The following is a 72,089-nucleotide window of genomic DNA, read 5'->3' as shown; positions in this document are numbered from 1 at the left end:
AGAGACCTCCCTGCTGAGGGGGTAAATGAGACCAGAAGGAATGTAGGGATCCAAGCCGCAGGCACTATGGAGGATGACGAATACTGGACGAGGGGAACAGTGCCTGCAAATATGTGACAGGCTATCTGTGTGCAGCATATGATGTGTGGTTTCCAACTGAAAATGAGGTCTGTGGGTTATTTCTTCATTTCTCAAATACTTTGAACAATTATTTTGTGCAAAGTGCTGGAGATATAGCTATGATAACCCACACGCCCTGCCCTCAAGGAAGTTACCCTCTGGTTAGGAGTTGATATATATGTGGGGAGAAGAGGAGTGAGGCAAAGAAGTGAAGAGGCAATGACATTGCAAAGTGACCAGTGCTGAAATGGCATAGAGAGGGTTGTGGGAACAGGGGATAACAGGGAGTAGCCACTGAGGAGGCAGGAGCTTCCAGACAGCTTAATTTATCTTGCTCATGATCAGTATAACTTCAACAAACAGCAACGTCTTTACTGTTCATTTTTAGTTCATCATAGAGCTAAACATGTTTCAAAAAAAAAAAAAAAAGTTCATGTCCATCCTACATTTGAGGCTTTCAGATAGGCTTTATTTTTAGATTAAGATGTTATAGTTGATGGTTCTAGTGCCTTTCATATGCAAAACAAAATGCTCAATATAAGAAGGAAGGAACTTTTTAACTTTATGAGACTGAAATTTAAACATCCAAGAGCCACTGCTCCAGCCAAATGTCCTGCCAATTCTGTCCTTATCAAAGGAAGCTTATATTTATTGAGCACTTATTACATATAAGACTTGTCTAAGTACTTTCATGTGCTTTTTGGATCTTCAGGCTAACCCTGTGAAGAAGGGTAGATTATCACCCCATTTTACAGATGAGCAAAATGAGGCACAGAGAGGTGAGGAAACTTGCCCGTGGTTATGCAACTAGTAAGCGTCAGAGCTGGGATTTGATAGGCAAATTCCAGAACTCATGTTCTTATCTTCCTCTTCCCCACAAAAAAACAACTAGCAACTTTTGGAATATTAGAATTCAAAGCTTTGATTATCATCTATAGCTCTTTTCCTTTCTCCCATCCCTGGTACTGGCTTTGGAAACTCTTGGATAAAAATTACCCTAGAACCAAAGAGAACAAGGAACCCATAGATAGGCAAAGATTCTTGGACATTCCCCTGAGAAATAAGAACGCTTTGCCAGCGAGTTCACTGTGCATATTTGCTGCTCTGCAAATGTGTCCCAGTTGGGCCAACTTCTGTTCTCGGCTGTTTGAATATATCCTGGCAGCTCAGAGGTGTAATTTCTCCAAATGCCGCATTCCTGCTGAGCCCACGGGATGAATTGTGCAATTTCGGGTGAGCACTTTTTTAAACTCTAGCAGCGCTTGTAGTTTCCTTCCTCGTACTTTCTCTGCAGGCTCCACATGGAAGATTGAGGGCTGAGTGGATGCTGGGGCCAGGGGTACAGAAGGTGCGATGCTGGGATGGAGAGATGGAGAAAGGCAGGAGAGGAAGAGGAGGGTGGGACAGCATCAGCTGCCCAGGCAAATGCCACAGCCCCACTTTGAGAACTGAGATCATCTTTAATTTCCTGGAGTGTTCATTCATTCATGCATCCACTTGTAAAAATATTTTTGCTTTATTTCCTTCATGCCAGATACAATTTGGGAGTAGGAAACAGAAATAAGGGGACAGGTGGAATCTCAGCTGTTAGGAAGGCAAGTCTAGCTTATGATGAGCACACATAATGGGGGACAGGGTTAACACAGTCAAGGAGACCAGGGATATCTTCTTGAGGGGGCACATGGAATTGAGCAGAAGTATGAAGGCAGAAAGGGGTTAATTCAGTAAAGAGGAGAGGAAAGAGTGTCTGAAACAGAGAGAGCAGCCTATGAAAATTTTCCGGGATAGGAAGGAGGGTACCTGAATATATGAAGAATTCAAAAGCAACCAATCTCCTCCCCTCTCCGTTTATGATGCTGACAGTGCTGGCCCAGGCCTTGGACTTTACAATCTCATGATAAAGCTTGCCAGAATTTCAGATTTTCAAACAAACAAACAAACAAAAAACAGATTTTAAGAAGCTAAGTAATTTTTCCACAGCCACACAACTAGTGCGTAGTGGCATGGAAATTCAAGTCCAGGTTTGTGTAATTCCAAAGAAGGGCTTCTTGATCACCACTTTATATTGTTTTCCTAGAAATCTCTCATCATTTGCAGAGACCTATGTACACTATGCATACTTCTGTCTTGGTTCTAACATTGAAAATGTGAGTAGACTGATTTCCTATAGAAAAACTAGAAAGTAAAGGTAAAAAATAAAGTCACAATAGCTAAAACTGTGGAAGTGATGCAGTTGTCCATTGAGGAATAATTGGTTAAATTGTGTTGTACACATACAATGCAATATTATTCTGCCTTAAAAAATAATTCCAACACATGCTACAACATGGATGAACTTTGAGGAAATTATGCTGAGTGAAATAAACCAGTCACAAGAAGATACTTTATGATTCCCTTTGAGAAACTAGAATAGACAAATTCATTAAAAACAGGTGGTTCCCAGTGGTTGCAGGGAGGTGAAGACAAGGAGTTATCTAACGGGTGTAGAGTTTTAGTTTTGCAAGATGAAAGGAGTTCTGGAGATTGGGTGCAGAATAATGTGAATGTACCGTCACAAACTACATAACAGTGTTGCAGTCAGCAACGAACTGCATATACAAAGGTGATCTCATAAGATTATAATACTGTATACGTTTTCTATATTTAGACATGCTGAGAAACACAAATGCCATTGTGTTACAGTTGCCTGTAGGATTCAGTATAGCAACATGTCATAGAGGTTTGTAGCCCAGGAGCAGTAAACCATCCCATCTAGCATAGGTGTGTAGTAGGTTATACCATCTAGACTTGTGTAAGTGCACTCTGATGGTCATACAATGATGAAATCTCCTAACAACACATTTCTGAGAATGTATCCCCATGTTATGACACATAACTGGACTTGAGATTGCTGTACTCTGCACTTCAAAATGGTTAATATGGTGGGCCAGGCGCAGTGGCTCACACTTGTAATCCCAGCACTTTGGGAGGCCAAGGCAGGTGGATCACTTGAGGCCAGGAGTTCAAGACCAGCCTGGCCAACATGGTGAAACCCCATCTCTGTTAAAAAATACAAAAATTAGCTGGGCATAGTGGCATACGCCTGTAGTCCCAGCTACTCAGGATGCTGAGACAGGGAAATCGTTTGAACCCAGGAAGTAGAGGTTTCAGCGAGCCAAGATCACGCCACTGAACTCCAGCCTGGGTGACAGAGTGAGACCCTGTCTCAAAAAAAAGAAAATATGGTGCATGTCATGTGTATTTTGTAAGTAAAAATGTTTAAGGAAGAAAAGAAATTTGTAAATCATGCATAATTTCATCTGGAAATGACCACTGTTAAAAAATCACCTTGTATAAACTTTTAGACATGTTCTATGTAAATGACACATGGGAATCTTTATATGTTTGCACATAATCAGATCACATGATACATAGAGTTTGGTAGCCCATTTATTTTCCCTTATTGAGTATATCAGAAACTTATTTCTAGGTGAGTAAATACACATTCACATTATTATTAAAGACAATATAGTAGTTCCCATTAATCAATGTGCAGGATGTACACCATGGTTCACAATTATAAACATCATCATAATCAACACACTTAGGCTCAGTACCCTCATCTGATTATTACCTTGGGATGCAGTCCCAAATTGGAATTACTCTGTTGAAGATTTTTGTCATTTGTGAGCCCCTTAATACTCTCATCAAATGGCCCTTTTAAAAAAGTTGTACCACATTATATTTTTTCCAAGAGTTGTCCTCCTGTCTGGATTCTCACCCTTTTGTGTTTGATGTTGGCTTTACAATGTATCAGTGGTATGATCTTGGGCAAAGGGGCCTCATTTGTCGCAGATGAATATGGTGCCTATTCCACAGGCTGAGGAAGGAGAAAATGATGGAATCCTCGTACAGGGCTGGCAGCATACAGCAGGTGCTCAGTATGCCTTCACTGTGCTCTCATTACCTTCTCCTCATTCTCCAGGAATCACAGCTCCTCAAGAGCAGGAACACCACACCCAGCTCTGGTGAAGCCTGGTATCTGTTGGACCAGTGTGAGCAGATCAGAACAGAGCAAGTGATGTGTGAATGTTTGTAGAAAGCCTTAGAAAGAGAACTAAGAGAAAAGCTTATTTCCTGGATCTGAGGGGAATGGAAACAAGAAGCATACTCTGAGGACAAATGGATACCTCTGCCTTTTTTACTTTTACTTCCAGGTGTGTAAGCCTTTTAGTCCTGCTTTTAAATAATTTTTCATTTGCAACAAAAGGTGCCTGCCTGGACAGGCTGGCAAGCATCCCCAAGCGGGCACAGAGGGTTCATTATTCCCAACTGTCTTATAGGGAGAGCCAGCCTGTATCATTGCAATAGTGGGACTTTTCTGATCCATCTGAAATAAGGAGCAGGCCCAGCGTGGGCATTCATGGGCAAACCCTTTTCCTCTGATAATGAAAGTCAGGATCTGAGCAGACCTGCAATGCGAGTCCATCTGGGAAAGGCAGCTGGTGGGGTTCAGGAGGAGCCAGCCAGCTATTCTAAGGGGCTTTCGACAGAAGCTCTGAGGATCATGCTGCAGGTGGGGTTGGGGATGTGTGGTGCCAAGCCCTTAACACAGCATCCCAGCACCCTCTCAGGAAAGCTATCCTTTCAGTCATCTCTCTTTTTCTCGAAAGATATTTGATTTCATGGAGCTTCTTTGCATCCAGAAATCATCCTGGAGTTACTGACTCTGAGATACAGACTTGGCAATGGCAGTCAGGAGGGACTCATCTGTGCTCATTTAATGGGATTTTTTTGTTCTACAGAGACCCAGAGACTTCCAAAGGCAGGGATGGCAGGAGGCAGATTAGGGCTTGAAGAATTTGAGAGGTCAGTACTTTTTAGAAGTTCCAACATTTGATGAATGGGGATACTGAGGTCCAGAGAGAAGGAGCTTAGTGAAGGACAGATGATAATCAGCCTGGATTTTAAGTTCCTCCCTCCCTCCCTTCTTTCCTTCCCTCCTTTCCTTTCTACCCAGCATTTTGGTTCTCTTTGCATGTCAGGCATTGTGCCAAACGCTTTCCTCCATTAGTCCTTCCAACCACCCATGCAGTAGGTTTTATTATTAGTGCCCTTTCACAGATGAGGAATGTGAGGCTCAGAGAAGCAAAATTACATGCCCAAGATCTCACAACTAATACATTGTAAAATCATTTCCTTTCCCTAGAGGCTCTATAGCCTTGATGGCAGGGGAGCAGGTTCTTATTCTCATGAAAAATCCTGAGGAAACAATCCTCTAAAAGAAAGTAAAGTCAGCAGCCAGTCAGCCTGGGCACAGCAGTGCCACGCTCAGGTCAGGAGGTCCTGCCTCATGGGCATCAGCCAGTCATTGGCAGACCAGCTTGGCTACATAGCACAGTCCTCCTTGCAGCCCCAGCAGGAGTCACACATATAATTATTGAAGGGCTCATGGGAACCCACAGAGCAGAGAGCAGAGCATGGGATTGAGACCAGGGACTCTGGACTCAAATCAAATCCCAGCTGAGCCACTCTGGAGCAATATCTTGGCATATGTTTTATCATATCTCTGAGTTTCATTTTCTTTATCTCCCAAGGAGAATCATAACAGAACTTAGCTAATAGGTTCATGAGATAATTTAAATAAAGTGGTCAGTACAAAATAACATGCATGGTGAACCTAGAAAGGATTCTACAAGGCTGGGCATGGTGGCTCATGCCTGTAATCCCAGCACTTTGGGAGGCCAAGGCGGGCGGATCATGAGGTCAAGAAATTGAGACCATCCTGGCTAACGAGGTGAAACCCCATCTCTACTAAAAATAACAAAAAATTAGCCAGGCTTGGTGGCAGGTGCCTGTAGTCCCAACTACTCAGGAGGCTGAGGCAGGAGAATGGCATGAACCTGGGAGGCAGAGCTTGCAGTGAGCCAAGATCACGCCACTGCACTCCTGCCTGGGGTACAGAGCGAGACTCCATCTCAAAAAAAAAAAAAAAAGGATTCTACAACTGGTAGTTTCTTCTAATAGTATCATCATTGTCATCATCATCAACAACAACATCATCACCATGACATCATAAAAGCCCATGTGGCAATGAGCCTTTAATATATTATTACCATTAAGAAATCATAGTAGGCTAGGATGACAGCTATACAATGTTGGCGGCCTTTATTGGTGGCAGACCCTTGTAGCAACAGAGAAGACCTCACAGGAAATTTGCCTTGTATACTTATTTATCCTTTCCAGCTATAATAATTTCTGAGTCATTGTAGCTACTTATTAAATATTTTCTGATTAATTGGATGAATGAGCGAATAAATGAAAGAATTGATTACTCTCTGGCCTGGTTCAAAGGTCATTTTGCTCTAGCAAATACTCTTGGTTCAGGAAATGGAAACGACAAACTACTCAAGAACAACCTGAGATTTACATCTGCAAACCCAAATACTCAAATAATATGAATACTTAATAAATGGTAATCACTGCAATTTGTCGCAAGCTATGCCTATGTATTGATGGTGTACTAAGCACTTAATGTGAATTATCTCACGATACTCAATACCTGTAAGGTAGGCATTATTAATATCCCTATTTTACAGATGGGGAAAATAAGGTTTGGTGAAGGTAAGCAGGAGTTCAAGATGATGCAGCCAAAGCAGCAGCAGATCCTGGACTGGTTCCTGGGTCTGTCTGATTCCAGGGCCTGTGCTTTAAAGCACTACCCTCTTTAACCTCCCCCAGTCTTCGCTGAGGGTCAAATGAAACCCTAAACTCAGCTTCACTCTTTTCAGAGCAGAGGGATAGATTTTGGGAAAGATAACCATCTAATATTGGGTATCCATGGACAAATGGAGAGTCAGACAAAGATAATTTTCAGTCCTCTAACATCTATAGCGCCTCCTCCCCGGCCAATTATAGGCCACCCCTGGCATGCACAGAACACCACTACCTTTGCTACCTGTACCAGCTCACCTATCAATGTTTGTTCAGTGTCCCATTTCCTCCAATTTCCTCTGTACTCTGGTTCTCCTGAGCAACCAGTTTGAGCTAAGACATCAAAAGTGTTTTCCAGGCAATTCCTCCAGTCTCTGGTGCTCATTGTGAGAAGGAAGACCAGACCAGAGGCCCAGGGCTCCCAGCTTCCCACCCCCACTTTAAACGGAAGAGCTCAGCCTCTAACTGACCTTCGTCTACCAGTCTGGTTCCTGCACTAGATTCAAACAAAGGGTTTTGTGAAGCAAACAAGTGAATAAATAAACTTAACTACTGGCTTAATGTAATCCACAACTTAGTCATTGAGAAATGCTTTTTGGTGCCTGCTCTATGCTTATTCTCAATATCAGGGATTTCAAGGCAAGGAAAGTCCTTGCCTTCATGGCTGTCATATTCAAGTGGAGAGAAAGGAATTAAACTAACAAGTTGATATAGAGATAAATGAGAACAGTAATGGTATGTGTTAAAGAGAAAGTTAAAATCAGGCAATATGTCCTGCATGGTAAAGCTGAATGATGATCTCCAAAAGGATATCTAAATCCTGACCCCTGGAATCTGTGCATATTACCTTATATGGCAACAGGATGTAATTAAGAATCTTGGAGGAAGGAGATTATCCCAGATTGTACTGGCAGGCCCTAAATGAAATCACATGCATCCTTTCAAGACAGGGGCAGATCTGAGAGCTCACATTGGCAAGATGGCTGACTAGAGTTGCCTGTTGTTTGTCATTCCCACAAAAAAGACCAAAACAATAAACAACTATATTTTGACTAGAGTGACTGAGGAAGTATGTTGGAAAGTACCTAAGGAGTGGCAAAATCCTAGTGGAGCATGGATGCCCAAAATAACGCCATAAAAGAAAGAGCAAATCATCTTGTATCTACCACACTTTCTCCCCGACTAGGATAAGCATGGAGACATGGTGGATTTCTTCTTCCAGGGAAAAGATAAGCTGGAGACCTCTGGCAGTTCCTATAGCCACTATAGATGCCAGTGGTCTTTGCTATAGGAGCATCCCTCAGTCTTCATGGGCTCTGAATCCAGTTAAGATAGTCGCTAGTTCATGCAGCTGCATTGCCCCAGAGTAGGAACCCAAGTCATGCATCACCACCTACAAATCCCATGACCTAAGCTGTTATAGCATGGTACCATCTTGAAACCAGACCCACTGCTACAATGTGTCCTGACCTGGGGGCCAGTATCACTGCTCTCTCCATTCTTGAGGCTCTGCCATCATTTCATCATATTCACACCGGTGCCTACATCACCACAATCCTGGTTATGTGAAGCCTAGGCCCAATGGAATGACCAAGATCCTGGTGTCCAAACCTATGTAGCACAATTCCCGCAGAAAACTGGCAGATCTGCACAGTGGGGAAGCCACTGAACAGCTGGCCATCCTGCCCTGCCCATATGTTCCTGTGCAAAGCCTGACACCCATCTCAGTGGTGGTCCCGTCTCCCCAGAGACATTGCTGCACAGCCAGCCAGCCTGCCTGCCATGCCTCAACATGCCTGACTTGAAAACTAAACCAGTGTCCCTGCCCTCAGTAAGACCATGCCACTGCCATCGCAAACTCCCACAGCCTTTGGCACTGAGGCAGTCACAGACGTTGCTGATGAAGATTACAGCTGAAGAAACTACACAAAGACCATGCTACTGAGCCACCCAGAACCAAAGCCCATGTTCCATATCCAACTGTCATCAAGAATCTGTCTACCGAAAAAAGTCTCTCCCTACAAAACTACTCCATATAATTGTAAAAAGCAAGTTTTCCACAAGATGTGCAGACATCCATGTAGGGATAAAAGAAACATGAAAAAGCAAGGAAACATGCCACCTCCAAAGGAACACAATAAATCTCCAGTAGTAGACTCCAAAGAAAGTATTTACAAAATGCTTCATAAGAAACTCAAAATAGTGATCTTAAGAAAACTCATGAGATAGAAAAGAATACAGATAAATTCAATGAAATAAAAATTATGATCTGAATGAGAAATGCAACAGAGATATTATAAGAAAGAACCAAACAGAAATCTTGGAGCTGAAGAATTCAGTGAATGAAATAAAAAATACAATTGAGAACTTCAACAAAAGACTAGATCCATCAGAAGAAAGACTTTCTGAACCTAAAGACAGGTCTTTTGAAGCAAACTAGTCAGAGTGGAATAAGGAAATAAGAAAAAGAATAAAGAAAGCATACAGGACTTGTGGGACACTATCAAGCAAACAAATACTTACATTATAAGGGTGTCAGAGGGAGATAAGGATTAAGAAAAGCCAAAAACCTATTTAACAGAATAATAGCTGAAAATTTACCAGTCTTGAGAGAGATATGAACATCCAGATCCAGCAGGATCAGAAGTCCTCAATTAGATTCAGTTAAAAAAAAAAAAAAACTCTCTGAGGCATATTATAATTAATTTATCAAAAGTCAAAAGAGAGAATTCTAAAAGCTACAAAAGGAAAGCTTTGAGCCACATACAAGGGAATCCCTATTAGATTAAGAGCAGCTTTTTCAGCAGAAACTTTGCAGCCCAGGACAGAATGGGATGATATATTCAAAATGCTGAAAGAGTGTGGCACTGCTGACACTTTGGGATCTCATTTCTGGTCTCTAGAATTGTGAGAGAATAAATTTCTTTGTTTAAGCCACCCATCTTCTGCTAATTTGTTATAGCAGCACCAGGAAATTAATACATATGGCTACTTTAGACTAAATGGTCAGGAAAACGTTCTCAGATGCAGTAATGCTGAAGCTGATGCATGAATGATAAGAGGGAACCTCCTTATGAAGATCCAGGGGAAGAATACTGCAGGTAGAGGGAACAGATGGTGCAAAGACCCTGAGGCAGGAACAAACTTGGCTTGTCTAAGAAGGAAAATTAGTGTGGTAAGAATATAATGTGAAAGGAAGAGACTTATATGGGAGGTTGAAGTCAAAGGTACAGGAAAGAAAAATATATAAAAATTTCAAAAAGCCAGGGTAAGGAGTTTAGATTTTATTCTAAGTGTGAAGGGGTTCCATTGAAGGATTCATGGAAGGGGTTGATGTGTACACTGTACATTTTTTTTTTTTTCTTTTCTGAGACAAAGTCTCACTCTGTCACCCAGGCTGGAGTACAGTGACACAATCTCGGCTCACTGCAATTTCCACCTCCTGGATTCAAGTGACTCTCCTGCCTCAGCCTCCTGAGGAGCTGGGATTACAGGTGCCTGCCGCCATGCCCGGCTAATTTTTGTATTTTTAGTATAGATGGAGTTTCACCATGTTGATCAGGCTGATCTCGAACTCCTGACCTCATGATCCACCCACTTTAGCCTCCCAAAGTGCTGGGATTACAGGCGTGAGCCACCGTGCCTGGCCTACACTTTACATTTTTAAAAGCTTACTCTGGCAGCTCTAAGGAGTTTGGAATGAGAGGGGCAAGAATTCTAGTAGGGAGGTCAGTTAGGATGTTATTATAGGGTCCAGGTAGAAGATGCTCCTGATTTGCGCTAAAATAGTGGTTGAAGAGACAGTGGATGGATTTGGAATAGATCATGGAGTAAATTGAATGGGAATTGTTTCTGGATTTGATGTGGTTGTGTGGATAAGTGAAAGAAAATTTGACTTGAAACACTGAAAAGATAATAGTGCTTTTCACTGAAATGAGGAAGGTATAAGTTGGGAAAGAAAAACCAAGAAGGCTTTTCAAAGTCATATTAAGATTGAGATATATATGGACTTCCAAATCTGGGCTTAAGGAGTAAATCTAGATTTGGAAATATAGAATATGAGAGCTATTGACATAGATATTTAAAGTACAGGACCTGGTGAGATCACTGGGGGGATGGGAGGAATTTACATAGAGAGGTAAAAGGAGCCTCATCCTGAGGTACCAACACTGCAAAAAGGAAGAACCAGCAGAGGAGTCTGAGACAGACAGTAAGAGGAAAACATTGCAAATGTGATGTCTCAGAAGACAAGAGAAGGAAGGATGCCTAAAAATGGAGTCATTAACCATATCAAAATAAGTTCTTCTTGCCAGGTAACTTATGTGCATTTTCACTGGGCAGTCAGTGTCTTAGCTCTAGGCCAACAGGTTTCCTCTCAACTGCCATCTCATATCATTGGCAGTGGCTCCCTAGAGTACTCTGATGAAAAGGATCCCAGTGCCTTGCCTGAGCTTGGCAGGAAAGCCGGCTATGATCAGTTGGCAATGCCTGCGTGAAAAGTTGGGCAAGAGTTCTTTGTGTTTTATGATCCTGCCTAACCCAATGGAAAGACATGAGTTATGGTCATTTCAGGGGCTTTTGTAGTTTACAAGGAGCTCAACTGTAGCTAGGGCAGCCCATCAAATCAGTCCCTAGAGCCAAATCCATCTTCATGGAAGGCCTGTAGTGGATACGGGATTAGATGCAGGACTGCCTCTTGAAGAAGTAGATACAGAGAGACAGAGACAAAACGTAGGGGCTATAATTTAAACACCAATGAGGCATCAAGGTTTTGAAGTCTAATATCTAGATTCAACTCTCAACTCTGCCACTTACTATGAGGATGTGGATAAGTTCATCCAACTGTCCTTAGTCTCTTTTCTTTACATGCTGAGTGATACTAATGGAATTGTGAAGCCGTAGAAACATATGAGGCTAAGACTCATGGGAACTCTAAAGATCTATTTCTTGACGGTTCAGGATAACTCTTGGAATCTGTTTCTTGAGGGTCCAGGGTGATACCTTTAATTTAGTTTTCCATGCCTCCAGAGGTCTATAACTCTAAGGCCGTAGCATCCTCTTTATAGAGTGTCTTACCCATGATAATTTATTTTAAAATGATCAAATAAACTTGGAGAACGATGATACTGATTTTGTGCTATTGAGACACTGTATAATCAGATTTGGTTAGATGGCAATCCCTTACTAAAGGTTTAACCAGTTACAACAACAAAATATGTGGAACTACAATTTTTCCATGCTGCAAGCTTTTGAGGAGAATACCACATGGTCACAGCTCAGTTATTGGATCTTTGTTGTACAGATCAGGGTAATGAGTAGGAAGGCTGAGTTGAAGAAAGTAAGGGAAGGAAAAGTAGATTCCTCTGTACAAGTAAGCATATGAACCAATCTACTTGGGGATAAAAGTATTTAGAAAGCTGGAGGAAGAGATTAAAGAGAAGCAGAAAGTGAAAGATGTGGTAAGTATGGGCTGAACTTCTTGAAGATAGGAGAGAGAATTGAACAACTACCATGAACAAAGAGACCTTGGGACAAGGGAAATGTGTCTATAAAGCTCTTTAAGGAAATCACTATGTTGTGTAGTGTTAATCTTCCTTGTTACCTCTTGAAGGGGCATTCAGTAAAATATGTACATTGCTTTTGTTTTGTTTTTTGGGGGGGAGTTTTTTGGGTTATGTTTTGTTTCTCGGGGTTTTTTTTTTTTTTTTTTGAGACAGGGTCTTACTCTGTCACTCAGACTAGAGTGCAGTGGCATGATCATAGCTCACTGTAGCCTCAAACTCCTGGGCTCAAGCTATCCTCCCACCTCAGCCACTGAAGTAGCTGAGACTACCATGTGGTGGTGCACACACCACCATGCCCAGCTTATTATTATTATTATTATTATTATTATTGTAAAGATAGGGTCTTGCTTTGTTGCCCAAGCTGGTCTGGAACTCCTGGTCTCAAGCCATCTTCCAACCTTGGCCTCCCAAAGTGTTGGGGTTATAGATGTGAGACAGGGCACCCATTCATACATTGCTATTCAAGACACTTTGGAGAGTGTGTGCGTGCGTGTGTGTGTGTGTGTGTTTAATAGCTTTGTGCTGAGGCTAGCCTCAAGGTGGCCCTGTTTTATTTGGGTTACATTGGCGACACAGTGCCTTCATACTCATCTTCTAATTTGACCTCCATGTTAACACATCTCTGATAAAACTTCATCAGATTTTTAAATTATTATCCATCCAAAAAAGGGAGAGTCTTGACCTATGTTATTGAGGTTAACAATGAGCAGAGCTGTAAAATCTAAGTCTTCTGACTCTCAGGCTAGTGTGTTTTCTCTTCCCTTCCTCCGTCACTCCCTCCCATTCTTTCTTCCCTTCTCTCTTCCCCTTTCTCTTGCTCCTCCTCCTCTCTCACCACCCTATTCTCTTTCTCAATATATTGATGTTAGCAGTGAACCGCAAGCATAAGATGTTCCTGAACCACCTTCAAGCTTTTAGTCGATAAGTTTTTAGTCCCAAAGAGTCCAAAGCAGTGTCTGCCAGGAAACAAGAAGGCCTGTGTGTGGTGTTCAAAAATGTGAAGACCCCAGAGGACTTACATTTTCAGCTTTTAGAGCAAAGGCTCATGAGTAGCAGCCCGTATGGTGGTATATGGATCTCGGCACTTTGCCTCCCGAGTGCCAAAGATCCAGACTGCATGGGGATTTGAGAACTCGCCTGGGCCAAGCAGAGATTTTAATAACCAGGAGACAGGAGGCCTTCTGACAGGTTTCTGTGCTGCCGCTTCACATTGGGTCACACACACAAGCGTGAATGAGTGGCCAGCTGAAGTCCCGTAAGGCTGCATTCCTGCTTACTTCCTCCTTCCTTGGGCTGCTGAAAGAACCCATTTGTGTATAGTTTGGCTAAGAAAAATCCTGTTGCTTTCCAAGTGATGCTTTGTTTGTTTCTGTTACAAAACATCTGAAAAATCAGCATTTCCCACTCAGCATCGAGCCAAAATTGACTGCTGTCTCTATATAATAAAGCGGCATATTTTGCTGCTCTCTTCTAATTGGAAGACAGTAAGTCTCAACAGACAGAGAGAACATGTTTATTGATCCAGCTTTATCCCAGAAACTGGACTGCACCACAGGGAATGAGCAGAGAGAAAGAGGGAGCGGGCTGACTTTAAATACTTTGTAAATGCTCCGTAGCAGTATTAATGAGCAGGAGACTGTGTGGTGCATTACAGCCTCGTGTGATGGAGTAAATGAAGGCAGGGCACACTGTTTTGTAATGAACTGAAGATTCAGTGGTAAGTGGAAATGTTCTTTTCCTGAGTTACTCATCTTCTCTTGCTGATCTGGAAATATACTGATTCCCAAAATGCAGACATAATAAGGCTCTTACGAATGCAGGAACAAGTCTTGTGCACTTGCAGGGGAAAAGCAGAATTCTTCAATGCAGTCTCAGAAGAAGCAGTAGAGAGGTAGAATTTAAGGTGGCACAGCTGGGCAGAAGCCAAGAAGAGACATGCTCTTGGCCCTTGGCATGGGTCTGAATCACCACTACTTTTCCTTATCCCATCCTGCTCCCTACTCTCCTCAACCTCTCTACCCATTGTAGCAAAGAAGGCCTGCAATTGGCTGGGCCTGGCCTGCAAGGTCCCTCTGTGGTCCCTTGATCATTTCCCAGCCCAGAAGGAGCTTGCAAAGGTTCAGGAATGTGCTGCTAATGAATACACAGAGCCAACCCTTTGGCAGAACCTACTGCTGTCTTGTCTGGCAACCTGTGGAAAGCGGAGGGCACACCTGCTGCTTGCTTGGATCCTGGCCTTGGGGGCCTGCAGCTCCCCTTGCCTGTTACAGATGCCTTTTTATTAGCTGCGCCTGGCACCAACAAGTTGTAATTCTTGCACACAAACCCCCCATGGTGGGTCAGGGGGCTCCTCCAGCTGTAGTGCAATCACTGCAAGATCTGATCCTCACTCTCACCCAGAACACAGGCAACCTTGATCGACCCTGAACTCCAGAGCCACCAGCAAGGGGCTTCTTTTCCTTTTGGAAGCTTTCTGTGGTTCCCAACAACAATGGGGAGAGCCAAGAATCCAAGGAAATTTGAGAGAAAGAGAAAGTAAAAACAGCATGAGGCATGGAAAACTTTGATTCCGTCAGATCTAGGCTCCAATCCCAATTCTGCTGCTTGCTAGAGGCACTGTGGGCAAGTCCACCTAACCTGCCTTAGCCTCGGGTCCTCAGCCCTAAAATGGGGATGATCATGATTCATAACATTGAAGGGAAGCTTAATTCATACAGCCCATAAAAAGCCTTTGAGCACAGAACCTGACATAGATAGACCACATGTTGACATCTGTTCCTTCCATCCACCCCTCACCACCACTTTTTGATCACTGAGCACTTACTAGGCATTCTATAAATGTCTGAAGAATGAAAAAGATGATTTGCATGAATCAATGAATGTGTAATTTAATGTCACTGAGAAATCAGGCTAACTATTGTCATGGGTTTAGCACAGAACTAAAAGTTAGATGATCTGGTTTTGAATTCTCTGTTATTTAGCTGAAGGAACTACAGGGGATGTTTAATTGTGAAAATATTTGCTCAGCTTTATTTTGTCTTATTTTTTTTCTCATGATGTTTTTCATTACAGCAAAATATATATAACACAATTTACCATTTTAATCTCTTTTTTTTTTTTTGAGATTGAGTCTCACTCTGTTGCCAGGCTGGAGTGCAGTGGCGTGATCTCGGCTCACTGCAACCTCCACTTCCCTGGTTCAAGCAATTCTCCTGCCTCAGCCTCCCGAGTAGCTGGGACTACAGGTGCACGCCACTATGCCCAGCTAATTTTTGTATTTTTAGTAGAGATAGGGTTTCCCTGTGTTGGCTAGGATGGTCTTGATCTTTTGACTTCGTGATCTACCTGCCTCTACCTCCCAAAGTGCTGAGATTACAGGTGTGAGCCACCACACCCAGCCCATTTTAATCATTTTTAAGCATACAATTCAGTGGTATTAGGTACATTCACAATGTTGTACTACCTTCAGCACTTTCTATTTCCAAAACTTTCTCATCCACCCAAATAGAATCTCTGAATCCATTAAGCAATAACTCACCATTTATTCCTCCCCACAGTCCCTGATAACCTCTATTTTATTTTATGTCTCTATGAATTTACCAGTCTAGATATTTCTTATAAATATCTAGGAGTCATCTAACATTTGTTCTTTTGTGTCTGGTGTATTTCACTTAGCATAATGTTTTCAAGGCTTATCCTTGTTTTAGCATGTTTCAGAACTTTGTTTCTTTTTACAGCTGAATAATATTCCATTGTATAGACATGCCACATTTTGTTTATCCACTCATCTGTTGATGGACACTTGGGTTGTTTTCAATTTTTGGCAATTGTATATAATGCTGCAATGAACATTGGCGCACAAATATCTGAGTCCCTACTTTTAGTTATTTTAAATATATGCCCAGTAATAACATGTCTGTGTCATAATGTAATTCTTTGTTTAGCTTTCTGAAGAATCATCAAACTCTTTTCCACAGTGGCTGCACTCTTTTACATTCCCACCAGTAATGCACAGTGGTTCCAATTTTTCCACATTCTAGTCAACATCTCCTTTTTTTTTTTTTTTAATTTTAGCTATCCTAGTAGGTGTAAAGTGGTGTCTCATTGGAATTTTGATTTGCATTTCCCTAATGAGTAATAATGATGTTATACTATCTTGTGTGTTTTTTGGCCATTTGTCTATGTTCTTTGGGTAAATACCTGTTTAAGTCTTTTGCCCATTTTTTAATTAGATTGTCTTCTTATTGTTGAGTTACAGGAGTTCTTTATTCTGGATATTAAACTCTTAACCAGGCATTAGAAATATGTTCTAATTTGGTTTCCAATTGCACATATTTTTTCCCATTCTATAGGTTGTCTTTTCACTTTATTTAGCTTTATTTTTAATTAAAAGTTACAAACACACATAGACAAGCATGACTTAAAATTATGAATGTGATTCCTTAGTTCAAGTGCCAGAATCAGCTTTGTAACAACTTATTTGTACCCTGCAATGTAATGTCTACCCCTTAGCATTAAAGGGCAGGAAACTTGTCAGCCAAAGAAGTGTGTAACTTGACAGAATCTTAATTCTGTACTCCATTAGCTTCCTGGGAGCAAGAGGTATTTGCTCTTGCAAATATTTTGTTATACTAAGTATTAACCTAAACTGATTAGACCCAGAATTAAACTCACCACAGAGCCATACAATGTCTTCCAAGATCTGCCTTATTCCCTTGGTTCAGCAGTGGAAGGTGAGAGTAAAGTGACCCAATTAGATATATTTCTAACACGATTGAAGTCTAAATAACCAGACAGCAGGGACGATATCCCGATCCCAAAATATGGCCTATATTTGGACAGAGCTTCATGTTTACTTGAATACATGTTTCGGAATTGCAAGGGAGCATCTCTTAAACTGAGTTAACTATCAAGCAGGAATTCTCCCCTCCTTACTTTGATAAGAGGCAATGGGCTCAGCCCCCTCTGGGAAATTTTTAAGGAAGAACAGGGAGACTCAGAAGCCTGGAAGGGGGAGGAAAAGGACATTGGAACAGTTTTGTCCTTGCCAGTACCCCTCATCCCCACTCTTAACCCCTTTGTACCTAGAGAAGAAATGGTCAGAAATGGGAGGAAGAGAAAAACAAGGAATTTTTTTAAAGTTAACTTTATCCATTTAAGGTGATGTAGTCTTACCACCGAAGTAGAGAGCATCTACACTTCTGAATATTGTCAGATCAGCAGACATGAGAAACAAAGCTGAGGCTTTGAGGTCCCCAATGACAGCCCTGGCCAAAGGAAGGGGTGAGGGCCTCTGCTGTAACATGCAGCAGAGGAAAGCACCATAACTCTGCACCATTTTAGCCCAGGCAGGGGCTTGGTGGTGCAAAGGAAAAGACAAACTCTTCTCACCAGGGAGCGTCATAGAAACAGGCCAACAGCAGTTAGATGCTCCAAAGTCCAAGAGGCAAGTTCAAGAATGTTTCTGCTAAGTGCTAAAAAGGAGGCTCAGCTTAGCATGAGACTCTGGGCCAGGTGCTTTGAGGTGTCTGTAGCCGGAGGAAGCTTCCTACCAGAAAGAGCCAGAGGCCACTCATGTGAAAATATATATGTATTTCTTATCTGCAGAAACAAAAGAAGAAATTTAAGCACTGGCCTGAAAGTCCAGCTGGTGGTCTACTGGTACCAAAAAAAAAAAAAAAAAAAAAAAAGAGAGAGAGAGAGAAAGAGAGAAGGGAGAGAGAGAAGAATGAGATGGTGATGGAAGAGAGGCATTGGCTTCCAGCCCTCTAGCCAATGGGATGCCAATCTCTGCCCAAATATGATGCCAGGGGCTGCCTACATGATAGGTTCTGGGTGCCAGATGACAGCAAAAGTAGCATGCTCTAATTTTTGTTTGTTTCTTACCCCTCTCCCTTGCCAGATGCCCATGAAGGGAGCTCTCCCTTAGACCATAAACAACCAAGACTAATAGAATATCTTTGGCAAAGGTGGTTGGCAGAAGTCACTGTCATCTCAAGCATCAGACTCTAAGCAGGGACCCAGTTTCCTTGTTATACAAGCAAAATGTTGGCAGGCCACATAGTGAAAAAAGATTTGGGAAAAACACATACTTCTTGAGGGAAAAAAAAATCCCCAGTTGAGCCATATTGTTTATGTTTGGAATAATCTTTCTGTTTGAATCTGGTTTCCAATTGGAAAACATCTGAGATGTTGCTCCTCCTACCAGAAAAATAGGGATAATGAGAACTGCTCCATGCACACAAGGTAACTTGCCAAGGACCAGGGAAAGTCACAGTCACTCTGCTCATGTCTGATTGATCTTCCTATGACATTGGCATCAGGGTCAGAGGGTGAGCAGAGTGTGCAAAGACCTCTGAAGTCATTTATTCTCCAGGCACTGTGTCAGCAGCATGTCTTTCGTGTCTTTCAAACCCCAATGAGGGCAAGGCTCCCTTAGCCAAGTCAGTACATCCTCTTCCCAGTGAGGAGCAACACATTCCTACATGGCACCTAGAATTAGCCATGAGGCAACACAGGACCGTGATTAGCAGCCCAGGCTCTGAAGACAAACTTCTGCAATGTCTTGAGTTCCTTGTGTCCTGGCAGTGTAGCCCAGTTGTCAGTAGTGGAGGCTCAGAGCTAGAGTGTCTGGTTTCGAATCCTTCATTTACTGACTGTGTGACCATAGGTAAAATTGAGTTCCTCACTCTAAATGGCATGTTTCTTCTCTGAAAAAAAGAAAAAAAAAAAAAGCATAATAGTACCTACCTTGAAGGGTAGTTGGAAGCCTCAGATAAGCGACTCTAGGGAAAGTGCTGGCACTGGGATGCTGGCTGCCCACTTCTTCCCAGCCTTGCCTTGCCCTCACTTGACCTGTCTCCCTGCACTTTGGCCACTCCTACTTTCCTTAAGGTTTTGCAACAGGCTGGGATTTCTCCTGCTCAAGGACCTTTCCTGGGGCTGTTCCCTTCCCCAACCCTCAACTCCACCTTTGCCTTCAGCTCTTAGCTCCCCTGTCATCCGCAGGGAGGTTTTCCATGCCCCCTAAACAGGACCAGGAATCCCCTAGTACCATGCATTTCCCTTTATGCCTTTTATTACCCTCTTAAGATTTTAATTTGTTGATGGGTTAACACATATTTGATGTTAAAATGTAAACTCGCTTCATTACCTTTATATCCTCAGCATTTAGTAAATTACACGTATTAGGCTTTTGTTGACTGAACAAGTGAATGAATAAATAAATGGAGAAATGCTCCATGCCCTTGAGCTGTCATTTCATGGACGTTCTGCTTTTCTGCCTAAGAATGAGAATTATATCATTACAAACCTAAGCTTGAGCCTGCTCTGAGTTTTTGCAAAGACAAGTGTTAGTAATGATGTTGCTTTAGCTTTTGAAACAAGGCACTATTAACAATCTGAGACACAGAGTGTGCAGGTGTTTGTGAATCTTCAAGTAGCTAAAGGTAGTCTAGGATTTGAAGAGGCAGTGGGATGGAATAACTAAGAATGTGGGCTCGTGAGTCAGACTGCCTGGGCTGGAATCAGTTCCAACCTCACTAGCTGTGTGATCTTGGGTGAAATCTGTGACTTCACCCAAGATGACTCTGTCCTCATTTATAAAACCCTTCAGAGGGTTATTGTGAAGATAAAACAACATTATGTATACAAAATGCCTTGTGTATAGTAAGTCCTCTCCTCCATAAGTGCTAGTAATTACTTTTAAAATTCAGATATTATTTTTTAGACATTGTAACCAGATTCTTGGGACACGCAGGAAAAAAATCTTGCTTTTCTGAATTCTGGTCTCTTTTAATATGTCAGGTTCCCAACTCTAAGTGGAAATGTAATCAACAGAGCCATTTAAATTCATATGTGCTCAAGATATCTTGACTGATGTTAATCCAAGCGTTTATGATCACTTAAGGTGTGTTTACATTAGCCACTAGAAAAGATGTAAAATGCACACGGTACGTTTGCAAGGGCGGGGTTGTTTTTTTTTTTTTTTTCCAGCCACGCAGCAGAGTATGCACATAAAATTTCAGCAAGGTGCATGCATGTGGTGCCTCAAGTACATTGTTGAAATGTATACATATATTTTCATACAATGCATTTCCCTCTGGGGTTTGCACAACCATGTCCATATAAATCATAATCTGCCTGGATATTTGGCTAAAGACTGAATGTTTCAAACTGTAAAAACGTGTTGTTTTCTTTCTGCCAATATCAACAGTTCTTCAGTCTATTATCAGCGAAATTATCCTCCATTGCCCCTTCACCACCATCTCTGTTTTCTACAGGGAACATCCTCATTTACCCAATTTTCTAATGATCAGTATGCAGTCCAAAGAGTAGGCTCTTTGCCAGCCTCTGCCCTCCCAGGAACCCCGCCAGCACTGTGCTTGTTTGTAAGTGGAGACTGCAGGGTAGCTGGTGCTGTTCTTGCCGACTAATTGCACCCCAGAATCACCTGTGCCAAAAGAGTGTCTGGACGGTGCCTGGGAAGACTAATGTTCCTTAGAGTTGTGAGCATTCCATATTGGCCATTGGTGGTGCATGATAAGCAAAGTTTTTGATTAATTGCTTCATACACCACATTTATGTATGGATTAAATGCTGTGGCTTGGGAAGGCCCTTTGATGGAAAAATTATTCAATGTTTTCAAATCATTTACTCAAAACATATGTACCATGTGTCAACTATGTCCAGGGACTGTTCTATACTCTGATTATACAGTAATGACCAAGTCTGCTCTCTGCTCTCAAGGGGCTTACACTCTAAAGGGGGCTGGAAATAATAACGGAAATAAATAAGCCAACAGATAATTTCAAGTTGTATGCTAAGCATTCACACAAACTGGACCATGCATAGAGAATTATTAAGGCTAGGAGTAACTATATTGGGTGATGAGGCCCATTTGGCAGGAAGAAGCCAGTAATAGAAGAATCTGGAGGAAGAGGGTTCCAAGCACGAAAAGAGCAAGTTCAAAGGCCCTGAAAACAAAAGTCAGCTTGGCCCTGTGAAAGAAACCAGGAAGCTACCATCATGGCTAATGTGTGATGAGCAGGAGGGAGGCCACTCTGGGTCAGATCATACAGACCCTCCCTGGCCTCATTCAAGACTGGATTTGACCATAAGGGTAGAGGTCTGAGTCACTGGGTTTTGAAACTTTGAACAGACCACTCTGGCTGCTGTAGTATCCTGACAATGGAAACTCATACTCAGACCTATTTCTTCATCATGGATCCTCTTCTAAAAGAATGGCATAAAAACGTACTACTTTTCCCCTTATTTTGAAATAATTATTTGGTGCCCTAATATTACTCAGTCACTATAAAGACCATGTGCTTATGCTTTCAAAGCTGCTGGGTTTTCCTGGCCTAGCTTCAGAAATACATTTGACTTCCATTATCATTTGAAAGGCCCCTGGAGGTGGGGTAAGTCCTCTAATTCCAGTGGGAATTTGAGGAGTTTTGAGCAAAGTATCAAGTATAAAAAACTGCTACAAGCAGAGCAAAGAAGATCTACCTAAAATAGATGGTGCTGGCAAAGGCATTTCTCAGCTAGTTCATCCTAGTGGTTCTTAGTAGAAAAGAATCAAACAATTGTGGAATTATTATAGGATGGATCCTGATTTTTCTCTTTGGAGCCTGGGGAGAATTGGCCAAGAAGATTGAGCTTCTAAAAACTTTTAAGAACAGTTTCTTATTAGTTTTTTCAGAGATGACCTCTGGACAATGGATTCAGAAGTGTAGTCACCAGCAGGCTGTAAAAGTGACTACAGTTGCCTTGCCTGCCTGGTCCACCTGTGCCAGGCACTTAGCAGGTACTCTGTAAACATCAACAAAACTGGATGAATTTCGAATGAACACCTACTACATTAAGCACTTTGACAGGAAATGGTGGCAAAGTCTTTTGCCCTTGAGTATTTGGGGAGGCAGAATACATCCCACTTCTGCTCAAGGGATCAGCGGTCCCTGGGAAGTCAATGAAGAGTCTTAGAGGATGTAGTCAAAGAAAATAGTAGGAGAGGAGTCCATAGTCAGAACCTAAGGCTAAAATTCAGGCTTATGGCCATGGAGAAGTGTTGAGTGATCAGAGTCCAGGATGTAACCTCCCAGTAGGGGACAGAGAGCAAATAGAAGAGGTGCTTACTGGAGATGAGGATGTCAGAATCTGAGAGGCAGGGATGCAGATAGATTGCCACATAAAAAGCATTATCTCGATTGAAGAGGCAGTCCATGAGTCAGATGCCCACATCTCTGATGGATGAGAAGGAGTGACCAGAAGACAAGTACATGGCAGTGACAAGGTCAGCCTGGAGTGGGAGGGTGTCATGGTTCAGTGGCACAAGTCTAAAAGGATCACAGCTTTCTAAAGCTTCTACTGGATTGATCTGTTTGCTTGTCTTTCCACTAGACTATGATCTCCTTGAGAGCAAGGACGTTTGTCATACCCACTGTCATATCCTCCGTGCCTGAAATGTGGTAGGCATTGAACATGTATTGCTGTAATTTAAAAAGGACCTCTTTCTGGTATTTGTGTATGGAATACTCCTTCTTAATGATTTACATCCTCTTGGTCAACCCTAGCAGCGATGTTTCCCCATTCCTGTGTTTTCTCGTGTGTTTCCACTTTCCCCAGCCTTTGCAAGTGTTTGTTTATTTATTTTTATCTGGGCTCCAAAGCAGGGGCACCTGGGAGCAGGGATACTATTACAGTTGTCTCTGTAGTCCTTGTGCTGAGTCAACTTACCGCTATTTAATAGATACCAAGTACCTTTGGTAAAACATAAAATGAAAGATTTATTTTAATAATATCCTGCATGCTTCTCATCTTCTGAATTTGAAAAAAATTAAGCTGACTTAAGAGTTTTGCTCCAAGAGAAAGTGTGGTGCACCCATACTAGAAAACTGCAATTAACATAATGGGTAAAAAGACATTTGATAAGTCACAAGGCACTCTACAAGTGTACAACGTTCTGACTTAATGGTGTTGTCCTTATTTAGAGTGTGACCTAACCAAAGGGCATACATTACTTGGCTATAAAGAGACGGGGAGATCTGAGGGAGCATATAGGAGCAATAAATGCAATGAAAATATGGTGGTGGCAGTCTTGAGTGGGCTTTGATGAGGACAAGTAGGGAAAGGGGGCAGGAATGTGAGCAAGGACTGAGCTATCCCCACTGTTCATTGAGAGTGAATTGAAGGATGTCCTCCAATAACAGTTGAAAGCCAGGGCTCATCTTGAGTAAATAAGATTTTTCAAGGGGCTACCACGAGGTGAAAGAGCCACTGAGATCAAATCTGACTGGTGTCAGTCTTAATAAGTTCAACTGCTTGCCACAGAGAGGACATACTCATTCATTCTCTGCTAGAGTAAACTCTGCTATGTAAACATCCAACTAAGTATATCAGGCAGCCAGAAGTAAGGCCAAGAAATTGTGAAATACCCAGCGTGGAAGGGCCTCTTGACCATGGAAGCAGTCTGATTTCACACTAAAATGACTCCCACCCAATTCCCATCCCCATTTTGGGACGGGTAGGTCCAGTTAAGACAGAGCCCACCAGGCTTTTACTGGCTACCTCCATGATTGTGTACAAAGGCTCAGCAGAGATCATCACAAGTCCATTCTTACTCTAGAAAATATGCCACCTTCTTTCATTTAGTTAAAAAACATGCCCTAAACACTCAGTACTAACCAAACATTGGAACTATAGAGACACTTCCTTGCCCTCAGTGAGGAGATGGGGGATATAGAGACACCAACAAATCTAACACAGTGTTATGGGGCAGCATCACGCGGTGATCACACCAAATGCTGCTGGTGGGTAAATAGTGTGGGGTATCAGAATGACCACTGCACTCTAGCCTGAGTGACAGGGTGAGACTTTGAAAAAAAAAAAAGTTGCAAGTGATCATCCATACCAAATGCTGGTGGTTTTGCATTTTGACTTTGGACAGAGTTAGGCCTGGGTTTCACAACTCACCTCCACACTTTAACTGGATAATCTCAGGTAATCCAAACACCCTCTCAAAGCCTCAGGTGTGTCCTCTATAAAGTGACGATAATAACTGCCCTTGTGAGGATTCAGTAAAATAATGAATCTGAAAGAATTAGCCCAGCATCTAGTAATAGTAAATGTTCACTAAACCTATCTGCTTCTCTTCCTCCCCATTTTATTACTCCTCTTACTGTTCCCATCCCTCCTATAATTGTTCAGATCACTCCTGTTATCACTGCTGCTACATAGAGGCAGAAACCAAGTAGAGGACAGAGCCTGGAGGATGGGAAGAGAATTCCTAAAAGGCTTTGGGATAAAGAACTAGCAATTTCAGGTCTCAAAGCATGAACGCAGTTTCACTAGGAAGAAAGGAATGTGGAGATCACTCTGAGCAGAATAATTAGTAGAAGCAAAGGCACTACAGTTGGGAATAGCAAAGAATCTCTGGGCACAGTGAGGAGTCTAATATGGCTGGAGTGAAAGCACATGCCTCTGTTGATGGGAGTTCTTGGAAGAAGCAAACTTTCTCATGAAACCATGACAATTAAGACTTCTGACAATAGCAAAGACTTGGAATCAACCCAAATGTCCATCAGTGACAGATTGGATTAAGAAAATGTGGCACATATACACCATGGAATACTATGCAGCCATAAAAAAGGATGAGTTTGTGTCCTTTGTAGGGACATGGATGCAGCTGGAATCCATCATTCTTAGCAAACTATCACAAGAACAGAAAACCAAACACCGCATGTTCTCACTCATAGGTGGGAACTGAACAATGAGATCACTTGGACTCAGGAAGGGGAACATCACACACTGGGGCCTATCATGGGGAGGGGGGAGGGGGGAGGGATTGCATTGGGAGTTATACCTGATGTAAATGACGAGTTGATGGGTGCAGCACACCAATAAGGCACAAGTATACATATGTAACAAACCTGCACGTTATGCACATGTACCCTACAACTTACAGTATAATAATAATAAATAAATTAAAAAAAAAGATAAAATAGCAGATAACAACAACAAAAGAATACAATTATATAATTATGTCTATGGATGCTGAAAAGACATGTGACATAATTCAATCTCCATTTTTAATTTATTAAAATTATAAATGAAAAAAAAAAAAAAAAAGACTTCTGGAAGCCAAGGGAGGACCGTGTATCAAGAAGGTGCAGCCGGGCATGATGGCCCATGCCTATAATCCCAGCACTTTGTGAGGCTGAGACAGGCAGATTGCTTAAACCCAGGGGTTGGAGACCAGCCTGGACAACATGGCAAAGCCCATCTCTACAAAATATACAAAAATTAGCCTTGTGTAATGGCATACACCTGTAGTCCCAGCTACTTGGGAGGCTGAGATCAGAGGATCACCTGAGCCCAGGAGGTCAAGGCTGCAGTGAGCTGTGATCATGCCACTGGACTTCAGCCTGAGTGGTACAGCGTGAGACCTCATCTCAAAAAAAAAAAAAAAAAAGGTGCAAGTTGTCATCCACCCTAAATGCTACTGCTGGGTAAATGGTGTGGGGTGTCAGAATGACTACAGAATTTAACAATGTGGAGAGGATCAACAATAACTTTGGCTTAGGTAATTTTGATGGACATCGCTTTTTAATTTAATACAGTCTGAAATAAATATGTAAATTTGTTACCTTGACAGCCATCATCTCTTTGTCTCTTCACCCCAGGTACACTGACATTTGAAAAATATTTATTTGATTCCATATTCATGCTTGCATTTTGGAATGCCACAGACTAGGCAAGGGCCTCACTTAGGCATGAATGAACTCATAGCTAGTAAACGTCCCCTTTCCCTTCTGACAATTTAGAAAATCTTCCAAAAGTCCAATTCATTTATTTCATTTGCTAATTCATTCATTGATTCGTCTATCTTCTCACCTACCCATCCAACCATCCGCTTGTTTATTTATTCATCCTATCATCCAAAATGTATTTATCAGGTATCTTCCCTACACAATATTTTCCATAAATCAAATCACATTTCAAATGCTTCAGGAAAGCTCGCTACAGGAATCCTGTGACAGATCTCCTGACAAAGTAGGAAGTACTCACATAATGTGAAACATCATTAGTCTTACATTTACTTATTGATAAATCTAAATACTGGGTCCTCTTCTCTCTGTTTACCCTAGATGTGCCAGATAGTTGGCTGCGTTATTAGAATCAGCTTAGGAAAAACAATTTCTACAAGAAAAACATCATTCAGAATGGGGCTTTGACATTTATGTTATGCATTTTTGAATGGGCCGGCAACACTCGTGTTAGCTTCTTAGGGCAAGCCAATGAAGGAAATGAATATGGCTTTCGTAGTTTTATAAATCTGAAAGCCAAAGGCCAGGAGATGCAATTCAGTTCCAGTGGTGCCACTGACAGCATGAATGAACTCTTAATCACAACCTCTGGGTCCTAGCAGCAGCCAGTACTGTGGTGGATGCTGCTAGACTGAACATTTGGGTATATGAAACTTACCTCCCTCTGTTTATAAGGACGGCAGTGTATGCTGCTAATTGTAACTCAGGAGTTCAAAGTTTAACACTGAAGAAAGAGACTAGCCAAAAGAAGGATCAATTAAAGGATTTTTGAGACATTAAAGAGATTTCTAAAATATTTATTCTGGGCTCAGATGTCAGACCATCGCCTAAATAAAATATTAATATAGTCCAAAGATAAATGGTGTGTATTTTGTGTATTTTAGACTTCTCATTGCTGATATGTAATGGAATGTAATCACAATTTCCATATAAGAATATTTAGAGGCGAAAACTCTTTGCTGTGCTTCCATGGATATCCACAGAAAAGTCATGAGAAAGACAAAGTTATATCCCTAGGAGTCTTTGGAGAATTTATTGTTGGATTAATAATCATAAAATGGTGTTATCACTTGGACAATAATAGCATGTGGCTTATATATTTTTAAATGTTATGTATCAAAATATTATACTCCAGGTTTTCTGCCCATTAGGGATAGAAAGCAATCCAGCCCGGGGAAGGACTTGGCATCTTTAATAAATAATTAGGGTGCTTCACAATTAAGTGGCCCTTCATGGTTTATAAAGACTTAGAACCATATTATTGTATTTAACCCTTCATAGCAACCTGTGATTGGTTAGTTATTACCACTGTCATTTCATAAATAAATCTAAAGCACATGGAAGCTAGATAATCTACCCAAGGTCACAGAATAATAAACAGAGAGCTGCCAGGTGAACTGTCCTCTTTTCCAGTATCTAAATGGAGCTAATTTCTGGGGGTTTGGAGAGGGGGGAATGTCACAATGCATCTTTTTATTTCCTTCTCTCTCTTTCTTTCTTTCTTTCTTTCTTTCTTTCTTTCTTTCTTTCTTTCTTTCTTTCTTTCTTTCTTTCTTTCTCTTTTCTCTCTCTCTCTCTCTCTCTCTCCCCTCTCTCCCTCTTCCTGTCTCTTTCTCTCTCTCTCTTTCTCTCTCACTCTATCAATCTGCTATTGCTTCTCTGAGTGTTGAACCTGGTGATTGAAGCCTTGTCTGCATCCTCTCTTGGCTATTACCTCAACTGTTAGTTGCTTTACTTCATTTGTGCTCATTTATTACTAAAGATTGGAGTGAGCAGTAGATGTGTTTTAAATGAGAATAGAGTGAGGCTGGGTTTTCATTTTTATTTGAAGTCCAAGCCAAGTTTAGAATAGTGAAGTTACAATTGACACAGACTTCTTGCCAACTGAAGCAAGCACATTTTTCCCAAATACAAAGAGGCACTAACTATCTAAAAGGAGCAAGACAGTATTTCAAGGGCAGGCTCACCATGATTAGCCACACTGGCCTCCTTCCTGTATCTTGAATGCACTAAGTTCTTCCCCACTCAGGGCCCTTGCTCTAATTGTTCTATCTTTCTGGAGCATTCCACCCCTGGAACTTAGAACTGGCTCCTCCTTGTCAGGCAAATCTGGATTGAAATGTCACTTTTTCTAAGAAAACTTCACCGTACAAGTAACCGAAAGCGGCAGCCAGTCATATATATTAATCATATCATGCTTATCTATGTTGTCTTCTCTTTACTTGGCTCAAGTCTATAAAAGCAAAGACCTAGTCTATCTTGTTCTTCACTGCATCCCCAGAACCTAGCTTAGTGCCTGCACATAGTGGGTACTTAATAAATATTTGTTGAATGAAGGGAGGACCTTGAAAACTTTGGTCAAACCCATCCTTTTGATTGTCTGATATATTAATGAGCTGTAACAAACTGCCCCAAAACTCAGTGGCTTTAAATAACAATCATTTCTCATTGTTCATGTAGTCTGCAGGTTGGATGAAAGTTGACTCATCTAGGCTGGGCTCAGCTGGGGTGGCTCTGCTGATCTTGGCTGGGCTAGCTCACGCATCTGCAGGTCAGTTGGGGGTTGGCTGATTTAGCCTGGGCTCAGCTGATATGGCTTCAGGTCCCCTTCCTGAGTCTGCCATCTTCCTTGGACCAGAAGGGTACTCAGGGGCTTGTTTTTCTCAAAGTGATGGTGGGGGCACAAGAGAACAAATAGCCCATATGAAGACTCTCATGGCCTAAGCTCAGAACTGTCCCAATGGTACCTATGCACGCATGCCATTGGCTAAAGCAAGTCATATAGCCAATCCAAAGTCAAGGGACAGGGAAGTAGACTCTGCCCATGATAAGGCTATGTGAAAGGTACAGATAAAGAGAGAGTTGAAGAATTAAGTCCAATATGGCAACCTGCCACACCTGAGGATACAGAACAGCACAAATGCATAATTCACGAAAGGCCCAGAAAGTGAGTGTTCCTTGGTAGAAAAACTAGTCTCCTCATTTTCACTGAGATTTACTGGTGTCAAACTCATTGTATGACATCTTTCTATAGATCTCTTTCCTTTTTCTGTCTCCCTCTTTTACTATATATGCTTTTTCTTCCTTCTTAACATTTTGATATTTTCCCTTAAATAAGAGGGTTTTTTATGTTTAGTGGTATTTATTGTATAGTTTTAAATTCCTTATTACAAAATTTAACAGATGAGTGAAATAGTTACACTAAATTTAGCCTCTTTTTATTTAATGTAGCCTTGCAGGATTTTTCTATAGGTTATTTATGCTTTATGTAAAACTATCTCTTCATCTGGCACAAATACATGTACCTTAAAATGCCTTTCTTCTTCCATACATTGTTGATGAGAACACAAATTGTAAGCCTTCTCATGTGGGTATTTTGCCAATATGTGGCAAAATTAAAAGCACATGCACCATTTAACTCAAGCACTCCTATTCCAGAAATGTATCTAACATGCGTGTTCATGTGTTCAAAGGTGTTCATTGCAGCACTGTTTATATTGAAAAAAAAAATGTCTGTAAAGACTTTAAATATCCTTTAATATGGTGCTGGTTAAATAAAGTATGGTACATACATGCAGTGAGAGATCATGTAGTTATTTAAAAGAATGAGATAGTTCTGCAGCTCAGCTCAATCATCTGGAGTCCAGGAGAGACATCATGTAGCATAAGCTTAGCTTCCAGGGACCCAAGCCAGGGGTGATGTGTGTGTGTGTGTGTGTGTAATTTATTTCATCCTTTAGCTAGATAGGAATAGAAATTGCGCAACTCACTTGTCAAAACTTGCCAATTTTTAGAAGGTCAGATTAATATCAATAGGCCTTCATGAATGCATACTTCAATTCCATTTAGTTACATGCATTCTTTAGTATGGACTTGGTGAAGTAAGAGGTCATTGGAACAATCTGTCCCTTGCCTCTATCCAAGTCACATGACAATAAAAAAGAGTGACTTCTTCCTCTCCTTAAAAAAGTTATGCAAACACAATTTTAGAAGAATGTTTTGTGACTTTATTATTGTTTTTGATTTGGGAGACTATGCATTACATGGCAATTCCTGTGCACCTTCTAGGTATCACACAGACATCTGTGATCTGAACTTGATGTTTTAGAATGCTTTTACCTAGAATAGATTTTTAGACATTTGAAGAGTTCTATTATTTTGCAGGTTTGGGGACAGTGAAGAAGACTGACATTTTTAATTAATTATATGCATGATGGTCTAATTCCTCTTCTTGACTGTGAACTCTTTGGGGTCAAGAGTCAATCCATCGAGTACTGCATCCAGAATATATTAAACACTCAACTGATCAAATGTTAAATTAAGTGATCCCTTTTAAACCCCACCTTTTATTCACAGTTGCAAGTTATGGCTATGTTCTGAGAATTTTCCCCTTAAGAAAATTGGCATGAGAAAAATCCAAGGTTATAAAACGAATTATTTTCAGTGCTGTCCAAATATGTGGCAAACTACATGTAACATTTTAAATATTCTAGTAGCTACACTAAACAGGATGAAAACAAACTGAAAATTAATTTTAGTAATATATTTTATCTAGTTTATCCAAAATATCATTATTCAATGTGTTATCATCATAAAAAATATTCATGACATATTTTGAAAACTTTTTGGTGCATATTTTATTCTAAAACATCTCAGTTGGGATAAGCTGCACTTAAGCACTCTATGGGCACCTGTGGCTAGTGGGTACCATATGGGACAGTGTATATTTAATAGCCGATTGATTGCATTTAAAACATTACTCAGAAGATCCTTCTAAATCAAGTATTCACATTACTCATAAGAAGATCCTTCTAACTCAAGTATTCTATCAGAGCATTTAAAATCTGACTGGGCGTGGTGACTTACGCCTGTAATCTCAGCACTTTGGGAGGCTGGGGCAGGGGGTGGATCACCTAAGGTCAGGAGTTCGAGACCAGCCTGACCAACATGGTGAAACCCTGTCTCTACTGAAGATACAAAAATTACCTGGGCATGGTGGCAAGTGCCTGTAATCCCAGCTACTTAGGAGGCTGAGGCAGGAGAATCGCTTAAACCTGGGAGGCAGAGGTTGCAGTGAGCTAAGATGGCACCATTGCACTCCAGCCTGGGCAACAGAGCAAGACTCTGTCTCAAAAAATAATTAATTAATTAATGAAAATAAAATCCAATTCATGACCAGACACAGTGGATCACACCTGTGCTCCCAGAGCTTTGGGAGACGATGGCAGGAGGATTCCTTGAGCAAGGAGTTTGAGGCTGCAGTAAACTTGGACTGTGCCACTGCACTTCTGCCTGGGCAACACAGCAAGATCTTGTTTCGAAGCAAACAAATACATAAATAAAAAAAATACAATTCAAGCTAAAAAGATGAAGTTTCCATGCTCTTTAGGAGTGAATGTGTTTCACTGAGAGAGGTACACTTAAAGTGGAGTTACTATGAGACAGACATAAAAGCTCATCTGCAGCATGCATTACTGCTAAGTCACCTCAAAAAGAAAAACAGCTTAAATCAAGTTCAGTAACTACAAAGCATGTGTGTTGAACACCTTGATTATGCAAAAATAATGCATTTAAGAACAAAGTGGAGGCAGGCACAGTGGCTCAGGCCTGCAATCCCAGCACTCCGGGAAGCTGAGGAAGGAGGATCACTTGAGTTTAGGAGTTAGAGACCAGCTTAGGCAACACAGCAAGACCCCGTCTCTACTAAAAACAAAAACGAAAAACATTAGCCGGATGCAGTGGCATGTGTCTATAGTCCCAGCTACTCAAGAGGCTGGGACAGGAGGATCACTTGAACTCAGGAGATGGAGGCTTCAATAAGTGGGGATCGTGCCACTGCACTCCAGCCTGGGTGACAGAGTGAGACCCTGTCTCAAAAAAAAAAAAAGAAAAAGTTGGAGACGTGAAGGGAGTCCTTAAAATCTTTGCAGCATATGGACTTGAGAAGAGTCTAGAACCGTGTCCCTGGTCCTGTAATGAGTAGCTTCTCTGCCACATTGCACTCACTTTAAGACAAAAATGAGAAACTTCAAGGGCTGTTGAACACGGGCAGGATTTCCACAGCTGCTCAGAGTGACTTAGCACAGGTGTTGTGGGAATCATGATGCATTGGGAAAAGTCTCTGCTCCCAGCAGCCTCAGACTCCACCTGCGCAGTGGATGGTAGTGGGCAGCACTGGTGCAGGTGAAAGGCAGTTGGTGAGACCACTAGAAGCCTCTGGGGTCTCATCCTGCAATGGACTTTCCCCTGCCATGGAGTACCATGGGAAGAACTTGGACTTGGAGCCAAAGAGCCAGCTCCTCGTTCCTACCCTGTCGGTTCTTTTGCTGTGAGACCATAAGCAAGTCATTGAAACTCTCCACTGCATTATCTCTAAAAGGAGAGAAATGGGTTACATCATCCCCAAGGCCTTTGCTGTTTCCAAGATTCTGTGATGCCAAGTGAATTGTGTTAGCGTGTGTAGGCATCCGAATGTGTGCGAGGGGCATCCAGGTGTTAGCTTGTGATAGAGTAAAAAAGCAATTAAATAAAAGGCAAAAAATCCACAAACACATCTCAGTTTAGGGGATGATGTAGGTTCAGAAGGGCTCAGAGAAATTGAAATTCTTTCTTTTTTTGCTATTTTTAAAATGTATATTAGTAATACATGAATATATTCTGATTCTGGCCATGCATAAACATATAAAGCAAGCCATGAAAGTTTTCCTTCAACTTTTCCTGCTCCAATTCTGTTCCCCAGAGGTAATCTCTGTCATTATTTTGGGGTACATATTTCCAAGCCCTTTTCTGTGCACGTATACCACATATTTAGATATTACATAGGTATCTTATTTTTAACATAAATGGCATCATATTATATGTGCTATTCTGTAACCTGCCTTTTTTCCCACCAATAGTGTATCTTGGAGATCTTTATTTCAGTGTGTATAGGTCCACTTCATTCTTTTGAACAGACTTCATAGAATGAATGTACCACGATTCATTCAAGCATTCTTCTAAATGATAAGTATTTAAGCTGGTTCCAGTTTTTCACTATTATAATGCTGCTATGAATGCCCGTAGGATCCCATTTTTATCCACCTGTACAAGTGTTTCCAAAGATAAGAGCCCAAGAAAAAGGACTGCTGAGTCAAAAGCCCTGTCCACTTTTAACTTTGACGAATACTGCTAAATTAACTTTTATGAAAGCTCCATCCATTTATGCTCTTACCAACTGTATATTCAAAGGCCATAATAACCAATAGACCATTATCAATGTTTCAAACATTTTTTGCTAATCTTGTTTTAATTTACAATTTCCCAACTTCTAGAGAGCTTGAGAGCTCTTCAAATATTTACTGGACTTTTGCATTCTTTTCTATGCAAATCTGTTTAAATTCTCTTCAGGATTTTGAATACTTCATTTGTCTATACCTTATTGATTCATGAGAACACTATATATATCCTGCATATTAATGCTGTCCTTTGTCTTTTGAAGAGCTTATATAAATTTTTCTCACTTTTATTATTTTTTTAACTTCATGACATATTTTGTTATACAGAAATCTTTAATCTTTATATGTTTCTTTTTTCAGTTTTTGCTTAGAACAAGAATATTTTTCAATGATACTTCCCAACTTTTGATTCTATAATATTAGAAGGTAAGCTTAGATATACTGATGTATATATTATTTTGGTGTCAAAATTGTTTTCAAAGAGAATTGGACAAATATGCATTATTATCGATCTTCTCTGATGATTTTCTATCAGTGAAAATTTACTGTTCTTTGCATCCCTTTCTTCTAATTCCGCCATCGGACACTCTTGATGGTTTAGCTACTCTAGCACAGAACAAGCCGGTGTACAGATGAACTAACCTGTCAGTGGTTAAAAGAGGTTCTCTTGTTTATTCTTCAGCAATGATGGCAGCTCCTGACCTCCAAGCAGTGAGTCTGGTTCTCTCACCTTTTGTTTTCATAGGTAGAACCCACAAACTTTCATCTTGCCAAAGACTGTTTTCTCCCTTCCTTCCTCCCATCCATCCATCCTACCTTCCTTCTCTTCCTTTCTTTTGGATTTTTCCCTTCCCTTGTTCGCCTTCTTTTCTATCTCTCATGTACACATTTACTGAGCATCCACAGTGTGTTAGGAGCTGTCCCAAGTGCTCTGGGGAGCACAACAATGAACAGAGCAGCCAAGCCCCCACCTTCATGCAGCTCATTTTCCATATCATTCATGCTGTTCACTTCAACAGACTCTGCAGAGCTCACACTTACATACACCCCAGGAGTGGTGAAGGGCATGGATTTGAGAATTGGGAGACACAGGTATAGATCCTGGCTTTTCCTCTTATCTATGTGACTTGGTCAAGTTGCTTCATCTCTTCCTGAGTCTCAGTTTCCTCCTCTATAAAATGAGATTTATTGCATCTACCACATAAGATTGCCATAAGGATTGACTGGATAAAGTGTATCAAGAATTTAACTGCAAGCTAAAATTTAATAAATACAATGAGTAAGTGGCAGGGACTGCTCATATTATTTCCCTTTATCCTCACAAGCCATCTGCAGCTGGCGGCTGATTGAAAATGATCAACTCCCATTTTACAGATAAAGGAACTAAGGCTTGGTGCAATCACAGCCATGAGATCAGGCCTCCCAGGTCCTGGGGAGAGAGCTGTGATTGCCTTTTCTGGTTTGCCCAGACTGACCCTGGAGTTCTGTTCTATCTGTGTACCACCTGTGCTTCTGTGTACTCAGTACTTTCTTTAAGTTGACTTATCTTTAAACTTTAATATGAGTAAATAGCCATAATATCTGTGTAAAATATGAGTTTGAAATACTGGTTTTGGTTTACCTCATACACATCAGAAGAAATACTCAACTGTGAACATTTTAGAACAGGAACATGAGCCCCACCTGGAAACATCTCATGTGATAATGATGATATCTGGCCTGCATGTGGAGAAAGACATCTCTGAACCACTCAGCCATTATATAATGATGTCTCAAGGTCCACACGTAAACCAAAATGCCATGACTGGGGTGGAATTTCTTTTAGCTCATGAAGAACTGATGCTTCAGTCTTGCAGTTTCATGGAAGCACTCTATTGGCCATCCCAGCTCCAATTTTGTGAAATGGCAGGGCAACCCAAGTTACCCAGTGGTCCCTGACATCAATAAATACAATGAAGCTAGTTCAGTTTAATTTAAATTGCTGTTTACACATAAATATCTTGACCAAATGTGAAAGAGAGAGAAGCTGCGTGTAGACTCAAAGAATAGGGTTGGCACTGAGAACCCATGGAACTATTGGCGTCATTGGTTGTAGCCAATGAGTCTGCAGGAAATAGTGCTGGTCAGGCCACAGTGGGAATATTTTGTCCAGTTCTAAATAGCACAGTCGTAGGGACACTGCTTTTCTTAGGAGATGAGAGGGGAGTAATGAATGTGGCTAAGGAAGGGGAGGGGAAAAAAACCCTTGTATCCTGTGAGGCAGGGGTGTCCAATCTTTTGGCTCCCCTAGGCCATATTGGAAGAAGAATTGTTTTGAGCCACACATAAAATACACTAGTATTAATGATAGCTGATGAGCTAAAAAAAAATTGCAAGAAGAATCTCATCATGTTTTAAGAAAGTTTACAAATTTGTGTTGGGCCACATTCAAAGTTGCCCTGGGGCTGCATGCGGCCTGTGGGCTGCAGGTTGGACAAGCTTGCTGTAAGGAATGCCTTGAGGGATATTGGAAGAGGCCTTAGACCTGATACTTTGGGTTGTTACAGGTGGCAGGCAGGGACTTAATTTAGCTGTCAATTAGGGGTGGTTAGAAGTACGGTTCCTCCTCTTTCTTCCCACAGCACTCTGGGCTTCCCTCTATCACTGTATTTTCCATGGTCCATTACATCTCCCAAATTGTTTATTCATATTTTTCAATGACTATTTACTGAGGACCTACTGTGTGCTATTCCTCATGTTATGCTCTAGAAATACAGAGGTAAACAGGAAAAAAGGAGACATGGTCCCTGTGGACTCCAAAGAAGATGGTCTAGCAGACCTTCTAGAATGCCTCATCCACAGTGAATAGGCCACTATTATATAACATTTGGCATACAATTTCCCATAATATATGGTATATTGCAGCCCATAATATATAGTATGTTATATCCTATAATATATAGTATATTACATCCTATATATCATATATGGTATATAATGAAACATGTTTAACATGTCACAAAGCCCTATATCAAGATCTTAAATCATATTATCTTACTTCATAAAAACCCAAAGAGATAAGTACCATTATTAATCCCTGTTTTACAGATGAGAAAATTGAGGTTCAGAGAAATTAACCTACTTGCTGATCACACAACTAGCAAGCGACACAGCTAGGATTCAAACCTACTTCTGAAGCAATTGTTTAGTAAATGGATTGTTGAAATTAAAAGAGCCTGCTGTGGAAAACATGGACTGAGCAGTGTGTGGGCTACCATGGAAGGTTGTGAGCCCTTCACCCACCCTGAGAAGCGGAGGCTGGATGAGATGTTTCAGACATGATAGAATTGTAAATCATTGGCTAGAAGAATTCGAAGACTCTTCCCTTTTCACATCCCTCAAATTTAGCGTTAATTTCCAGAAGATGTGGCCCTCTGCTCTCTCAGGGTGCTGCTGCTGGGTATGTAGACTCCCTGAGAAAGAAGCTTCCAGGGCTGCTGCATGGCATAGAATCAGCCCCCAAGAGGCATTTTCTTCTAACTTCAGGGAGAAGCGGCAGATGCTGGAGGAAAGAAAAGAACTCTTGAGCCCAAGAGAATTTGAAAGGCCAGGATTGAATTTTTCTTTGACTTATCACATTCAAAGTCCCCTTTCTCTTCCTGCCTCTGCTCCAATGGGCTTTTGAGGAAAGGACGTTCTGCCTTTTCATGCCCAACTGGACTGATTAGAAAGCTTTGCAAACCTGGAATGCGAATGCGGCTGCAGACAGTGGGAAGAGAAATCTTTTAATTCCCCCTCTTGCTTTCCCCCTGGCAGCACGACAGGCCCTGTAAGAGTTGTTGCTGAGGTAATGACATGGAGCATAATTAAATAATAATTAAAACACTGGGGATCATTTTGTCACCTCTGCCTGTTAATTCCCTGGAGCCGAGTCGGGGTCCTGCCCTGCCTTGTGAGCGAGCAGCGCTGCTCCTGAGTGTGTAGCTGAGGAGACAGGAGGTCACCTGGGCGCACAGGGCTTGTCCAGTTGCACACTTGGCAGCCTTCATGCAGGCCCCGACAAGCCCTCCTGGCGGCCTGGGAGGTGGCAGACCTCAGAGAAAGAAATTGCAACTCCACCGAGCCAGGCTCTTCAAATGAACCTATCTTCTTATTCAGATTAACTCATTTCTCCGTCCACTTATGTAAAACCCTTATGTAATACTGTGCCAGGTATGTGTACAAAATGAGCCCATCAAATATTTGTTTAAAAAATAACAAGAACAACTCGTGTTTCACGGAGAAGTTTTCTACACTTTGAAACTTGATCCTTGACTCAAATCTGACTTGAGTCCCTCATTCAATGCTTCTTCCTACCTATTCCTCCTGCCATCACCACTTTCTGCTGTGTTTGAGCTTCCTCGTTCTTTATCAAGGAGCTATGTTCCTGAATACATATAGCGAAAAACAAACAACAACAACGAAAAAAAAACTCAAAGTGTGAGCTGGAGCCACAGCTGTGTGTCGTCGGGCACATTAAGAAAATGTGTCTCTGCCTTTAGTTGCAGGAAGCCCTGCGACAAGATCCATGACTTGGCAGACAGAGGAGGTGTGAGACTTCAGCCTTAACCCCATTTTAGCAGACACCCTTGTCCAGGCGTGGCCAGCCATTGAGCCTGGGGGTTGAATCATCAAAAGCCCTGATTCTACAAAAAATGTGTGCAATAGAACTGACTGAGGATAAGGCCTGAGGCCCCATATTCTCCATTAAGAACAAGACTGGGTTCTCACATTGGTGGTATAGGCTTAGAGATTCCTAAGAAGGCAATTCAATGCAATGGTTTTCAAACTAGCCTTTGAGGACCCCTTATATTGCAAAGAGGAATCTCAGAGGCTGGTATAAGGATGAGATAGGAGGTCAAGAACATATCTTTTTAATCGGACAGCTCAATCTTTATATTCAGCACGACATTGGACTCTGGCATGAAACTGTGTTTAAAAAGTGACAGAGGCAGGGGATCCTGAGGCTAGAAAAATGGATTGAAAGCAATTAGTCTGTGCTTCAGATCAAGGGCTCAAGTCAACAGGAACGTTGTACATGTGAGTTATTTGTGTTTGGGGAAGCATGTCTGTCCTTATTCCTTCTATTGAATCAGGCACAGAGCAGGAGATTATTTACTATTTTACTTGCTGGTCATAATAGTCAGCCCTAGGTTTCCAGGTGTTTCTAGGTGTTTCCAAATGGGTAAGAAGAGAGGTTTCTGGATGCCCCAAGTGTTTTATCCATCCCAAGGTGGTTTTAGGATTTTGATTTTATGTAGCAACTGGCCCTTCATCTGGTGTTCATCCAGTGGACCTCATCATGAGCAAGAAGGAGGAGGGGGTCGGGGGTGTCACACTAATACCATCCTCTGAATCAGGGATGGACTGACTCTTCTGCTTGTTACTGCTGTGTGAGATGTACTGCCCATTCCAGCCAATAAAAGTTAATCAATGTTAACTATCCCAGTGGCTGGGTAGTGGCACTCACTGCATATTTGCTTGTCTTCAGATGGCAAGTGTCCCAGAACAAATGGATTGCTGAAGGCAGTCAAAAGTAAAGGAAGGGTCCTGGGTCACTCCTCCTGGGGTGATGAAGCTTCCCATGGAACCAGCAGGGCAACTCAATTGGGCTCTGTTTTCATAGACAATTGAATTGCACTCCCAGTTCTGAGCACCCAATCTAATTGCCTATGACATGTGACTGTCTTGAAAGAAGACCTAGGGTCTAGTAGGGTGACCTCCCTGCCGCTGCCACTGCTCCCCTTGCTCCCCCTGCTGAGCCTCAGGACATCCATCTTAGCCTTAATCATTTAGCCCATGAATAGTCTCTTAGGGAAAAGACTGAGGAGAGTCTGGGAGATGAAAGCTGACTTGAGGCTCAAGCCATGTGCTTCTGTACAGATTGTCCTGTGCCAAAGCCATCTTGGAGCTTAACCTGGGCGTATCCAGTGCTATCTGATTTGCACCTGAGAAAAATCACAATAATGTCTTACTTATTTAATGGTTGCTCAGGTGTCTATGACACCTTTAGACTTACTTTCTTATGAAATCTTGAATATGGAGAAGCTTATTTTGCATAGTTTGAGTTTATTGTAGGCCAGGACAAAACCATGGAAAAGGGAGAAAAAGAAGGGAAGAAAAAGGCAATTAGTCAGGGGACATGAATTTTTGACCCCCTACGTATATGTTTCCTGGTCTCTACTGGAAATATTAATAATAATAGTAAAGTAATGTCACAACTATTACTGAGTGTTTACTGTTAAGATATTTTACAGGATGCTTTAAATACGCTGTCTTGATTAATCTCATTTATTCATTCAACAAGGTTTAAGTCTATCACATTCTGACTACTGTGCTAGAGTCTGGAGTTTAACAGTGTGTAAAAATAGCCACAGTTCTACCTTCATGAAGGTCACACTCCTGTGAGGGAAAATGATGATCAAATGATTTCTAAAATACAAGTAAACTTGCAAATAATGAAAAATTCCTTAAAAGGGAGGACAAGATAGAAGTGGTGCCTCAAGAAGGGATTTCACCCGATCATGAGATTATAGAAAGTTTCCCCAAGGAGTATAACTGAGCTGGGATTCAAATGATGAAATGGACAATAACTAGAGAAGATGGTAAGCACTTACTGGTTTCTGGGCACACAGCTTAGTAAGTGACAGCTGGGTAGATACGGAGGTACTGAAAGAGGCATGGGGTGAGACACACTGAATACGCTGCGGATTCGGAAGAGGGGGCATCCTCTTCCAGACAGAAGGACTAGGGAGTTCTCTTGTGAAGGAGGCATTGAAAAGGGCCTTGATTGCAATAAGAGGGAGGGTCTGCCCATGCAGGAAGCTCAGGTCTGGCCCTGGACACTACAGTGGGGTGGTGGGTAAGAAAGTCTATGTGGTGGCTTCAGGGGGCTATAAGAACACTGAGTTTCTGAGCAGGGCAGGTGTGGCTGTCCATCATCGATAGCAAGGGTACCAGGGCAGTCGGTGCCTACTTGGCAGTCTTGGCACATGTCACCTGAAGACATCTGTCTCCTTCTGTTCCCATCCCAAATGTCACTCTGTTCGAGGTGGCCTTACCTTCTGCCAGGGAACACTGAGGAGGGAGCAGGGACCAGCTTCCCTTTGACTTCAGCCTAGAACACTGTCAATATTAATTGAATTAGCATTTGTTTAATCATAACTTTATCATTTCCAAGTCTAATTTATTTTAATTTCATGTATGCTGATTTAATGATCAAAGGATTTGTTGATACTTTTGTTTTCATTCAAAACATGATGTATTTATCATCCATTTAAACCTATAATTCCCACCCCTCTCCAGAAAGAGTGTAAAGAGATGTGGCAGGTTGGGATGGTTCATCTCATTTATAATTTCCCTGATAGGTTTTTCTTTTGTTTTGTTTGTAAGTTATCAAAGACAACCCATTGTCATCAGGGCAGTTGTAAAAATGGATGAGTTTGCTGTGTGCATTTCTGCCTCACTCAGTTTTGAAGTGAGTTTTAGAATAGATTTCAGATATGAAGGTTTTAGGCTCCTAATGTAGCCAGAGACCTGGAAGCAGGATAATGTCATTTTTAAGAGCACAGTCTTTGAAATCAAGCAGCCCAAGTTTAACAATGGAGACAGGGAGGGGTGGAAAGGTAGGTGGGTGGGTGGGAGGAGGGTGAGGGATAAAAAATTATTTAATGGGTACAAGACACATTACTTGGGTGATGGTTACACTAAATCCCAGACTTCACCACTAGGCAATATATCCATGTAACAAAACTGCACTTGGACTCCTTAACCCATTTCCCATTTATAAAGTGTAGCTCGCTGTCAGTGCACTTTTCTCCGGGCAAACGAGAAATGGATTAAATTTATGCAAATATATATTTGTTCCTTAATTGTAGGACCTTAGGCAGGTTAAAGAATCTCACTGAATCCCTGTTTTTTTCACCCATTGTTTTCTTCATCCATAGAATGTGGACAATCACGGGACCTCATGGACTTGTTTGGCATTTGGTGATGCATTTGTTATGCCTTGAATGCTCTAGGAAAAGAAATAAAATAGAGGTAAATAAAGATTCAATCAACATTCACCCAACATTTATGAGTGACTGCTGTCTTTCTATTCAGTTGTATACATCCTTACTTTGCAGTTAATTTGTGGCAGGCATGAAATCAGATGCAAGAGATACTAGAAATAAGTAGGACACACACATTGCTCTCGTTCTCAGTCCAGAGGGAAGACCAACACACACACACATAGTAGCCACACAATGAGCCGAGTGCAGTGATGGAGTCCAAGGTTTGCATTGTGTCCTAAAGGAGCTAGAGGAAGCTGTAGCACTGAGTGGGAAGAGGCATTGAGGAAGGCTTTGAGGTAGCATTTACATCAGGGCTAGAGAGCAGGAATTGCTATTCCATATAGAACAGAAAGCAAGTGCAGAGGTTAGCTCAGCACTGGTGTGCTTCTGGAAAGGAAAGTGCTCAGAAACCTTGGGCCTCCCAGATCCTCAGCAACTGCCAAAGGGCAGACTGTGCCGAATCAGCCTATTGGAGGTGTTTGCTCTTGGCTTAGAGAGCTGGTTCAAGATTCCCCATGACAATAGATGTCACACTTAGTTCCTAAAGTTCTTGTCCTTATTGATTTCCCATCCATCCAGAGGCAAGTATACTCATGGAGATTTATAGTGAATGATAGAGACAGCCTGAGGAAGCTTCCCACAGGAGCTGGACCAGTTCCAAAATGTCTCTTGTTCGTTCCTTCACAAGACGGTTTTTTTGAGACATCTTGGACTAGTCTCTAAGGGTCTGATATCAGTCAGGGTATGAACATTTTATATTAGGTAAATTAAAATATTTTGATTCTCTGCATGGTTTTAACTAGTACCTGTATTTTTCTTGATAATCTGTGTATATTTATTATCAGGTTCAGTCACATCATAGAATTCTAGCCTTGACCAGGGACCCAGAGAAGTCCAAGTGGACTGTTCCTTCCTGCACTGTGTGCACTATTCTTCCTCTCTGAGGTTCTTCTGCACCCAACTCTTCCATCCCCAGTGCTTTCCTTGCCAGTCTATATGGTCATCCTTTTGATAATGCCAGGGTTAAGAGATTACCAACAAATTCTAAAGAAGGACAATATAAAGTATCGTTAGGGATATGGGATAACATGTACCCCCCTATAATGCCAATAGAAGTAAAATTGGTACAGCCCCAAGGGGAATGATTTAGCTGTGCATATCAAATGCCATAATCTGTAATTCCATGTGACAAGGTAGTACCACTTCTAGGAGTGTCTCTTAAATAAAACTTTAGCTTCAAGATTTAAACTTTATCTTAATTTTAACTTAAATATTTATCTTGGGCTGGGTGTGGTATCTCACGCCTGTAATCTCAGCACTTTGGGAGGTTGAGGCAGGTAGATCACTTGAGCTCAGGAGTTTGAGACCAGCTTGGGCAACATGGTGAAAGCCTATCTCTACAAAAAAATATAAAAATTATCCAGGTGTGGTGGTGTGCACCTGTAGTCCTAGCTGCTTGCAGGGGCTGAAGTGGGAGGATTGTTTGAACTTGGGAGGTCAAGGCTGCAGTGAGTCAAGATCACACCACTGCATTCCAGCCTGGGCAACAGAGCAAGATCCTGTGTCAGAAATAGATAGATAGAGAGAGAGAGAGAGAGAGATAACTTAAAGATTTGCCTATCTATTTAACTACAGATAGGATCTGGCCCCATTGATTAAAATAATTTTAAAAATTAAAGAGGAGGCTCCTATCTGTTAGCATGGATATTATGACATAGCAAAAAGGAAACTATTGGCCTATATTACTGAATAATTTTTTCATTACATTAAAAAAAAACTACATGTCATACTGGTAAGTAACAAAAGCAGGTTAGGCAACTTATGCCAAATGTGATATTATTCCAATTTTTAAAAAATAAATAGAACTTTCTTACTCTTTTTAATAATAGATTTAGATAAAATATATAGAAGATATGTTACTACTTTTTTCTTTCTTCTCTATGCTTTTCGAGATGTCTTTTTTGACAAGCAAATATTAATACCAGAAGAAAATAAAATAATTTCCTTTAAAAAAAAACAAAAAAAAAACAAAAAGCGGTACATGCTTACCTCTGGTCAAATTTGGCGTTGGTCTTCCTGAGTGAGTGCTCTAGAAACCATCTTTATCATTACTTGTCATCAGCACAGAGTCGGGACTTCAGATCCATCTTCAGAATTCTGAGTGGATGACCTCCTCTAGGAAGTGACCAGGCTTTTCCCCAGGAAATGTGGAAATAATCCCCTTCTCTCTACTACTGGGGAGGCAGGCACTTAGTGGACCCTTTAGAAACTGGACTTGGGAGCTGGGGGTAATGGTTTTTATTCCTCCATTTGTTCTAGGCATATTTTTCAAGTCTAAAAGATGACCTTGTACTCTGATCATTTGACATCAATATTTAACACATGCATATATTGTCTGATAACTGGCATGTGGCTTCTTGAGATTTAAATAAATTATTGTTCTGCTATAATCCCTTCACAGTTGCCCAAATCTAGATTTTAATATCTTCAATATTCAGGTAGAATGAGAAAATCTCTTTAAAGAGGCAGCCACTGCTTCTTCCTGCAGCAATTCATTTTGTAGCCCAGAGCTTAATCTAATCTTCCTTCCACATGATCCATTGAACTTTCAAAACTTCAGATCTGAATTAGAAAAGGAATTATAAGAACAGTCATATGTTCAGCTCTTATTAGGCTTTGCTATAATCTCTTTATGCTGGAAGAAAGAAGAGGCAAGGCCTTTATTATGTAGCTGTTGTTCTTCTGTAATGTCCTCTCTTGTGGGTTCATAATTAAGGCAAAAACATGCATTAATAAGCATTTTTCTACCAGTTTATAACTCACCAGGTACTTTTGCACTCATTACCTCATCTGATCCTTATAATCACTCTGAGTATGATATCATCATTACTGCCCTTCTATAGTCAAGGAAATTAAAGCAGAAAAAGTTTATCTGCTCAAGTATAGTAACAGGGCTCATTTGGTTGCAAAGCCAGAAGCACAAATCCAACTACATTAAGGAAAAATGGGAATGTATTAACTTGTATAACTATAATGTCCAAGGGTAGTACCAGCTTCAGGCACAGATGGATCCAGGTGCTCCAATGATATTGTCACACTCACCACTATCTCTGCACTCTATTTGGTCTGTACTGTTTCCCTAGTAGATTCTTCCCAGATACTGCCTAGATGGCCCCTATAGCTCCAGGCTATGTCCTACCAGTTTAACAACCCCCAAAGGAAAACATCTTCTGTTTCCCAATTATTTTACCCAAATTCACAAGACTGACCATTACTTGGTCCTGTCTGCTTCTTTTGCCCACTGCACCTGTCGTTTGGGAATGGAATGTTCCGATTAGCAGGCCTTGGGGTAGAGTGAGGTCAGCCCTACCACATGATCTGAACTGAGAGGAGGGGAATGGGGTTATTTAAAGTGAAACATGGTGCTGTTTGCAGAAGGAAACACAAACAGGAGGCAGATGGGAGTGCCAGCTCTCTGCTGTACCAAGTCAGGTGGCTAATAAGCAGTAGGCAAGGCTGCCACCCATTTGCTGATGCTCCCCATGGAATGCTGGAATATGACATCCAAACTCTAGGAGTCTCTGCCGGAAACCTGAAGAAAGACTAGAAGCCACAGGCTCTGCAGAGATTCTCAAACCATGCTCTCTGATCCCCAACACTTAGCGTTTTGACCACTAGACTATTTGGATTAAAAATTACCCTCATAATGAATATATACATATACACACATATATGTAATGACTTATTTACATGGCCACTTTTCAAATACATATGTATAGCTATGATTAGTAAAATATAAATTCATTTTGAAACATCACTAAATTCAGTGATTTTGGGTCCTCATGTACATGCTTAATAGATATTAAAAGGTTATTATACTCTGTGCAGTGTTTTCAGAAAGTTTTCCTCATTAAAAGGGTATTCTTAAACACAAATTACCTAGGAAGTCTTGGAATATTGAAAGACCTCTGGGACAAGGGTTAGAAGCCCATCTCTGCCACTATTTCTAGTGACCAAATCTTCCCTGGACTTCAGTTTCCTGATCTGTACTATGTGGATAGACTGTTGTGCCCACAAAGCTTGTAGCGAGGTCACGTGTGAGAATGTCGTTGGAACTCTTAAGAAATGTATTTTGTAACTTATAAAATATCACTGATATTTTACTTTATCTTCACTCTAGGCTCAAGGATGTTGCTCTTAATGTGTTCTATAAACCACTAATGGCCCATGATGCAAAATGTGCTTGTCTAGTTCTAATATAATTGTGCAGATCAATGAAGGTCTGTCCTTCTCTATGATGAGCAGCAGGCTTATATATTTTTTTAAAGATATCCTTCTCCAAGGGTATATATTCCAGGAAGCATATTTTATCTTTCTTATGCCTCAAATACACTAGAGACTCTAGAAAATACTCAGTCATTCAAAATTTCTGTTTAATTTTCTACTGAAGTCTAATATAGAGAAAAGTACATGTATTCAAAATACACTTTGGAGAAATCTTTTAAAACTTAACATACTGGTGGCCAGGCATGGTGGCTCACGCCTGTAATCGCAGCACTTTGGGAGGCTGAGGAGAGCAGATCATGAGATCAGGAGTTCAAGACCAGCCTGGCCAACATGGTGAAACCCTATCTCTACTACAAATACAAAAATTAGCTAGGTGTGGTGGTGCGTACCTGTAATCCCAGCTACTCGGGAGGTGGAGGCAGGAGAATTGTTTGAGCCCAGGAGGCGGAAGGTACAGTGAGCCAAGATCACGCCACCGCACTCCAGCCTGGGCAACAGAGCAAGCTTGACTCCATCTCAGGAAAAAAAAAAAAAAAGCAACTTAACATACTGGTACAACCAGCACCCAGATCAAGAAAGACAACATTAACAGTTCTCCATAAGCATACTTTGGGACCCCTTTTCAGTTCCTTCCCTCACCCAAAGATAACCATTACCCTGACCTCTAACAGCACAATTATGTTTTACCTGTTTTTTAAAAAACACACATTAATGAACTCATCTTGTATCTGGTGTCTCTCTATATATATTGCATTTGAAAGATTCATCCATTTTGTTGTGTAGAGTGACAGATTGTTCATTGTGATTTAGTATTCCAATGTGTGTGTGTACGTATATATCACAGTGTATTTATCCTATTCATGGGTATTCATCTGGGGCTATTCCAAGTAGTACTATTGACATTCTCTGTAGGTCTTTGGGTGAACCCGTGTGTGGAATTCTACTGAGTCTCAGAGAATAGAGGAAGGAGTTCAGCTTTAGTGGATACTGCTAAAAGTTTCCAATGCAATTGCACTGATTCATGCTCCCACCAGTAGTGTAAGAAAGTTTGTTTCTCCATGGGCTTGCTGATATTTGACATGTTCTGCCTTTTAAGTTTCAGCCCTTCTAGTGGATTTGTATTGTTTTAATTTACAATTTGCATTGCTTTAATTTGCATTTCCATGATAAAAAATGAAGTTGCAGCAACTCTTCATATGTTTATTGGCTATTTGGATGTCCTCTTTGGTAGGCACTTAGCTGATCAGGTAATTTGCTTATTTTTTTATTTGGGTTTCTTTCTTCTTCCTTTTTTTTTTTTTTTTTTTTTAGATAGAGTCTTACACTGTTGCCCAGGCTGGAGCGCAATGGTGCAAACTTGGCTCACTGCAACCTCCACCTCGCGAGTTCAAGCGATTCTCCTATCTCAGCCTCCCAAGTAGCTGGGATTACAGGTTCACGCTGCCACACCCAGCTAATTTTTGTGTTTTAGTAGAGACGAGGTTTCACCGTGTTGCCTAGGCTGGTCTCAAACTCCTGAGCTCAGGCGATCCACCCGCCTTGGCCTCCCAAAATGTTAGGATTATAGGCATGAGCCACTGCGCCCGGCCTATCTTCTACTTACCAGTTTATGAGAAGCAGTCAACCATTTGCTGTGCTTGTTTTATTGATGAAGAAATTTTTTTAAGTTTCTGTATTTTAAAAATATATAAAATCCATTAAATGTCTTCCAACAACCATGTAATTTCATTAATTTTCAATTCTTTGAGCAGAGCATCTATTTAGCACCTTATCTTTAAAGGACCTTAACTATTAGATATACAGTGATGAATAAAACAAACATGGCCCCCATCCACATGGCAGTTACCATTAGACAATAAACAAATATATACGTAATTGAAAACTACAATCAATTACAAAAGTTCCATGAAGGATTCAAACAGGGTGGAAAGATTGAACAGAGGGCATCTTTTCAGTTCCAAAGACTTGTCTGGCCTTTAATCTGAGACCTGAAGGCCAAGAAAGATTCAATGCAAAAGCGAGGATAGATGCTTCGGGCAGATAGAATATCATGTGCTATTCCCCAAGGTGCAAAAACATTTTTTATCCTCTAAAACTTGAAAGGAGATCGTGTGTTTAGAACAGGGGTTGGCAAACTTTTTCTATAAAGGGCCAAATAAGAAATATTTTAAGCCTTGCAGGCCAGATGGTCTCTGTTGCAACCCAACTACTCAACTCTGCTGTCATAGCATGAAAGCAGCTATAGACAATATGTAAACAAATAGGCATGGCTGTGTTCCAGTAAAGCTTTATTTACAAAACAGGCTGTGGGCCAAATTTGGTCCATGTATCATAATTTGCCAATACCCAGTCTGGATCATAGAAAATAATGTCAGCCTCTTGACTGAACCACCTCAATAGGCTCCCTTCCAGCTTCCACTCTTACTCCTCTATATAGTTCCCAGAACAAATGTTTTAAAGTCCTCACTAAGATAATGATGCTCTTCTCTGATTAAAGTTTTCCAGAAGCTTCCTGTTGATCATAGACTAAAATCTAAAGCTGAGATGACTCAGGCTAGATGATGTGAAATTGCTGAGCCATTGGGAATAGCCTGGATTTCAGAGTGAGACAATGAACTTTTCTTTATATCTTTATGCTTGAGATCTGGTGATGGCTGTGGGCAGGGAAGAAAAGGAGGGAATATGAGAATGGTCACTAGCTGCTCTTCAGCTAAAAATAATCTCTTCCCTTTCTGAAAACTCATACCTGCCTTACTTTGTGCACTTATCATCTACCCTCTGTTATATACTAATACGCAAAGCTCTCTACGTGCTCTTTTGTTTGATCTAGCCTAGCATCCATGGTCCAGTAGCAGAGGTGTGAGATTTGATGAGTGGATAAATGAATGAATGAATGAATATTAATTGTACTCTACTGCTTCACTCATAGTAAACAGGTGAATAAGTGAATGAATTAATTAGATTTTAGAGAAGAAAGCAGTACCAAAGAAGATTCTGGAGTTTTAGTTTAGGAATAGGTGTGTCATAACCAGAAATTGGGAAGTCAGTGGAAGGTCCTGATTTGTCAGGTCACGGACAGGATGAATCTCTAGTATGGAGCATCAGCAGTGCCCAGGAGATGGGTAAAATGAGTTTTGGAGCTTGTGGGAGAGAGCTGGGTTAGACCTAGAGATAAGGAATAAGGGTAAAGAGTTAAAGCTAAAATGGATTAGATGCTTAGATATAGAGATAAACATGGTCCACAGACAAAAAGTACGTTGAGAGGAAGGATAGGAAAAACAGAAAGCTTTCCACAAATGGCAAAATTGTATTTTTAGTAGAGAATGGGGTTTCACCATGTTGGCTAGGCTGGTCTTGAACTCCTGACCTCAGGTGATCCGCCCGCCTCGGCCTCCCAAAGTGCTGGGATTACAGGCATGAGCCACTCTGCCCAGCTGCAAAATTGAATAAGTACAAGATTTCTAGATTTCCAAATAATATTACTCAATAGGATTGAAGGTCTGAATAGCCCTCAAGGTCAATGCTATAGTTATGCATTGACTTTGGTATAAAGTTGTAATAGGGGAGAAGGCATTAATCTAGACTCCTAACAAGATACTTATTTTTTTTAATTGAAAATTAACCATCTCTTTTTCTCTCAATGCTATACTGTGAAAGAGCAAAAAATAACATATCCTTAAAAAACTAGATTTGAAATCAGATACAGCTTGGGTTCCAGTGCTGACCCTACCATTCACCAGCTATTTGACCTTGGGCAACTATCTTAACTGTTCTAAGTTTCAGTTTCTACACCCTTAAAGTGAAATGATAACAGTACTTTCTTCAGAAAATGATTGTAAGGACCAAATTAGATGATGTATATAAAAGACTCTGTCACCTGCAGGACACAAAGAAATAGATGTTAGCAATTATCGCTTTAAAAACATCTTCATCATCATGGCAGTGAGCTCTGTCTCTAGAAGTTCTTGATGACAGCAGACCAAACAGCATAAAGGTGTGTGCTCTGCATTGAGCTGTGTAGCCGGGGCACTTAATCTAATCTCTCGATTTACCCACATGCAGATGGGGGAAATAATAGCACTTCCTTACCTAGAATTAAAGAGTTAACACATTCAAGGCTTTTAACATAGTGCCTCTCACACAAATAAGTTATCAATACATATCGTTTTGTAATTTCATCATTATCATTATTACTCTCATCGGGTATGTAGTGACTTTAAAGCAAGACACAATGCAAATTGCATTTAGTTTCTATTTGAGGTCACGTTGGAAATATATCAAAAGGATAATCATAAAATTCAGTATCCCAAGGTCAACAAATTTACTTCTCATATCTGTTCTTAGAAGTCCATAATTCTGTCCAAATCAAGGTAGCATTAGTAGGAAATGGTAGTGGATCTTTTGCCCCATGAAGGAGCTCCCTTGTCTGCGCCTCAGTTATCATCTCTTCCAACTGTGAAACCCATTCTTATTCTCTTGCTCTCATCTCCTCCCCCCTCCTCCACCCCCAGCCTCACTCAGTGGAGAGAGCTGCCTTAGACTCTGTGCAAAGATTTGGACAATGATCCACAGGGTGATTGTTCACGATAGAGCTAAGGATTCCACATAAAAAGCAGCAGGGAGCTTGCAGTACATCAGTGGAGCAGAGCAGGACTCAAAGACCCAGTTGCAACACTAATTATTGAGTGGGCCACAGAAATGAGCCCCCAGCATTGAGAGCATTATTATAAAAAATATATATATCCCACAGTGGGGAAGTCTTGAAAGATGATCTTAATAGAGGTGTAGATGAAGAACAGCAGAGGAGCAATCTGGAAAGATGTCATGCAAGAGGAATTCCCACATTCTACCTGGGAGTGAACTGTAAAGCCAGTTTAGTAAATTGCACCACTGAGCCATCTCAACTGCAGTGGCAAAGGTCAGTAACAGCCCTGGCTCCAATCTGCCTCTGCTGCTTTCCGGCTGTGAGGCTTCTCTGTGCCTCAGTTTTCTCACATGCAAAATGGAAATCATAATAGGACCTGCGTCCTAGGATTATTAGTGGACTACATATATGTAAAGCATGTAGCAGAGAGCCTGGCACATGTGTTTGCTATCACTGTCATTGCCACCACTGCATCATTACTACAAGGGCCATGTCTGAAGTCAGTGGTGGCTTTGGTTCCAGAAGAGGCAAGTGGCAGTATGAAGAAGACTTGGGGAGACAGAACAGTATTGGCTTAAAGCAGGGGTGTTGGAGTCAGAAAGTGTGCCCAGACCCCACTTCTCACACTTAGTTGGATGACCTTGGGCAAGTTATTTGCCACTCAAGGGTATGGTTTCCTCATCTAAAAACTGGGAACAGTAATCATACCCACCTCATGCTATTGAGAGGATTAAATGACATGAAGCACGAAAAGCACTTAGCACAGTGCCTGTGCATATCAAGTGATCGATAAATAATAGACATTATTAAAATAGTGACCCAAAACATTATTCACAGCTGTAACTCAAGCTCTACATGGAGAGGCAGAGGTCTGGGGTTGAGCAGGGGTCCTGGGAATCTGAGCCTGCAGAGTCAGATCCATAAGAGGCAAAACTTGGAAATGGCTGGTCCCACACTTGCCTCTCCTGCAAAATGGTCTTGGCCTCCACTTTCTGAGCTGTCAGGAAATCAGTAGATAAAATGAATGTCACTCTGATGGCTAATTATGAGGGCTATGTGGTTGCAAATTATTGCTAGACCAAAGGAGGGAGAGGAGGGGAGAGGAGGGAAGGGGAGAGGAGGGGAGGGGAGGGGAGAGGAGGGGAAGGAGCTGAGAACACACACTGAGCTTTCAGTGTCATGATATTCCCTAGAGCCACCCGGGAGGAAGTGGTATTCTTTAAGGAATGTCTTGGTCTCTATCTTTGGGGTAAGTGTACCCACATTCCCTAGTGACTCTCACAAAACGCTTTGTCTTCATTGCCGAAAAAAAAGATTCATAAGGGAATTAATAAGCCAAAGAAAATTTTTGTCTGCCTTTTAATTATAGAAGAGTGATTGCTATGCTAATCATAATCAGCATCAAGGTCAAAAGTTTCCACCTCTCTGGAATGAACATTTAGAAAACAGATTAACTGGAATACCAATGCTATTTCTGAACTTCCAGCCCACATGGGTTTGAAACAGAATGCTGTATCTTTTAAGTGTCTTTTAAGAGGAGCCACATAATGCTAATACATTAATTGAATAAATGTCACTTCATGAACCTGCTAATGCCCAGGGCAGAGGGGAACAATTAGGAGGCCCATGAAGCGGTATGATTGCTTAGATGGCTAAGGTAAAGGCTGGTAATTCGTTGTTTAAGTAATATCTGCTTTATCTCTGCCAAGTGTCACTACAGGATGTGTTGAAAGTGTTTAGGTCTCTGGTTAATGTGGGTGATGAAATATAAATGCATTTGGAGAATACTAATTCATTTTAATTTCCTCGTGAACATTGATGTCTACAGTGAAAATAAAATATCCCTTTAATGTCTATGATTTTACCAAATTAAAGCCCTACCTCACACCTTTTACAAAAATAGACTCCAATTCTAAAACAACAAAGTTTATGTTATCCATACAATGGAATATTATTCAGACATAAAAAGAAATGAAGGAGTGATACATGCTACAACTTGATCTTGAAAGCATTATGATAGTGAAAAAAGTCAGACACAAAATGACACATGTATTGTATAATTTAATTGATATGTAATATCCAGTATAAATAAATCCATAGAGACAGAAGATTAGTGGATGCCAAGGGCTGGGGGAGGAAGGAATGAGGAATGACTGCTAATGGACACTGGATTTCCTTTATATTGTAGCATTGTTGATAGTAATAAAATAACCAGAAACAGCATGAATGCCCATCATTTGGGGAATAGTTACATAAATCCTCCTATCTGTACCTTGGAATATTATGTAACTATTAAAAATAATATGTTAGAAACTTAGTTACTGGCCAGGTGCAATGGCTCATGCCTTTAATCCCAACACTTTGGGAGGCCAAGACTGGCAGATTATCTGAGGTCAGGAGTTTGAGACCAGCCTGGCCAACAGGATGAAACCCTGTCTCTACTAAAAATACAAAAAATTTAGCTAGGTGTGGTGGCACATGCCTGTAGTCCCAGCTACTCAGAAGGCTGAGGCAGGAGAATTGCTTGAACTCAGGAGGTGGAAATCGCAGTGAGCTGAGATCGTGCCACTGCATTCCAGCCTGGGCAACAGAGTGAGACTCTATCTCAAAAAAAAAAAAAAAAAAAGCCAGATATAGTGGCACATACCTATAATCCTAACTACTTGGGAGGCTGAGGTGGAAGGATCACTTGAGCCCAGAAGTTCAGTGTTACAGTGAGCTATGATCACATTCCTGCATTCCAGTCTGGGTGACAGTGTAAGACCCTGTCTCAAAAAAAGAGAAGAATTAAAATTAAAAATTAAATAAATAATAAAATTATATGTGTGTGTGTGTATGTATGAAAGAAATATAGTTACTGATATGGAAAGGTGACCATGTTACATTAAATTTAAAAGAAGAAGAAAACACAACCAGTGGTTGATATTGGTTACTTCAAGGGATTAGAAATGGTGTGTATTGGAGAGGGGGGTGTTGATTAATTTTTGTTATATTTCTCTACTCTTTAAATTCATTTGGTGAAAAAAAAAAAAATATATATATATATATACACACACACACATACACACATTTTTTTTTTTTTCTGGGACAGAGTCTTGCTCTGTTGCCCAGGCTGGAGTGCCGTGGTGTGATCTTAGCTCACTGCAACATCCACCTCCTGCGTTCAAGCAATTCTCTTGCCTCAGCATCCCGAGTAGCTGGGATTATAGGCATGGGCCACCACGCCCAGCTAATTTTTGTACTTTTCATAGAAATGGGGTTTTACCATGTTGTCCAGGCTGGTTTTAAACTCCTAGCTTTGTGATCCTCCTGCCTCAGCCTCCCAAAGTGCTGGGATTACCGGCGTGAGCCACCACACCTGGCCATATATTATTTTTGTAATTTAAAAAGGTTACTTCAAATTTAAATATATAAACAATAACTCATTTATACATTTCATAATTATTTACATATTCTAGACATTGTTTAAGGGCCAATATCCACCTGTGATTACATAGGGTTTCTTTATAAAGTATAAAAATTGGAAATACTACATTTTACCTGGAATTTCTTCCTAGGCCATCAGAAAGAAAGGCTCAAATGCAGATGAAGAAACTGACTCTGAGAGACTTTCTGATTTAGCTGAGGTCTCAGAGATCACCTTATCCCACACCTGAGCAGATGTTGAAGTCCCCACTTCCATATCCAGGATCTACTTGGATGCATTCCATCCAAAGGAGCTTCTTCCTTCTCTAGACAGCCTATTTCATATCCACATAGCTCTACTCTTCTGAAAATTCTTTCTTCCTATTGAGTCAGACCTCCCTGCCCAGGGGTCCCTATTGCAGAAGCAGCTTAGAACACACGCCTTGCATTCAGGGAGACCCGGGCTTGTGCCCTGGCTCCATTACTTACCACATTGTGACCTTCTGCAGGTCCTTCACCGCTCTGTGCCTCCGTGTCCTCATAGATAGAAGACGGTCATATGTCCTCACTAGGTAGTTATGGGGATTAAAATAGATCACATCTGCAAAATGCCTAGAAGACAGCTTGGCACATTGCAAGAATGCAGTCAATGGTGGCTGCTGTGATTAGTTCTAAGGCCACAAGCAGAAGATTCCTTCTGTTTGTCCTAACACATGGCACAGGACTAGTACTTTTCTATCCATTTGGTAATTCACTCATTCATTTATTTATTCATCCATTCATCTGTTCAATAAATATCCAAAGGCCTTACCATGGCCTATGAAGCCCTGTATAATCAGGCTACTCCCTCTACCCTCCATTTCCCCTAATCTCCCCACTAACTCTATTACCTTGCCTTCTACCCTTGTCCCCTTCTTACTCATGCCCTTTTCTTCACAGCCTCCGCTGTGCACACTGACTGGTATAGGGCAGTAATTGAATACTATTGACTTTACAAATGCACACTGTCTTCCTAGCTGTTCCTCAAACACATGGAGCATGTACCTGCCAGAGGCCCTTTGCTCTTACTGTGTGTTCTTTCTGGAATATTCTTCTCACCATTCTCTCACATCATTCGGCTATCTGCTCACATGTTGCCCAACAAGAGAAGCTGTCCTAGACCACAGTGCCAGCTCTTACCATTCCTAATCCTCCCTGCTCTGCTTTATTTTTATTCAAAGCACTGGTGTTAATCTATTTCTTTATTGTCTGTTTCCTCCAATTAGAATGTTAGCCTCACAGTAACAGAAACTCTTTTCTCTCCTTTGTATCCCCAACGTCTAGAGAATAACCTGACACATAGTAGGCTCTCCATAAGTAACTGGTGAATGTTTTAACCAACATATTGGAGCACTTACGGTGAGCCAGGTGTGCTGATACAGAGGTGAACAAAAGCAGCACAGTGCTTTCTGCTTCAGTTATAACAATCTTGTCCCAACACAGCATGGCTTTAACAAACCAGCTAGCAGACTGTCATAGTAAATGTTGTTTATGTACAAGGCGTCTTTATGCTGAGGGTAATAAAACAGCCCTACGGCGCCAAAATCCTCAAGTTGAGTGACTGGTTAACTGTTGGACCATAAATAATTCGCGTTGGCAAGAAATATTCTCACTTCAGTGTGTGGCAGTATGTTGTCACTTCTCTGGATTCTGTCTGATACATTAGAATATTATAGACTAAAAAGCAATCCTAAAGGGACTATGCCCTGGCAATGTAAGTCTGAGACAAAGGAAGGAGGACCCTAAAACATAGGAGGTGTGGGGATGTGGCCATGGCCAGGTTCACGAGCTGCTCTCACTGTGCATTTGTAAAGGCAATAGCATTTGATCACTGTCATACCTGACAGTGTATGTATGAGTCCATTCTCGCATTGCTATAAGGAAATACCCAAGACTAGGTAATTTATCAAGGAAAGAGGTTTAATTGGCTCGTGGTTCTTCAGGCTGTATAGGAAGCATAATGCAGGCATCTGCTCAGCTTCTTGAGAGGCCTCAGGAAACTTACAGTCATGGGAGAGGGTGAAGTGGGAGCTAGGCATCTCACAGGGAGGGAACAGAAGAAAGAAAGAGAGTGTGAGGTACTAAACACTTCTAAACAACTGTATCTGGTGAGAACTCACTCACTATCACCAGGCAACTACCAAGGGGGATGGTGTTGAACCATTCATGAGAAACTACTCCCATGATCTAATCACCCCCCACGAAGCCCTTTTTCCAACATTGGGAATTACAACAGAATGTGAGATTTGAATGGGAACACAGACCCAAACCATGTCAGTGTGCACTGAGGAGGCTGTGAGGAAAAGGGCACTCATTGTGCCTGTCCTCAAGAACTAGAAAGTGGCTCTATGTTCTGACCTGCTGACACTTGTGGTTATATCTTTCCATCAAGACTAATGACCCAGACGATGATGATTTGGTACAGTCAGCATTTTCAGCAGTTTAGAGTTGTGGAACAAGAGAAATCTGGATTTGAATCCAGGTTCTCCTGGTTTTTAGCTGTGTGATCTTGGGCAAGTTAGTTGACCTTTTTGAGACTCAGTTTCTACAACTCTAAAATGGGATTTTAAAAAGTTATGGATTCATTAATAAACATTAAACATGACATTGCATATAAACCATTTGGCAAAATCCCTGTCACATGGCAAGGGCCCAATTATCATAGTTGTGTTTGTTCAAAGGAACCTTAACATCTAATTTATGAATCCCCTCCAGAACCTAAATTGATGGTAGCTCAGATGTCACATAAGACAAATATGAGACAAACACAAGACATATATGAGACTGTTTCTCTGACTTCCTAAAACAAGAAAAATAAAGTATCATTGAGATGGTTTCCCATATACTTATGGGGTGAAGAATCCCTATGGAATAAATACAGTTCAGTGATATTCACAGTCATTATATACCAACCAATTAAACTATAGTTTCAACCATGCCCATGGAGTGATTCACAGTAATGGATGGATATGCTACAGCAAGAGACCCAGCCTAGGACTAGGGGAATCAGGCTCCAGCCCCATTCTGCCACTGTATAGCTTTGGGAGGTCCCTTACCCTCTGGAACCTTGGTTTCTCAATTGTACATTAAAAACGTATCATCCAGATGTTTTCATTTTAAGTATCTTTAGAATACGAAGCACCCCAGACCCCATTTTATTAGATACAGCTCTGCCGTCTAAATCCTTGTAACAAATACATCTACAATATATAGTATAGTCATTGAGGATTTCTATTAAAATCAAATGGCAGCAAGCAAGAAAGTGTAGCAAATGGCAGCAAGCAAGAAAGCTAGAATTTTCTAGTTCATCTCATATCCATCTCTGGGGAATCGATAGTTATCTTAAAGGTGAAATCATTTGAAAACTCCCGCATCTGTGTATGGGCACTGATTATGTTCCTATGTTTATACATAGAGTAAATAACGTAGGAACTACATAGGTGATTCTTAAACTATAATTTATAGTATAAGATTTGCTTTTTATAGTTGATGATATAAATATGCATTTTTCTCGCTCATGGGTATTTAAGGAATTTGTAATAGTATTTTGGCAATCTAAAATGTTTCTTTTATTTGAGAAACTAACCTCCCCATCCCTGCCTGGACAATAAAGGTGACAATAATGACTATTTAAGACACTGAAAATCAAATTAGGTCACATCCCTAGAACTACCCAGCAAGCTGTGTCACAGGAATGTTAGTTGCTGAAATGGCCTGGGGGCAGGTAGTAACACAGATATTTTGAAGTATCAGAACTGCACCCTAGATCTGCAGCTAGGATAGGAGAGTGGCCTGGATGGCTCTGACTATGAAACCCTGATGGAGGAGAGCTGTGAAGGGAGGGGCTGGTGGCCTGAACAATAGAATTGGGAAAGGGAGGTGATGTGTGAACCCTGCTCTCAAGAACCTACAGGGCTGGCCAAGTGAAAGGGAGTTCTGTTTCTAGAGCTAGGTGTTTGGAGAAGGGGGGAGAGATGTGATTTGGGAGAACCTTCAAGAATCCAGTCCAAAACCTGGATGTGTGGCTCCAGGAATCCTGTACAAATGTCTCCCCGTGATAACTTTCTTTCCCCCTACCATGCAGAAACCCGATTTTGAATCACAGACCCGGGTCACATGCCAAGAGGGCATCTTAGCCAGGGCCTCTGTAGGTGGCTATACCTTAGAGGGCCACTGAGGGCAGTACTTGTCAATGTGGCAAAGACAGCCAGGCACTCAGGACCAGGACACATGGACACCACTCTGATGGGGACACTAGAGGGCTCTAGACAATGTCTTGGCAGCTTTTCTACTATAAGTTCAAATCCTGGCTCTACTTCTTTCTCACCCTGTTACATTGAGACGTGAATAGTAACATACAACAATGGTGGTAAAATGAGTTTTTCTGCATTTTGGAGAAAGCTAGAGGCAGAGATCTCATTCAGCAATGAGGCTGAGGCTTCTCTGAGACTGTCTTTCATTCAAGATCAAGCAGAGTCTGATGTTTATAAACATTCCTGTGAACAGAGATTCTTATATGCTTTCTGAAATGGTATAAAAGTAATATAAGATACTTTATGAAAGTGTATAAGAAAGTAATGTTATATTCCTCTGAAATGGTGAGCAAACTTCAGAGGGTCATGGCATAGCAAGAATTGAGCTCCTGAGATTAAGCAAGTCCTCATCTTCTCTGGACAATATTATCGGCAGCTACATGTCGCTTTGGGCTTTGGGGTACACTTACCTCTCCTCCTTCCTAACGTGTGTGTGAGGGTGTGTGTGTGTGTGTGTGTGTGTGTGTGTATCTCTTCCTGTCTGTCTACAGCCCAACAGAAACTCTGTACCAACTCCATGGGTTGGTGTGAAAATCAAATGAAATCATGAATATAAAGCATTTAGCACAATCTCTGGAATATATTAAGTGTTTAATTAATGGAAGTTGTTGTCATTGTGGGTTTATCTGGTGATATTATTTTGCCAGAAGGGGAGAATGAGTTGCAGGAGGATTGAGCAGCTCAATTAGGAGTCTGATCCCTCCCTCATTATCTAAACCCTCCAAGTCAGGGAACACTGATACTTTGATGTCCACTTTGTCTAGAGTGACGCTCAAGTTTCAGGGTTTTCTTCCTTTCCCCAACTTTATGGCCACTCCCAGGCCTGAAAGATATTCAGCAGACCCTGGGTTTGTGGGAGAGCTGAGCAGAGGCCCCCTTCACCCCGTCACACACATATACAGTCTCAAATAGAAAACCTCCTCTTCACGCTAGTACTGGCTCTACCCACGTGCTTTACCACTTGCCACCTGTTTTCCAGAAATGAACATGTCTTTCCCCTCATCACATGACTTCAGAGATTCCTTCTATACTTCAGTGTCTGCATGACTGACACCAAATGTTGTCACCTCCTGCCATTATCTTTTAGTTGTACTGAAAAAGAAAAATCAGACCCAAGGCCCATACATTTCTTGCTAGCCTATCAGGATGCTCCCTCTTCTCCAACTGAACTGACAATATCAAAGGTTTTGCCCTCATCCATTTCCCGGGTAGTTCTCTGACAATAGTACCTTGTTCCCTGGCTACCACAATGGGAAGTGACAAGGACATTTTCCTGGCAATGCAGGTCATAGCTCAGCAGGAGCTGACATGGAGTACACACAGACTCCAGACAAGTCTACCCTCTGGGTGACAGCTACCAGGCCCATCAAACTCACAGAAAATCTCTTCCTTCATCTCTCTTCTACATCAGTCAAGTCAAATTTAGTTATAAGCAACAGATCCCAAATCTGGCTGGCCTATGAAAAAGAGAAGTACTGCCTGGAAGAAGACAAAGACAGCTCACAGTATTGAGAAGGATGAACAACCCGGCCTCAGAAGGGACAGACTGGTGCAGGTAGAGAAGTGTGTTAGCAAAAGGGCCACCACTGGGGTGTATCTGGCCCACATTGTACATGGCTAAGATACCCTGGAGATAGGCTGATGGGCCCAATGAGGTCACAGGCCCACTGGAAAGTGGAGTAATTCCCCACAAGAAATCTAGGAATTGTCACCAAAGAGGCAGTGAAGGGTGTAGGCAGAAAAGACGATGATGTTCACTGATAGGACAGCACCCAGCCCTCTCTTAGATTCTCTGGAGCAGCTCAATCCACCCTCCAGATGAGGCTGACTGAGACTGGGGAAGGAACACTCTTCAGTACTGCCATCCCCCACAGAAGGCAGAGGTGGTCCATGGGGGCCCTACCTGCTCATCCTGAAAAATCTTTTGAGAGCCTTGGTCAAATGGCCATCTAATCAATTTCTTTTTATTTTCTTTTCCTTTTTTTTTTTTCTTTTTTTGAGACAGAGTTTCACTCTTGTTGCCCAGGCTGGAGTGCAGTGGCACGATTTCAGCTTCCTGCAACCTCTACCTCCTGGGTTCAAGCAATTCTCCTGCTTTAGCCTCCTGTGTAGCTGGGACTACAGGTGCACACCAACATGCCCAGCTGATTTTTGTATTCTTACTAGAGACGGGGTTTCACCATGTTGGTCAGGCTGGTCTTGCAGTCTTGACCTCAGGTGATGCACCCACCTCAGCCTCCCAAAGTGCTGGGATTACAGGTGTGGGCCACCACGCCCGGCCCCCCCATCTAATCAATTTCTGCATGTTTCACCATCACTCGCACGAGCCCAGTTTTAGATATCTTGCCGTTTTTCATTTATTTCTATTTAACCTCAATCTCTTCAGCTGCAGAATAAAAACTTCCATATAAAGCATGATTTTCAGTGCAGGGTGGGTTAAGTGAAAGGACTCTCATGTTTAGGGTCTCACCTAGCACCTGAGCCTCAGTTTTCTGGTCCGTAAAGTGGGAATGGTCATTTCCTATAGTCCACTTACGACCTCACAGGGAAGGGGAGAGAATGAGTGTTCTTGAAAGTTCTTTACAAATTGTTGACTGGGATGTATCTATGGAGAGAAAATCTGGTCGATATCTAAGAACAACAGTAAACATGGTGGTGTTTCATCAAATGACAGGCCATCAGGGAAAGTGGGAAAGCGTGGGGGACAAAGCAGTATTCAGGGTAAGTCACACATGCCTGAAAATTAAATTTCAAGAATGCTTGAGAGATTCAAGCAAAGGCTGGATAACAGAGGAGTAGAGGGCCACAGAAGAAGAAATTAATGTGACTAAAGCGCTATAGATATCAGATGTCTTTCATTTATTCATTTATTCGCTGAATAAACCAAGCACCTGTTACTTGGCAGACATAGTGCTGAATACCAGGGACACAGAGATGAATAAAACATATCTCCCTCGTTACAAGTCCTAACGGTCCAGGAGGGAAATTTGGGCATTATGTCCCAAGCAAATATTTTTAGAGTTGTTAAAATAAAGGCAGTCGTCTTGATGCCTTTTTTAAGAAACTAGGGGAACAAAAAGAGGTAATGCATAGTATTGAGTTGCCTGCTGTCTTAGTCCACATGCTTTTCTGTCTGTAGACTGCTGAAGCAGGACCTGAGCTTGCTCTCTGGAGAAGGATCCCAGAGGGAATCTCATTCACTAGGAATTACCAAGTTCCTACAAAGTCAGAGGGAAGTCATTCCAACTATAGAAGTAGAATGAAAGTTGGCATTTTCTTCTCTGTGACATGAAACAAAAGCACCCTAACCTTTGGAATCAAGTGTAAATTGAACACCTACATGCAGCATCTAGTTACAGTGCAGTAGATGATGTATAATGTATGAGCTAATGGCCTTCTTTAATTAAACCAGTATTTTCTAGGTTTGGACTTTTTATTTACGTATGTATTTATTAATCTATCGAATGAAAGCAAATGGAAGCCCAAGCTAGTCTTCTGCAAATCCCACCCTATTTTTAGTGGAGAGGACTCAAGTAAGAGTAATGATTTTAATTTCCATGTTGTTAGGCAAACACTTGGGATCATTACATATTTATCCACAGTTAACAACTGACAATCACTGTAATTGTTCAGCTATTTCGTTTCAGTCATTTCATTTCCGAAAATGACTTGAGTTGCCTCTATAATTCTTTTGATTATGCCATTCTCTAAGAATGGAGATGATTGATTATTCTAATCTTTGACCAACTAAAACCATGACAAGCTATGTCATATATGTGCCCTTATAATCTCTGGCCTAATGAAAAGTGTAATTAATCCAAGAGGGAATTTTCACAAGTGACTGTCTCAAGATTGATTTAGAAAACTTTTAAGAAGTGTGTATGTGTGTATGCATGTATCTATGCATGTATCTGTGTATGTGTATTTGTTTAATCAGAGAGATTTGGACCAGGTAAAGAATCTCTTGACAGTGTTAAACCATCCAATAAATTATAGCAAGCTGTCTTCTGCAGCTTCATGTGAGTGATGTGAGCACATTGACAGTAGAATTGAGCCTATGGGATATGAATGTGGTAACAGGACTACTAACAGTAAGATGCTTGTGATTGCAACATTTTAAATATTAATAGAATGTTTAATTACCTTTGGCTCTGTTCCTTTCTTAATCTCCCCTCTCCTAACCTTCAGTGGGGGAATATTATGACAAAATGAAGACTATTCCAGAGAAAATTTTTAAAAAATAAAAATAAAAGCTGTTTAAAAAGAAAAAACAAAGTAACACATTGATAGTCCAAATTCAGTAATGACTTCTCTTTTTTTATTTAAAGTTAGTTCACTTTGTTATGTTTGACTATAATTTCATCACAGATAATCACCCCAGTTGATGCTTTCTGTGTTCTCCGATCTATTGGAACTGATATCTCACTTAAAATTTTAAGCAAAAGTGAAATTCCATCAACTTGAAGAAAGTGTGCTCTCATTTCACATTAATAAAATTTGGTTTTGATCAGCTTCATAGAGGCCCTGATTTCCTAGTTTAGTCACTTTAAGTAGGCAGTGGAAGCCCAAGGATGCTTACCTAAAGCAAATCCAACCTGACAGTTTTTACCGCGCTTTACATTCATGTTTAAAGCCCCAAATAATATCCTTTATGTTTCAGCAAAAACAATTATCATGGGAAACTGCTATGTGTGGATAAAGGCAGTTGAACTTTCTGGGATATTCACTCTCAATATTTGAGCAACCAACATACAACACACAAATATCCTCAGCTAGCCCCCTATCATCCACTGAAAATTTCCCTCAAGAGATTCCCCAGGTCATAACGGGAGACAGCACTGCTAAAATTCAGCAAAAAATGCTCCATAGGCCTCTTAGGCTCAGCAACTCACAAACACGGCTATTTCCTCCCATCTCAGGTGAGCAAGGCCCAGCAGTTCTCCATCTTGATCAGGAGAGGATGGTGATATGAATCAAGCATTGTTACTAGCTAGGCATATTTACAGCCTTTCAACATTCCATCATGTGTAAGGAAGTCACCCGTTCGCAAATCCATCAGCCATGTGGCCAGGGCATTCCATAAATGGAGATGAAATAAAAATTTTTAGTAGGAAAATAAAAGCCAGCTCCTGGGGTGTTTCAGAGAAGCCATAGGGGCATGAAGCTTTGTGATGTGCCCTGCAGAGCCTTAGTCTGACTTCCTATCGCAGACTAACAGTCTATTGCCCAGAGGTATCTCAGCTACTATTGACTTTTCTAGATAAATTAATAGAAATGAAGCTATTTCGCACCCTTATTTGTCCAGACTTCAGGCCAAAGTTTGGGATTCAAACCAGAATTTTAAAGGCTATTCTTCTTTCTGAGGTTGCCTTCAGTTTGATTTGAAGAGAGGTAACATGCTATATAGCCTGGCCCCGAACTGCTACCAAGGAATGTAAGATAGATTTTTACATGCAATTTGAATTCTCATAACGGGATATTCCTGTAAAAGATGTGATAAAGTGGAAGAGTCTTAAGAGTGACCATGGGGCTGAAACCAAGCTTTGTCACTTTCTAATTGCAGGACTTTGGGTCTTGGCTTCCTTTTCGCAAAGTAATTCAGCAAGATGCTATGGAGAGATGGGGTAAGACATATGAGGTGGCTCTTGACATGGTTAGAGGAGGAAGAGCAGCTACTGTGCTGGGCTAGGAGCCAGAAGACCTAGACTCTACTTTGGCCCCAGAAAACTTGTTCTGGGTCTCCGAGACCACTTCTCTCCGTACTCTTTCTTCATTTTCAAAATGAGAGGCTGGGACCAGGCAACCCTGTGCATCTGGTGAATCTGGTACTCTGTATATTCATCCTGCATTAAAAGTTTAAACGTTTCCAAATCTGGGATGTTTTACAGAGGAATAGGATGGTGGTGGAGCACAGGTTTTAGAATCAGTCACATCTGAGTTTAAGTTCAGGCCTCACTATTTTTAGCAATGTGAAATGGAGGTAACGATGATGCCTTCTCATAAGGCTGATGTAGGGTAAAAATTAAGTTAATAATGGCAAAAAGCTTAGCTTAAAATGCTTGTATTCATTTCCCATGACTGACATAAATTACCACACACGTAGTGGCTTAAAACAACACACATTTATCACCTCACAGTTCTGTAGGTTAGAAGTCTGACAGGGGTCTCATTGAGCTAGAATGAAGGTATTGGCAGGGCTGTATTCCCATTTGGAAGCTGTTATGGGCTGACTTCTGTTCTTCACAGTTCATATATTGAAGTTCTAACCCCCAGTACCACCCAATATGGCTGTATTTGGAGATAATATCTTTAAAGGAGTGATTAAGTTAAAAGCAGGCCTTTAGCGTGAGCCCCAATGCAATCTGACTGGCACCTGTATAAGAAGAAAAAGTGTGGACATTCAGAGAGTCACCAGGGATGCTCCCGCACAGAGGAAGACCATGTGAGGACACAGGGAGAAGGCGGCTATCTGCAAACCAACAAGCAACCCTGCTGATGTTTTGATGCTGGACTTCTGGCCCCCATTACTGTGGATGAAAAAGTTTCTGCTGTTCAAGCAACCATTGATGGGCATTTCTAATGGCAATGGGAGGAAAGCATTGTAGAACCTTTGGGAGGGAATGGTTTCCTTGCCTTTCCAAGCCTCTCGAGGCCGCTTATGCTACTTGGTTTATGGCCCTCTTCCTTCGCTTTCAAAGCCAGCAACAGAAGGTCCTATCCTTCACACAGAGGATCACCCTGGCCACCTCTTCGGACTCTTTCTCCATTTTTAAGAACTCTTGAGATCACACGAGGCCCACCTGGATCATCCAGGCTCCTCTCCCCACTTTCCTACTTTAGGATTGGCTGATTAGCAACTTCAGTTCCACCTGTGACCATAATTCTCTCCTGTCAAGTAGCATTACATATGCATGGGTTGGAGGTTAGAATGTGGATATCTTTGTTAGGGGGTTAGAATGTGGATATCTTTGTTTGGGGTGGGGAAGATTGTGCCTACCACAATGTGTAGTGAATTTTAGCTGGTATGTGGAATAGGATTTTTATATTGCCTTAGTTTAGTTTCCTGGCTCCAGCACTGGGATGGAAATTAACAAACAAAAAAATAAATTTCACTGAGTGGAAGCTGGGGAGCTGTGCTCATTCTGTAGTTTGTCTTTGCTTCCTCTGATACAGCACAAGCTCCTGTTGACATAGGCTTATGCTGATGCACAGAATAAGTGATGTTCCAATGAGTTGAAGCTTCAGCATTTTGATTTAGTGATATTTCTAGCAAATTTTTGACTTTGCACTGTTTATGTAGGGGTTTTCTGGTCTTCTTAGAATGGTAATTCAGGGCAAGATTAGTCATGCCATTTCTAATGGATCTGCTGCTTTCCCTTTTAGAAAGGAAGGTTTCAGTGTTTATTGGACAACAAAGACTGTGCGGTTTCCACTGCATGTTTGGCCTCATTATGTTCAGAGATACAAAAAGCTCAGAGTATGGAACCCCTATAATTGTATCTTTCAAATTTATCTTTTTGGCATAAATGATAGAAAACTGATTAAAAGTATCTTCAACTGAAATGGGAATTCATTAGTTCATGCAACTACAAAGTCTTGGAGTGGATCTAGCTCTGAACTTGGCCAGATCCAGGATTCCACAAAATCCTAAGGATCAGGGGTCTCTATCACCCTTTCCCTATTCTTTGCTTTTCTCCCCATTGGCCTCATTCCAAGGAAAGCCCTCTCAATACAGTGGGCCTGGCAAATCAGGGCTTAGATTAGGCTTACAGCCAGCATGCCACATGCAAAGAGAACTCTTCCTTCTCCCAAATCCAAGCAAAAGTGTCAGGATGTCTTTCCTGGATCAGTTTAGGTCATGGGTCTATCCCCCAACCAATCGCCATACCCAGGAGACACAAGGCAATGATTGACCAGGCTGAGGTCAAGGCCACCCCAGAGCTGTGGGCACTGGAGGAGGCATCAGCTCCATCTCACACACGTGGATGGAGAATGATAAGTAGTTCCTGAGGAAAATCAAGGTTGCGTTTCTAGAAGAGGGGGCGATGGATACATGGAATGGAAAAATAACCAACATCTACACTCAAGTGAGGTGTTTGGCTTTTTTTAAATGTTACTCTGGAGAATGGAGCTTTCCACCGCCCCCCCAAGATGGAGTCTCGTTCTGTTGCGCCCAGGCTGGAGTGCAATGACATGATCTTGGCTCACTGTAACCTCTGCCTCCTGGGTTCAAATAATTCTCCTGCCTCAGCCTCCCGAGTAGCTGGGATTTCAGATGCCTGCCACCACATCCACTAATTGCTTTGTAGTTTTAGTAGAGACGGGGTTTTACCATGTTGGCCAGGCTGGTCTCAAACTCCTGACTTCGTGATCCACCCACCGCAGCCTCCAAAGTGCTGGGATCACAGGCGTGAACCACCATGCCTGGTCTGGAACTTCTTATTTAAATCTTCTGTCTTATTTGGGCACCAAACAGCCCCTACTGAATGCTGGACAGACCTGCCCAGAAATTTATGGATGGCAAGATAAATGACACACAGGCACTGATGGATGTGAAATCATGTTTATTAAACACACAGGAAACAGGCAAAGGGTTCCCTAAGGAGAAAGGTTCAGGCTCTGTTCAGCATGAAATGAGGGCCATGGGCAGGCAGCATTAGGGCTTCGGGTTTTACAGAGCTCAGAGGCTGGGGTTGGGGCTCAGGTTTCCATGTACAGGCTGGGGTCTGAGTGATTTGAACTTCACTGCAAGCACAAAGGGACAGCATATCTGGGCTTCCTCATTGACTTGCCCAGATTGGGGGCAGGTCGGTAAGGGGCTTGAGAGTAGAATAGGGCTTGGAAGCTATCAGCAGTCAGAACTCAAAACACAGTCAAACCCTTGACACCCTTTTACTCCAGTTTGGGGAGAAAACCCATAGAAACCAAGGGTTCAAACTCTTGCCTCCCCAAAACCAACCTTGCCTCCCATCATTTGTTTCTGATTGCTGTTGAAAAGAGATCCTGGGGGACATTCTCCAGGCTACCTTCTGTTAGCCAGTCTCATGATACGTGCAGGAAACCGATATGCTTTGCACACGTGGGTTTCAATTGGCAAGCAATGGCAATGCATCTTTTTTCAGAGGAAAATGGTTATCATGCAGGCAATGCAATAGATGTTGTTGAGTTCAGTGGCTGTGCATGAGGCACGGTGCTAGGGCTGATGTTAATAGAAAGATAGATAAAGCATAATGTTCCTGCCCACAGGAGCAGGGGATGTAGTGCATGAGATGAGGGCCTGACTTGTAAGACAGGACATGTCATGAGTGGGTCCCAAGGGTCACATACAAGTGGTGCAGGAGGCAGACATAGATATTATTTCAGGCTGAGAGGACATATTGCTACCAGAGGATGCTTTACAAAGATGATGTTTGAAATGATTCTTGAAAAAATAGTGTATTAGTCCATTTTCATCCTGCTTCAAAGACGTTACCTAAGACTGGGTAATTTCTAAAGAAAAAGAGGTTTAATGGACTCACAGTTCCACATGGCTGGGGAGGCCTCACAATCATGGCAAAGATGAAGGAGGAGCAAAAGCACATCTTACATGGCAGCAGGTAAGACAGGGTGTGCAAGGAAACTGCTTTTTATAAAACCATCAGATCTCCTGAAACGTATTCACCAGAATGAGAACAGCATGGGAAAAAACTGCTCCCATGATTCAGTTACCTCCCACTAGGTACCTACAACACATGGGGATTATGGGAGCTACAGTTCAAGATGAGATTAGGATGGGGGCACAGCCAAACTGTATGAAAAAGTAGTATGTTTATGGTCAGGGCTGAAAGTATAGACAAGACACGGAAAGGCTAAACGTAATATCAGACGGTTCTGAAAACAACGAACTACTGCACTTCACAACCTGATCGAGTCACAGACATTATATCAAGTGAAAGAAGCCCGATACAATACAAATACAGTATGATTCTGTTTCTATGACTCCAAGAACAGCAAAAGTAATGAATGAAAATAAGCATGAGGCTAGTGATGACTTCAGGGTAGAGGAGGGTACTGATGGGGAGGAGGGGTAAGGAGCTGCAATTGTTCTCATCTTGACTTGAGGGGTGGTTAAAGGGGTTCAAAATGTAAACGTTCAGAAACTGTACCTTTAAGATTTGTCTGTTTACCACATGTGCATTTTATCTAAATGAAATGAAAAGGGCGAAAAGGAATAAGTGTAATAGTAAAACTTATGTTTCCATGCATGGGGTAGGCTGAATAGTGGCCCCTAAGAGATGTCCACATCCTCATCCCTGGAACCTGTAAATATGTTGCCTTACATGGCATAAGAAACATTAGAGATTATGATTGAGAATCTTGAAGTGGGGAGATTAGCCTGTATGATCCAGGTGGGCCTGATGTAAACACCATGGGCATTATAAGAGGGAGGCAGTAAAGTCAAAGGTGGAAGACAGAGATGGGATGACAGAAGCAGAGGTTGGAGTGCTGCGCTTTGAAGATAGAAGAGGGGCCATGAGCCAAACAACAAAGGTGGCCTCTGAAAGCTGGAAAAGACAAGGAAACCGATTATTTCCTAGAACTTCCAGAAGGAATGATGGGCTACCTTGACTTTAGCCCAGTGAAACTGATTTCAGACATCTGACCTCCGAAGCTGAAAGATAATAAATTTGTACAGTGTTAAGTCACTAAGTTTGTGGCAATTTGTTACAGCAGCCATAGGAAACTAATATAGTGCATATTATTTGCCAAGGACAGAATTAAACCCTTATGATATGGTTAATCTCAATTCATCTTCATAAGTGCCCTTTGACTGAAACTATTACCATTATTCATCCCCTTTTATAAAGCAGAAAACTGAGATCAAGTACCACCCCTAAGCAAAGAAAATAGTGAAGCCCTGATTTGGGTCCAGACACCAACACTCAAGGTTTTCATCACTCAGCTTTGCCCCTGCTAAGCAGAAAGAGCAGCTGGAGCACAGCCTCAGATGGCACGGTCTGGAGGAAACTGGAGTCCAGGCTGTGGCTTGTTCTGCCTGCAGAGTTCTCCACGCCACCTCCTCCAGGTCCTGTAGCCATGAGGAAGTGGTGTGGACTGAGAGGTTGCTGAAATAGCTTTGGTGACAGGAGACTTCCTTCAGTGCCGTGTTGAGCATTGAAATATTATACTTGTGCCCATTGGGCATCACATTTCATGAAGACGTGTTAACTAAGTTTGCTGAAATAAAACATAATTCTCTCCCCCAGATATACTATACCAAGCTGCTGCTGTCGCTGTGTGTGTGTGCATGTGTGCAAGGTGGTGTTCGTGAGGGGGTTATACCAAGCTGTTGGCTTTGTCTCCCCTATTTCTTGGGGCTCTAGCAGACTCATCTTTATTTATCAAATGGTAGTCAGAAGGTTGTACAACTAACCTTCACAGAGAATTTCATCAACTAACACAAAAGCCAAACCTGTAGCATTGGTTTCCTGAGCTCCCCATTCAGCTCTATTGAGAACAGGATGCTACTTGGACAATTAACACCAGGACATGCACATATTTCTCTAAACATTTTGGGTGGTGGGAAGGTGAGTGAGCCTTTCAGTCGGACAAGATGTACTCTGTTGATGAGTATGGCTCCAACAGAAGTCCAGAAGAAAAAGCTCTGGATTTGGCTTTGTGTTTTAGTGTAAAGGGTTTTCCCAGTGAGTGGCTCTGCTCTCTATTTTTCCTTTTGCCACAGAGCACACTGGTTAAAACTAAGGGCTTTGGAGACTCTCAGAATACCAGCTCTACCTCTTACAAACTGCGTAACCTTGGCAGGTCACAGACCTTCAATACATATTGAGTATCGGAAAGAGGATGTTTTCATTATCCCAAACCCAGAATGTCAGATCTTTCAAGAACCTCAGAGATCATCTAGTCCAATTTCCACATTTTATAGGTAGAGAAATTAGATTCAGAAAAGAGGCGAGTAGGCAAATGGCCAAGAGAGAAGTGAGTGGCTAATCCAATTGTATGGATAACTGTCCTGTGTAAGGTTAGCTGATCATGAAAAAAAATAAAAAAAGCAGTACCATCAGAAGCATTTCTGGTAGACTATTAAGATGATGATATGGTAATCATTTGAACAACTGTGGTTATTAGTCTTATTTGCAGACACAGTGTTCAATTATGCAGACCACTCTAGTGCATCAGTTCCAGGGAACTTTCTTAGCCATCAGCACAGAGACAATTTTAAATGAATATATGCAGCATTTCCCCAGGCCTACTCATGATACCCAGGAGACCAACTACCCATGAAAAATCAGTTCACTACAAGAGGGGGCGTGGGGGCTTTAAATTACTTCTTATTGCATAGTAGTCAAGTCTTTTTGTGAAAAAATAATTTTACCTTCTTGCATTCAGGGCTATCCAAAAGGCTATATGCAAATCTCCAAAAAAGCAGAGGTTAGTTTTTGTCTTTGTTCTAGAGAACATCCATACATAGCAAAATCAAGAACTCATTGTCCATGAATCTTTCCTGATGCTTACAAACTGATTTTGTGTATTTATTTGCAACATGAAGGGAAGTGGACTCAAAATAATGTTATAAAAAGGCCACAGCACATTGCACACATATATTTAATTCAATAACTATGATGTATAGAAACTCTTCCGGAAACCTTAGAACTTAAACTATTAGGTCAGGGTTCAAACACCTGCCACTATTGGAGCAATAAACTATTTTTGCCTTAATTATTCTTCTCCTGCCCCTCCTCCTCCCCCTCCTCTTTCTCCTCTGTCTGCTTCTCCCCCTTCTCCTCCATCTCCTCCTCCCTCTTCTCCTCCTTCCTCTTCTCCTCCTTCCCCTTCTCCTCCTTCTCCTCTTTCTCATTCTTCTTCTTTCTTCTTTCTTCTTCCCTCATTTCTGCCATGAACTATGAGTAAGTTAGGGCCCTCTGAGGAGTCTTAAATAAAACCACTGCCTCTTGGAAGCTTGTCAAAGTCTAGAGAGGTTTCACCATAGCAAAAACTAAACAAGGCATCCTACCTAGAACTTGGGGAATTTTTTTCAAAGTGGTTCCCACAAAACTGACTCAAGTGGTGCGAAGGGTGGGGAATGGGAGGGTGGGTTGTGGGGAATGGGAAGATGGGTTAGCCTTTCAGTTGGACAAAATGTACTCTGTTGATGAGCGTGGCTCCAATAGAAGTTCAGAAGAAAAAGCTCTGGATTTGGCTTTGTGTTTTAGTGTAAAGAGTTGTCAGCTACCTGGGTTCAAAGACTGGACTGATGAGATTTCCATGCTCATGCACTCAGCTGATGAAAAAGCAATGCAGCCAGAGCAAGAAAATTAGGAGGAATCTTTTCTTCAGGCTTCAGCCTTTTCTTAGCCTAGAAAGAATTTCATTCAGCAAAGAGCTCAGCAAAGAGTCAATGAATGGTTCCTCTGGGATGCCCCTTGAAATAGATCTGGATATTCACACATAGCCTGTCCTTTGGGCAAGCCTACAAATAGATTTTAGAACCACCTTCACCATAAATATCATGTCTTTTTATACCCTTACATTCTCTGTCCATCAGCCTCCTTTTTTTGGCATGCTGATTGCATTAGAAATCCTTGAGGTTTTCTTAGCAAGTGAAGAATGGTAGATAGGATACTTCCCATTGCCCAGGAGCTTGTCCACTTTATTGATGCACTACTTAGTTTGAAAGTATCAGTTGATTTTCAGTCCTGGGGAAAAGGCATGGGAATACTTGTTATTCTAAGGACATTTTAAAAATTTAGTCTTGCAATTGTTCTGTCCTTTAGGAAAAGTCTTGTGCTCAAAGTCTGCCTCCTATTTAATGTATGAAGGCAGCTGTGGGATAATGGATAAGAATGGTATACTGCTGTTAGAATGGAAAAGAATGCTATACTGCTATTAGATTGTGAGCTTTTCACTTATTTA

At 41.4% G+C, this 72,089-nt stretch overlaps 1 long non-coding RNA gene across 1 annotated transcript; it reads right to left on the bottom strand.

Annotated features, from left to right (window-relative positions):
- Nucleotides 1–16,394: 16,394 nt before the first annotated feature.
- LOC116273649 lies at nucleotides 16,395–30,683 on the bottom strand. The gene is made up of 2 exons (XR_004181952.1): nucleotides 28,171–30,683; nucleotides 16,395–19,087 (listed from the first exon to the last, which is right to left on the bottom strand). It is a non-coding gene; the product is annotated as an uncharacterized LOC116273649 (long non-coding RNA).
- Nucleotides 30,684–72,089: the final 41,406 nt, after the last annotated feature.

The sequence above is a fragment of the Papio anubis genome, chromosome 2 (assembly GCF_008728515.1).
Source record: "Papio anubis isolate 15944 chromosome 2, Panubis1.0, whole genome shotgun sequence".
NCBI lineage: Eukaryota > Metazoa > Chordata > Mammalia > Primates > Cercopithecidae > Papio > Papio anubis.
This window is presented reverse-complemented; position numbering and strand designations above follow the sequence as displayed.